At 47.3% G+C, this 72,089-nt stretch overlaps 1 protein-coding gene and 1 pseudogene across 1 annotated transcript; both read right to left on the bottom strand.

Moving 5' to 3' along the window:
• Nucleotides 1-23,342: 23,342 nt before the first annotated feature.
• Nucleotides 23,343-26,009, bottom strand: LOC120845268. The gene is made up of 2 exons (XM_040217103.1): nucleotides 25,298-26,009; nucleotides 23,343-25,123 (listed from the first exon to the last, which is right to left on the bottom strand). Exons 1-2 carry the CDS (start codon nucleotides 26,007-26,009, stop codon nucleotides 23,343-23,345), a joined length of 2,493 nt encoding a protein of 830 aa, XP_040073037.1.
• Nucleotides 26,010-30,163: 4,154 nt separating this feature from the next.
• Nucleotides 30,164-38,561, bottom strand: LOC120836001 (annotated as a pseudogene).
• Between the last annotated feature and the right edge of the window lie 33,528 nt (nucleotides 38,562-72,089).

Here is a 72,089-nt window from a genome sequence, read left to right on the forward strand (position 1 = left end):
TGTGTCAATATATAAACTTGCCTTTTTGGGTAGCTCTCAATTCATCGGTACACGCGTCCTCCGAAACCAATCATCTTTAAATCATTAACTATGGCCTCATGTTCCATTCAATCAAATGCTGATTTTTTGTCGACAAATACGGCTGTCGTTACATCATTGAGTGTTTTAATTTGCTCGAGGCCAGTCACTAAATCAATGAAGTTTTCGATACTACTTCTTTCAGGTCGAAGTCAATTCCTGAATCAAAGATATTTATCCCTATTTTTAGATCTCACTTCTTACAGGCGAGCAGCATTCGTTCCACTATTTTCCAACACAGCCTGTTAATGAAATAGGCAGGCACGATTTATTGTCTAATGTGAATTTTCAGGCATTCATTAACATTGGTATTACACGAGCAATTTTTCATTCCGTTGGTATGGTACCTGTTGCCCACGAGGAGATAAATAAAGAAAAAAAATGTAGCAGTGCTGTTCTAGCGGACTCCCCCAAATGGCGTAAGGCTAGATATCGTATACCATCCGGGCCCGGGGAACACCTAAGGCTAGACGTAGCGAGTGTTTTATCAAGTTTTCTTTTTTTTCTGGTAAAGCATGTTTTAATAGCATTGCATATACTTACGGATACGTTGTCACCCGGTGCACTGACGCCGTGATCTGTAATTGAACAGCAAAAGGTGATCTCGATGCAGAACTCGTCGACTATAGCTAATTGGAAAACTTGGCAGAATACACTGAGGGTTCAAAAGGGGCGTATTTGCTCTGGCCTTACACGCAGGCTTCGAATTATGTTCCATATTCGAGCAAATTACTTTCTCAGGTCAAATCCGGCACTAAGCGGACTCCAGGGTCTCTTCAAAAGCCCGCCCAAGTGCCGCTGTGCGCGTTTTTGCACTCACCTGGAAGCCCAAACATCCTCAGTATTTTTGGTTTTTAATGCCCAGCGTTGAGTCCGTTGACGAATGCCACGAACGCGCTTATATTCTCCACCGACTGAAGTCTGAGAGTCTGTCATATTAAGAGTTTTGGTCGAATCAGTCATCGGAGAGGTTATGGATACAATAAAACCGTTGCGCTCGGTTAGCACAAAGCATACGGTCGCGCACCAGTCACTTAGATGTGTTTGGAGTTTTATGTTTGTCCTCTGTCCCCCTTGTTCCCCTTCTCCAGGGATTATTTTCATCTTTCTTGTCCAGCTCGCTTGCACCTTTGCAATTGATTGCATTCAAATCATACGGATCCCATTTTAGTTCGAAAAATATTCCAGTCCGTATAAGACATTCTGGTAAGCCGCTTGGAATAGTGAAAATCTTGAATCTTAGAAGAGGTTGGTACATGATCACTTCCGAAGGTTTAAATGTCGGCGAACACGTTGTTATAATGTATATACATTACGATACAAGAGAAATATTTAAAGGACTACTCAAATCCCGCTCTAAAATACGTTGGAGTGCCATCGTTAAGTATTATGAAGCCGTGCATTAAATCAAGGCGAAATGATACTTGCCCTCGAGTAATATTTTTTTTTTCTACTTTCCTATATATCGTGAGGACTGTTAAAATCACCCATCAGAATTTGAGGTGATGGGGTTTCCTGTAAAATCGTATCGAGCCTCTGAACGTCGAAGGTAGCAAGGGGTTGTATAAACCTTTTCATCTCAGTAGTCGCCCGACCGGCGGAGCCCAACCAGCGAGCGCACCAGCGGCGAGCGTGGCTTCAATTTCGTTTGTTTCAGGTTTAGCGGGCGCGCGGCTGTGTTTTTCTTATGTCAGTTTCGGATAATATAACTAATAAAACTGTGGTACTGAGCCAATTCGAGAACCATGAAGTGGTTGCGTGCCATTTTTGTGGACTTTGTTACAAACACACTACGGTGCATCTGGCCATGTTCGTCGTTAATTTTGATCAGGCCTAGCGGAGGAATGACTGTGATGCACAAGAAGATATCGCATCGTCTACGCCCGCACCCAGTGTCCCTAGTTTCCAGAAAAATGAACTAATTAAGAGGCTAATGAGCAGATGTACAGTAACAATGCAAGTTCAAAACCCTATTAGATTAGTAGATCTACAGTAAAAATACGGGTCCGCATCTGTATTTCCATAAAGAGGGCTTCTTTTTGGCATCACAGCCCTAGGCACTCTCAAGCTGCCTGTGAAATATTTTTTCCACAGAGGGCTTTCTATTGAAATATTTAAAATAAATTAAATTTGTCCGAAAAAATGTCAACACCCTTCCATGACTGAAGATATTTGACCGAGCATGGTGTACGGTTTCTCTACATTTTAAATAAACAAATCAAGCAAACGTTCGTATTGCAAAAAACGATTAAGAACGTCTAGCAGATTCAGGTGTAATGTCGTTAACAAACAAATTGCTTGATGTGGACGTTACCACTATCCCGAGCATTAGATAAAATGTCAGCTAAATATAAGTTACCTATATATCTCATTTAACTTATACAGGGTGATTCAAGGGGAGGCCAGGCTCTTCAAATCGACCGCAAAATTTGGTTTCTTAACGAATCCCGCTAAGATTCTGTGCAGCGTTGCCCAAGGATGGTGCTTATTTATTGTAAAATTTCCGAAGAGCGAACTTATCTGAGGAAAAAGTAAAGAAAGAAAAGGCTTAGCTCCCATGGAAACGTAGCGAAGCCACCGGTCTTCAAACAAACACGGCGCCGTTTCGCATGGGAGAAAAGAGATGGCACAAGCGGTCGCGACGCCAACTGCCGCCAACGAACGAGCATACGACGCCGAGAGCCGGCGTCTTTAGCAGACAAGAAACTGCAATTCCTTGTTGTCACCGGGCCTGTTTTTGTTTCTGCGACTGTCGCCGCCTGCCGAACGCGCGCCGCTTTTGAGTCGAAAAGATCGTCTGCTAAAAACACCGGCTCTCAGCGCCGTATGCTCGTTCATTGGCGGCGTTCGTTGCACCATATATTGTCTCCCGCACAAAACGGCGCCATGCTGTTTAAAACCCGGTGGTTCTTTCTTTACATTTTCCTCAGGTAAATTCGCTCTTTGCAAATTTTACAAAAACAAAATGCACCATCTGTGGGCTACGCTGCACAAAGCCGTTGCGCGATAAGTTAAGAAACCGAATTTTATGGTGGATTTAAAGAGCCTGGCCTCTCCTCGAATCACCATGAATAATAAGAAACAACTATTTAAAATTTGTTATGAGGGCAAGGCAGGCGGCTTTCAGGAAACACGCATAGCTTTATATGCTAAGTATTTCGGTCAGATTCCTTAAGATCTAAATGCGCAATTATACATACACATTGCACTATACCGATTTGAGATATTTCGCAACTCTCACTGCGCAAACTTCAGTTGTTTAAATACTTGCGTTCAATATGCGCCTGGGCTGACGCTGATTCCTGTACCTCCTCCTTTTTCACTCGTACCCTGTGCGCCGACGGTTAAACTAGTACAAATCTCTTACAAAATTAATTGCATATGTCGTCGTGCACATTATGATGGGATGAAATTAAGTTGTAAATGTAAGCATCGGGCGGCGATTTATAATAAGTCAAGAAACGCGCTGAAATGCGACAAAAAAATGGAAGCCGTTTACAACTCCCTGTAACGTCGAATTAGAGCGCAGCTCTTGAGGAGGAGGAAGTAAGGGTACTGAGGGTCACGTGTTCTCGGGGGGGGGGGGGGGGGTAACGTGACCCCGAGGGGGGGAGTGACGTGACCCGAGGTCACCGAAGGTACCCGAGGTCCTCCCGAGGCCCTCCCGAAGGTACCCGAGGTCTTCCCGAGGTCCTCCCGAAGGAACCCGAGGTCCTCCCAAGGTCCTCCCGAACGAACCCGAGGTTCTCCCGAGGTCCTTTCAAAGAACCCGAGGTCCTCCCGAGGTCCTCCCGAAGGAACGCAAGGTCCTCTCGAAGGCACCCGAGGTCCTCCGAGGCCCTCCCGAAGGAACCCGAGGCCCTCCCGAATGAACCCGAGGTTCTCCCGAGGTCCTCCCGAAGGAACCCGAGGTCCTTCGGGACGGTGACGGCGACGGCGACGCCGACGCCGACGCAGCTAAAGCCGGAAGCGGGCGCCTAAGAGCTGTGCTCTAAAAAAAACGCGAATGCAACGCCTTCGCCAAGATGCGGAGAGGAGAGTAAAGCGACGAGTTGAAGCCACCTTTCGGCGGCCGCGTCACGTGATTCTAAGATGGCAGCGCCCATGCGACAGAAGCTGAAAAGAATTATCAATAATGATTCTGAAAGAAATGTCTGCTTTGCTTATAGTCGCTGCGACGTACTCATTTCTAGGGTGTGACAAGAGATCGTGCTTAACAAGGAGTTCGTTCCGTACGACGAGTACATCCCTGCTGAGCCTGCCGGCAAACCTTCCGGCAACGGGCTTAATTCGGTGTAAAAAAACAAAAGCCATCAACCAGACCTGTTATTGTGAAAGGCTACGACACACCCGTACCACGTTTACGAGAGCGGCGCGTGCCCCTTGCTCACGTCGACCAAAGCACGCTCTCGCACCGACCGGCGGCTCGTGCGGGAGCTTTGGAGAACTCGGCTCTCGAGACAACCTTTGTACAAGCTGGGTGTCTTCGTGTGCGTGTGGATGACTCTTCAGCAAACGAGCCACCACGCCGAGAGACCCGCCACGAACTTCTTCGGCATTGGCTGGCCGTTGGCAAACGAACTTCTTCCGCATTGGCTGGCCGCTGGCACACGAACTTCTTCCACATTGGCTGCCGAGGACCACGTAGGCCCCTGCGATTGGACAAGCCAGTGGACGGCAAGATTAGAGGCGGATATATAAAGAAAGGACACCCGTGAGGTGGTTGTGGTACGAACACTGAAAGGATGTTGTAATTAATATAAATATAGTGTGTTCTCTTTTGCTGAGCTCCTCGCCCCCTGGCTCCTGGATCCTGTCTCCTACCCGGCACAAAGTAGTGTCGCCGGGCTGGGAGCCTTTGTCGGAACCCTCAATCACGACACTGTCGTACTCCCGTATATCCATGCCTTGTCCCACCGAATTTAGCGCGTTGACGGTAGGTTCGAGGTGCCTGTCATCTCGGCGCCATCTAAGCTGCCACACATTTGTGCTGCTGTGAGTAGAGAGGGACGCCCTTCCGTTCAGTGCGACGTCAAACATCGCACCCCTTACGTCGCTTGTGCATGCGGGGTCGTGTACCAGATCCCCCTGTCCTGCGGCAGGGTGTATATTGGTCAGACTGAGCGTTCTGTAAACGTAAAGGCAAAGGAACATACGCGTTCTTTGCGTTCCTGGCCCTCAGGGAGCCTGGCGGTACATTGTGATAGGTGTGGCTGCACGCCGTCATTTCATGATATAAAGGTTTTGTCTCGTCACAAAAACAATACTGCGAGGGAGATAGACGAAGCGTATTTTATGGTGTCTATCGGAGCTGACACGTGTGTGAGAGCTCCTTCGGTAGCCCTTGCAAATAACGAGGTAGATTGTGTAAGAAAATGTGGCAGGTTCGTGTGACGGCGCGTGGGCGTGAGTGATGCGGTATGTTATTGGTTTGATTTGTCAATTTCCTCCCCTTCCTCCTTCTGTATTTATTTCTCTTTTTGCAGAGCAATAAACTTTCAGTTGTAAGTCAGCGCCGTGTCTGTGCGTTTCTTCGACCTCGTCCTACGTTTTTTTTTTTGCGCTATTCCCACCAAACACTATATTACGTCCCCAATCTTTAATTAGTCGTACGATAATGTTGTCCTCTCCCCCTTATCTCTGTCGTCCTTAGCACTGTCCCACAACCTTTTTCGTACGTTCCTGACGAGTAGGGAAAAGTCCTCGTTAATAAAAATGGCTGATCCTTTTAACTTCCAGGCATTTCTAAGTACTTCTTTTATTTTACGAAGTCACAAAATTTGAGGATAACGGGACGCATTCGGTTAGAAGACCATTTACCAAGTCTATGAATTATTTCAACACTTTTCACGTGAACTGCTAACCTATCGGAGAACACTTCATTGACTACACTGTTAATTACATTGTCTTCAGTCTCGTTGGCCATCTCCCGGATTCCATAAACTATGAAGTTATTACGTCTACTTCTGTTTTCCAGGTCATCTATTTTTTTTTTTCAGTTTTTGCACGCAGAATTTTAAGTTTGATACTTTGTGCTGCGACCTATTGAACTTTTCAACTGGCTCATTCAAACAGGAAGTCGACGTCTTCATCGCTCCCAAGCGTGTTTCTAGGGTGCCAAAATAGCTTTTCAGTTGAGCAATATCTCCCGCTATTTTGTTTTGCCTCCCACAATTTCTGCAACGGTCCGGGATTTAGTTCAACATCACCACAGAGTTAAAGTATCAGAAGAGCGACATCCCAACACTCAGTCATCATCTCAAGAAAGTAGCCGCGGCTCGGCAGCACAATAAGCGATACTGTGTCATCCGTTAAGTTTTTGCACCAACGATGCTTATTACTGACCTGCATATACAGCAAGGAAGGGATTAGCGATCCTGCCTGACGCGGTGCCACCGAGCCCACTGAAGTGGGTGTCGTGAAGCTGCCGGTTTCGTAGGCAGCCGACGATGTTGCTCTCGTCACCAGCGGTCCGGAAGGAAACTTCGACGCCGGATGACGCGCTGGCAAAGTGCGTTCGCTGCCGTAATCTTCTCTTTCATGATAAACTTGTGGATCGTGAGTAGCCGAGCAGATTACTTGCTCGAGTCTTTGAACGCGTGTTGAACCGGCCAAGTCATGGTGCTTCACTCCAAGTGGTGTTGCGAGGGTTGGCAGCCACAGCAGACTCTGCATATACAGCAAGAAGGGATTAGCCATCCTGCCTGGACATCAGGTGTCGTTTTCGGCTCCAAAGGATCTTTGGACTTTAAGAAGGAATTACTTGAACGTTCGCATAGGTTGGGTCTGGTTCCGTACGAGACGCCCAATTGAGAGCCGGAGGATGCCAATGAGGACCTCGCCGAATGTCGGCACTTTCGCCCGCTTCAGTCGAGGAGTTGTCCCGCAGGAATCCCCCCCAGCCGAGCAATCTTCTCCGCTTCATTCTTTGGAAGCCTGTGTAGAAAGGCACTTTGGCATGTGACAGCGCTGAGACAGTCCCTGACACAACACCGACGCGACATTGCCCTCAGTTCAGTTATTGGAGTCTTTCGGACACTCCCTGGCGCTGAACCTTGCGACGCGGAGCGAAATTCGAGGGCGAGCGTTTGATTGACAGCGTCACTTTCAGGTGGAGGACAGCAGCAAAAAAAAAAAATGCTGCAGAGCGTCAGACCACACTTGACCAACCTCAATCCGTTCCCGAAGCCTGACATAAGAAAACAAATGTTATAATTAAATTTAGAAACAGGTGTTCATTGTGAACATGTTCAGGAATGACGTGCTAGGTCGACAGTTTCTTTTTGTAACGAACAACAACCCCTCGTGGATCTGCTGAAATAAGACACGAAGACCTGCCAATACCTCTGCTGGCATAGTAAAAACTCCATTGGTTGGCCCTTCTACTTAGCGACTTCCAGTATAAAATAGAATTCCGTCCAGTAAAACAAAACGCGAATGGAGGCACCCTCAGCCAGTTGCCCCTTTCCACACAGCGAGAAGATCAGTGAGGAGGATCTGCCAGAGTACCTGTTCGCGATTCAATGCATGAATGAAGCGTTTCGTCCAACCCGGCAGATACGAGAACTCATCGCCAAAGACGGAACACTTACTGTATTAAAAGGCTTCGTAATGCGTGGCTGGCCGAGGAACCTAACCAGAGAACTGCTTGAGCTGCACCCTTGATTTTGCAGAAGGCAGGAGCTGTCTGTCGTCCAGGACCTGCTAAATTCGTCAAAACGAGTCGTCATTCCAGGAGCTGCTCGAAAAAAGATGCTCAAGCTACCCCCCCCCCCCCCCCCCCCCCTACGAGGCCGCCTACTAAGAAGCGACGTCCATAAAAAGGGTAGTCGGGACATTGTTCTTGGAGCCTGGATTGAACGGTGAGAAAGAGCGACTAGCTCGTCTTCGTTACAAAAGTAAACAGGCCGCTCCTATATTACCAGCAAGCACGCCTTTTACGTGGCGAGAACCGAGAGAGAAATGGTCACGGTTGCATAGTGATTTTGCCAGGCCAATTGAAGACAACATGCTGCTGGTTGTGGTAGATTCGCGCACCAAGTGTATCGAAGTATGTGTAATGGAATCTGCCACCACTGAAGCCACCATATTGAAGCTCAGAAAGATGTTCACCAGATTCGACTTGCCACGTGCAACTGTACCCGACAAAGGTACTCAATTTACTAGTCAGGAGTTGGAAAGTTCCTGGAAAGAAATCACGTGGAGCATTTACGAACCGCTCCGCATCACCCACAATCTAATGGATTGGCAGAGAGGGTGGTCAGAACAGTAACAAAGTAACTAGCAAAGCTGTCAACCAGGGACTTCGAAACGAAGTTGGCTAGATTAATATTGTGTTACCGTCGCACTCCATTGTCGTGAGGAAAATCACCCGCCGAATTCCTACTCGGTTTTCAAGTACGCTAACGCGTTGACACTGCTCTGCCGTCAAGACGAGTGTGCTGCCTGACTTCCAGGTCCCCAGAATTCGTCGTCATGCTCCCGTGGGGTATAGGATTTTCTTCTCAGGTGAAAAATGGTTGCCCGGGGTTGTAAGAGCAACCTGAGAGCTCGCTTGGCTGTGGTCACTGCACCCGGGGGCGACGTACGCCGTCATTTCGATGTACTGCGGCTACGGGATGTCAAACCTGAAATCATCGAGGCACCAGAGGAGTTACCCGCCGCCAGCGGTCCAGCGGTACCCGCACCCTCTCCCAGTAGCCCTGCGAACCAATTCGACCGAGCAGCGGTACCTGCTGCCTCTCTGAGGAGCCCTGCGAACGAGTTGAACAAAGTAGTGCTACCGGCAGCCTCTGCCAGGAGCCCTCCGACAGAGTTGGGCAGCGCTGCAACGACCCCAAGCAACCCAGAAGACAGCTGTGTGCCGTTAGAGCTACGGCTATCCACCCGGACTCGGAAACTCATAGATTGCCTTCATTTATGAGAAGAAAATGGTTGTCACTTCGGCAGTGTCACCGAAGCATATGATACTGCTTTCAACTGTTCTTTGTTCTGTTTACTTTGATGGCATTGGCCCTTGGTATTTAGATACATTTCCATTTTCGTACACAAATACCTCCCTCAAATCTCACAAACGTATGCTTCAGGTACAAAGTCAAGAGCTCAAAGAAGCCATAGACATTATTGCCACATGAGTTCTGGAGTGCCGCAACCCCACTCTGTTCGATGCACCCTCTCACCGCAAGATGAAGGGGTTGATGAGGAATTGAATGAAATAAGTCCTGGACATCTACCTAAAAACCGCTGCGCATTCCATGCGCCGCATTGCTCGAAGATTCAATAACACACTAGGAATTCTGTGCGACAAGTGGGTCATTCAGTTTCAACGCAGTCAAATGTTTGCGTAAATTGTCGCCCATCTGCGATAGCCCTGACGGTGTCGTCCTAGGGGACGCTGCGTGTTCGCGGCCCTATCTACGGATGAGTATGGGTATTTAAAACGTGAGTTTGGCAGAGGTTGATTGATGACTGTGCGTTTTCCATTGGGAATAATAGTGTGTACTTTTTAGAGCAAACTTCAGTTGAGAGTGCGCCCTGTGTCGTTGTTGTTCTTGTCTCGGTCCGTGTTTTTTCGGCTCCTTATACACTTTGATTTGCCAGTTGATCACAGTCGGGGGTTAGGTAGACACGATATATCTGGATATGTGCAAGGCCTTCGTGAAGGTCCAACATGAGCTGTTACTGGTGAACATCTGTGACTATGGCCTGAGTCGTCAGTAGAATACCTGGTTTAGAACTTCTCTTTATAAAAGGCCGGACTGGGGGTAGGGGCTGTAAGGGTACAGTTTTTCCAGAGAGCGCATTGTTATTGCATAGAATCTTTTATTAACCTTGAATCTTTGTTGTTTTTTGTTCCTAATAATGATCTGTCGTCGTCCGTAAGACACGCTGAATTACTTATGGTTCCAGATGACGTGAAGTTGTTTGGGCTGGACACCTCAATCTTTGACTACTTTGCTGCAGGACAATCTTAGTTCAGTGCTAGAATGGTGCAGTTCTAAAAATATTTTTTTTTATTCTTCACAAAACAAATTCATGTCCAGGTCGAGAAAGTGCATCAATTTTTCGTATATATGTGTTCTAGGAAATGAAACTATTTTTCGGACCACGCATATACGGCACCTAGGTGTTGTTGTGGATGACCTTTATTTGCTTTTCTCGTGTATATTTCATTAAAAGCCAGTCTTTACGTACGTTGGGTATAACGGCCCGTTTATCTAGACTATTTAGCACTTATGAGTGTATTTTGAGACTGCATAGTACCCATGTGCTTTTGAAACGAATTTGCATCTGTTGTGGGGAACTTCATCTCTATATCAACAAGTGGAAGTATAGAAAACGTTTAAAACCAAATTGTAATCATTATTTAAGAACGATATTCTGGCAAAAAAACGTTTTTATGAATATATTTTTTTTTATAGCCAAACTAACATCGTGCACTTTATGTAAAAGGTTTGTTCGGGATATTTAGTTTTCGCATAAGTTAGTTCAAAATAAAATAGACAGACCTGCTCTCCTTACCTCTGTTCATTTTCGCTTTCCACTTTGAACTAACCCTAGAAATCTGAGAATATCTTACCCAGACCTCATTCGAGATGCATTACCGGTTTCGCGTATTTAACATGTTTCAAACATCCATTTACTCAGATTCGTATTCTTATTAGAAACATGTATTTTGGGGAACGATAACTGTTCTGCATGTTTTGATTGGTATATGGAAAAAGACAAGCGCCGAAAGAATAGGACAAGGTAAGAAGACGACGACACAAGGTGCACTCGCAACTTTTTGTGTCGTCGTCTTCTTACCTTGTCCTATTCTTTCGGCGCTTGTCTTTTTTCATTATGAACCAACTGGCCCAACTCACCATTTTGATTGGTATATATACATACTTGTGTGCTTTCATATTTTTCACAACTCTCTACGGTGATATTTTATATAAAAATTTGTAGTTTGAGCCCCCAGAGTTTACGTGTGCCATATATTGTGTATTACTACTCTGTATTCTTAACCATGTGGGCTTTTCAGCCGTTGTTTAACACAAGAAAAGAAGAAGATTGATATAATTGATTCATCGATTAATGAATGAATTAATTAATTGATTGATTAATAATAAATAATTGATTGATTGATTGATTGATTTGTTGGTTGATTGATTGATTGAAATCACCAAAGAGCGCGGAAACTTCAAATTGCATGTTTTTTTACTCCAAATACGTTATTTTTAGGATTCAACTTTTGAGGTTAGAGTCTAAGTAGAATATCCACTCGGTTTGTGAATTAAACAAACATGTTTTCGGGGGGTTCCAACAATAGCATCCAATGGAAGGCGCTCACCGATTTTGTGCGTCTCCTTTCACCGGCTAAACATATCACGCTTAATGAATTAGGCGCGATTTGGCACTTTTCGAACCGCGTCATTGCCTTCGCCTGAAAAAAGTAGCCGCACAAAGACGACGAGCGTTGTGACGAGGCACTTTTTACGCTGCTTCAGTGACTCCATTCGGATTATAAGCTTGGCCGCGGGCCGACTTAATAAGGAACGGAGTGTAGACCATTCCAAAAAACGCTCCCAGTCCGCCGCCATGTTGCTGATGCTGATGCGGCTGGTGCCACTCTCGCGCCTTCTATCAGCTAGAAATTTTCTGCCACTGTCTTGGATTGTGGAGACCCGCCCAGCGCGGTTCTCTACCCACGTTTTTGCGGTTTTGCATTCGACGTTTTCTCGCACCCCTTGAAAGTTTCCACTTATATTTTTTTATGCGTGCTGCGTATTCTTTCTGTGTTATATTCCATTGTGAGAAATAAGGTTGGTAAGTGCCTGCCATTCAAGTTTTTCTGCTTTACATTCACGGAAACCGAAGGAGGTGAAGGACGTCAAACGACCCTCGATGCGATTTTGCGAACATTGTTTCTCCCCGCTTACAAATAATCCGCGTAGAATCCTCAGTTGTCTCCGAAAATAGTTGTCCGGGTTGGGGTGGGAAGCGAGTCAGTCGCGTTCGTTCCTTTGCCTTGGTGCGGTTGTAAAAAAAGGAAGCTCTCCCCAAAACGCGCCTCAAAAACGAAATCATCTCAGATTCCGTCCGATCGTCAAGATGCGACTTTCGCCGACTGTGGCCGTTTTATTTGAGATCGTTCTCAAATAAACTCTTTTCGGATAACGCTGTATCGTGTGGTACGTACAATGTATTGCTGAAATGTTAACACTTCCTCAATTATACGTCCGTGTCCTGCCCATCGGTAAGCACGTTATTTGTGAGCGTGAAAAATGCATGCCATTCGGCACTCTTCTTTTGCAATTTATTTTTGACAGAAAAGCGCTTTGTCGTTTCACATGCGGCGAATCCCGGGGTGCCGTCAAAACTTATCGTAAGAAAAAAACACAAATAACTATAACTATACATTCCAGTCACTCTGTCGCGCGCGTACCCAACAAAAATAGTCTACAGTTTTTTTTTACGTAGTACAATGCTTTCTCAATGTCCTTGGAAAAATACATGTACCATGTAACACAAAATATAGCGGGAAAAGACGAGAATTTAGCCGCCAGCAGCGTTTGAAACTGCGCCCATTGAAATCACAGTCCACTCGTTCAGCGTTAGGAGGGACGCCGGTGAGAGTCTAGCCTCAAACTCAGCGGCTGGGGTTGAAAACTGTTTGTTGCGCCTAGGGTTGAGTGTTTTTTTGTGTTTGTTGCGCTTCGACTCTGAACATCGAAAGGCAAAAAGAGGATGGCTTGTGCTTAACAATATACATTCGTCCGATTTATCTGCACTTCTTGCACCGATGCAGTAAAGGGTAATGTACTTCCTGTGTGTGTATTGACACCCGACTGGAAGTACACTGCCCTGCACTTTTCTGCACCGGTGCAGGAGGTGCGGGTAAATCGAACGAAGCTACTATCGCACTATTTACGTTCAGCCGGCCAGCATTTATGTTATAGCTGCGACCTTTAAGGCAGCACGTGACGCTCAGTGCCAAGGCTGTATCCCGACGCTTGCGATATTTACAAGTGCAGTTAAGAGTTGAACCCTAAATTATTACGCCCTTAACTAGTGCTTCACAACCTCCCCCCCCCCCCTTTCCTTGCGGCACATTTGAATAAATAATCTTTTTTCTTTTTTTCTGTATCGCAGAGTTACCGGTGTGCGAAAGAAAGTTACAATATGTTATTTTTTTGTGCTGAAATATATCCATATTGACCCCGTGATTTATAATTCCTTGCATATAGTGCCCACTTCTTATAACTCTTATTTTTAGTGTTCCTTTTTTTTTTTTTGCAGAACGGAGTGTGAAGAATGTATTCTTCAATATATCGTGATACTGATAATTCGAGGACGTTAAAAAGAAAAACGTCCCTCGTTTCCTCGGGGACAATATTGCCCGCGTTGAGATGAAAATGTACGCACACTAACATTTTTTGCAGTATTGGGAGCCTCAGGGGACAGAATGCGCAGAACAACACGTAAACACTGTACCTGACCATCGATAAAAACAAAAATGTTGTATTTACTTGCTTGCCCAAATTACTTCCGGGCAGACGGAACCCCAGGCAGCAAAGTGTAATAACAAAAAAGGACAGCGGAAAAACACTTCTTTCCAGAAAAAGTAAAAAAAAAAAAAAAAAAAAAAAACTAGCTTCCAGAGAAAACAAGAACGCCGGATTAATATGAAAGCCGCGGGGCGTTTTTGATTCGTACTATCACAAAGAACCCAAACAATAAGGACTACTTTACAAATTAAATTACTTTCCTCGGATGCAGTGTTTTTCACTTTTCTCATCTCAGCTAACGTATACGCAGTGGAAGTTTCAACCTTATGACGGACACCTGGAAGTGTTTGATTTAGAATCCGCTAAACTTACGGTGAGGGGAAGTAAGTGTAAGCAAAGTTGACCCAACGAAAATTTGGCCGCTAGAACTGGATTAAAGGGATAGTGCAATGATTGCGACGTTGGCAGAATTCGCTGCCTGCCTTTTCTATGTCGTCTATCTTGGCACAAGGAAAATAAAACGCGCGACTTTCCTCGAAATGCTGTAATTCCGCCGTGTAAGCGAAAAAAAAAAATCTAATTATGTTCCTGTCTTCAGCAGCGTGTAATGGTCCTCGGATCCACGGTGTCACATCATGTGGAAATAACAAGATTTCGTGGCACCGTCTAATGGAAGTGTACGAGAAAATTTTACCTTCGCTTCGGCGATGCTAAGGCGTAGAAAAGTCGGTAAACATGGAGCGATCACTAGGGGCCCTGAAGACGGAACCGAATTGAGAAACACCTCATTCCTTCTCTGGCCTTACTTGAGAGGCGGTGTCAGTGTCGAGGGGCAACACGAACCTTGATTTCCGAGTTGTTTTCTCTTCTTCATTGTATAGGCGACATTAACTAATTCTCGCAATTAGTTGACCAAATGTTCGAAAATCTTCGCAGCACCCCTTTCAGCTAGACAATTACCGAAATTAGTTTTGATTTCTCTGTGAAAGTGCGCGTTTCAAGGGTGTCGAGTGAGACGTCCAAAGTGCCGCGTGTAGTTAGTCCTATTCAGCTTTTTTTTTTCTTTTTCGCTGACTGGATTTGCATCCATGCCTCGGTGGCAAAAGCTGTATTCACAGGGCGGAAAGACTTTGTGCAGAGACGGATTAAGGGGGGAAAGAAGAGCGGGGGGAGGGGGTGACCCGCCTCCCCTCCCCTTAGCACCCCAAAGTGAACTTTGTTTTAATAAAATTAGCGATATACACCATCCAAACGTTATTTTTGGTGACATAGCAAGTGTTTGGTCAACAATAGAGAACTGGGTGAAGTTTCGACCGTAACGTCATATATCAGCAAACTCCCCCCCCCCCCCCTCTCCCCCGCGGCCTGACCCATAAATCCTTTCCTGACCCTATGCCTCGTTCACACAGCTGCGTCCACTGTGTTGCGCTGCGTTGCGTCTTGCAGCACAGCGCCCCCCATTGGCTCGTTGTGAGGGTCGCCATAGCAACAGCTCAGCGCAGGCAGTCTCATCGCACTCAAGCGTAGCTGTGTGAACGAGACTTTAGAAACCAGGTCCGGGGACCGGAGAGATGTGCGCATCACGTGTTCTTGAGTTCATTACAGACAGGTCCGTAGGTCTGCGGTAGTTCCACGGACCTGATGCTAAATTCCATGGTTGCCGTGGACCGAACAGTCCACGGTAAGGTTGCTGCTTTCGCTGCACGTGCTACCAAACAACTTTAGCACCTCTCGAAGTTGGGACCTTGCGCCGTAAATTTTCGCTGCACTCCAAGCTAAAAAATCACAATCGCGCAGCGCACGCGACGCTCGATTTGTATCCAGTCAGCGTCTGGCCAATCTGGCTGTGAAGAAAACAAAAATGAACGGCCCCAGCGACGACGCTGCGCTAATTCTAACTTTCCCCTTGGACGAATTCCTACAACTTAGGTGCCTTCACTAAGGAGAGTTCCAAAGAACAACATAAATCATATAACCATATAAACTCCCGCTGTTTCCCAATGCTTGCTAGCGTGCATTGCGCGGGATTCTGTTCCTGCGCTCGCAGGAGGCGGTCGCAGAATGAGTAGCTCCGATGGAGTGGCGATACCGGCCCTTGCCGGCCGTGGTTTTTTTGGTAATGCGCGGCAGCTGCTGATGAGTACAAAGTGGTATTACCACCGATTCTAAACGGGATGGCGGTCATAAACTCTCTTCAGCTGCACAGCGATTTGAAGGGGTGTGCCTACCGCATCGAGGTCTTCAAGACCAAGCTGAAGAGGTGTGTTGTGTTTTGAACGAGCTTCTTTCATACGGAGCATTCCAAATGAACCATGTGTAGATGGCAACGCTGAAAACAGCGGAGGCGAAGCAACGCCTCTTCGAGGCCAAGGAGCTCAAGGTCAAGAATGTGCGTTGCATTGTCATCGACCCGCGCTGTTCCGAGGTATGCCTCCGTGTCCATTGGGTGACCCTCCATGTACGAAACGACACGGTAGGAAAAAGTGTTGGAGCCCTTCCGCAAGGTCATCGAGGTGAGCCGAGAGAAGTGGCGAGCCCAAGGATTTCAAGGAATCGAGTCGACCACGCGCGTCGTCCGCATGACGCCGAGGAGCGGCGTCAGACCAGACGGGATGCCCAAGCAGCTTCGCTTCCAGGTCTTCAATGCACTCATTGTAATTCCAGGACGCGCCCCGGTCTACTTGCTCAGTAAACTGACCGGGCACATTAGGCGCGACTGCCGCATGTCGAAGTGCTCGGAGGTCTTCAGTTACGGGCATGACAAAGAAGAATGCGTGTAGACCTACGCAGGCGCGACCGCAGCACCGGCAGCGCGAGAGGTCTCACCGCACATCATGGATGCGGATAAGGCGGAGTCTGCAGTAAGTGGATTGGAGCTCAAGGCACCCACCCGGTCCGCTGTCAAGACAACGGTCCTCGGCGCCAAGGGTGAAAACGAGTCGGCGGCTGTGTTCACAGTTGCCGAGGGCGCGCAACGGTCTCTAGTGAAAAATACACCAAGCGATCCTGCGTGTGACATCAGAGAATCCTGGTATGACACGAGAAGGTCTGGTGTGCCCACCAGCAATGCTGGTGTATCGAACACGCCAGTCTAGTGTTCCCACCAGAAATGCGAGTGTACCCGCACACCAGCCTGTTTTGCACACCAAGATAGTCTGGTGTCACACCATACGGGATCATGTGCCACCAGGTAAGCTGGTCTGCACACCACGCAGTTCGACGTGCCACCAGTGTTGTATTTTTGTTGACTTTTCCCCCCGTCCGCGAGCGTGTTTTTGATTAGTTTGTGTGACGCTCCTTCCCCCGACGTGGTGCCTCGTTTCTTCCCGTCTCAGTGGCCGCCGGAGACCCCGCGGCGGGCTCCATTGTGCTCTAGAAGTGTCCCCCTCGTCCCCAGCACTTTCCCGGGCGGCCTTGAGCAGCTTGGGGCGCTCGTCTTTTCGGGAATTGCCCTTTCCCTTACCGCCAATATTCTTATTGAAGTGTGAGAAAATAAACGAGTCTTCTCTGTGAGTCGAAAGCATAAAGATATGTTGGTGCATTTTCTTGACTTCCGACGAGCTAAAGATAGTTAGACATGGTCTAGTAGCCAAACAAAAAAACAACAAAAAAAACAAAAAAAACTAGTAATTATTACAGTTTTCGGAGCCATAATCCGGGAATTAACGGCCAGATCAAACCCACTACGAGCCAGGTGGGTGTCGACCGCCTGAAGCAAAAAAGGACTACTCTGCGATCCGCCGCAACGAAGATCATCAACGAGATTGGCGTCCTGCTGGCCACGGATCCAAACGGCATCGGTGATCTCGAAGAAAGGCTTGATATTCTTCTATTTATGAAGGCTTCCCTGAAAGACCTGGACAGGGGACTTGAGCCATCTGTCGAAATTGATGCCTTAGAGGAGAAGACAACTGGCGCGGAGGGGTACGCGGAACAAAAACAGCGTAACTAAGACACGAGTAAACCGAAAGCTGAAAGGCCGAGAATCGCGGAACGGCGGGGCGTCCGGTTCTTCGACGACGGACAAGCTCTAGTTGACCACGGCTAACTCCCTACAACAGCAAAGCTCCCGAACCTTTACTGTTTGATTTTTTGAATGAAGTAATTATGACCTCAGCGTTATTGTCACACTTATCATTGTACCTTTTTTTGTGAGTAAGGCACCACCCAGTCAAGAGTTGCTCTGGTATCACATTACAACAAAACCTGATATCACTCCAGAACACCAGATTACTTGTGTCACACCGCACTCTAAAAAATGTCTGTGCGTCTACTTTCACGCAAAACAGTCGGAGAGCCAATCACCGCAACTTACGGAGGCAGCTCATCGGTCGGCGATGCGGAAACACATGTTTATACCAAAAAACGCAGTTTGAGATGTGACATTAAGCAATGCAAAACGTCACGCTTGCATTGCCTAACGTCACAACTCAGACTGCGTTTTTTGGTCTAATCATATGTTTAGAAATCGTCATTCACTGAGCTGCCTCCGTAAGTTGCGGCAATTGGCTCTCCGAGTGGTGTGCGTGAAAGTAGACGCACATACTTTTTTTAGAGCGCATCACACCAGATTTCTGGTGTCACACCAGAACACCAGCAGCTCTAAGCTGGACGGCGGCGAGAAAACGGGCGAGAACACGTCACGAAGGGAGGAGGCTCTTAAGGACCCGCCCCTGAGGCGAACTGTGACGAGTTTTGCTCTCCTTTCTTACATTTCCGACCCCCACTTTGGCTGAGACGTCACGCGAGTCTAGCGCCAATCGCCCCTACGTTTTCCTTACGGCGCGCCGGCGGCGCAGGCGCCTGCTTCGAGGCTACGGTCGTCTGCTACGATCGTCTGCTACAATTCAAGGGACAGAGCGAAAAAGGCCGGACACGTCGCACTCGCGGGTTCCGCCGGCCCAGCGATCGAAAATGACAAATTTTGCAGGAGGAACGTTCCGTATGATGCAAGGCAAAGCTGAATTTCAGGACGGGTGCACTCCACGCCCATAAATACGCGATTTGGACGCAGCTCGACGCAGAGCTGAACTCCGACGGCGCTCCCGTAAAGGAGGGGCCACCATGATAAAAGTTTTCTAGAGCTCCGACGTAGATCTAATCGATTTTCAGTGAATAGAAACTTAAAAATTTGTGTTGTTCGCAGTGATCTGCGATAAAACAATGAATGCCACATTCACTCGGAGTGTTAAGTCGTCTGCTACGATCGGCGGCAAAGATGGAGCCAACAGCAAAGACGTCAAGATTAGATCCGCGAGTATCGGCAGCCCAGCGCGAGGTACTATTGAATTTTATGGAACAACATCCCCAAATCGCGCTGGGAGCCGCTGATCTCACGCCGGCAGTCACGCAGATGGAAAAAGATCAGCTCTGGGCTGAGCTCGTCGCCTAGCTCAACGCCATCGGGCCTGCCATCAAAAACAGGAGGAGGGAGCAACATTATTGGACCGACAGGGTGCGGGCCGCCAAAAAGAAGACCGATGACTTCCGCTAAAACAGCGGGTGAGTGTTCCCGACTTTTGATATCGGATGCATGGCTTGCGAATGTGACGTATTCCGCGGTTTTAGAGGATAACGATTGCACATGACAAGTGTCACATTTACGGTCTGAAGACTGAGGTTAGCATTGCAAATAAACCGCCAAGGGAGATGAGTAAGCTACGTCTGTAAAATTAAATTCAATCCATAGTTTCGACCAAGAAAAAAAATAACAACTCATATTGCTATGTTTTCCTTCAGAGGGACGGGCGGAGGCGCAGTAGCTGGCGAGGCCGGGAGGATAATTTCCATTGTCGGCCCCGATGCCGTGGAGGGGTGCGGGGCACCGGCGGTGCCGGGGCCACAGGTAAGGAGCTCTTTTGTTTTTGCCCAAGACTTTCAGACATGTTTTGCAGAACAAATTATTTAATTGTCTGTACATTTTGTGGAACCAAAACTTATATCGAGTTGCAGCTTCTCACTTTGGTAATTTTAGACAAATGTTTATCTATTAACCTTTTACCTGATGATTACCGACTACTTGATCGGAAAGTAGCAGTTGCAGCCTGCTGCTAAGAGGTACTCGGTAGAACACGCGACTATATCTGGCAAAGATGGCAGCATAAATACTATGCTTAAAGAGGCTGCATATAAAGTTTTCAATAAACAGTGAGGCCTCGTCGCACATGCCGACATGATTAGAGTATTAACCTGGATGCTTCTGTTCAGTTGTGGGGTCCAAATGTACTTGCAGCACATTCTATAGTCGTCTTCACCTCAAAATATCATGACCTGTGCAACCACAGGGCCTGTAATTGTTCTTAGCTGTTTTGGACAGTTATACATATGGTTAGTGCACACATGGGTAAATCACTACAGTGTCTGTTGTGACACAGTGAACAATGGCACTCTGAGCATGTTCAGGTACAAGAAGCCTCCTCGGAAGACAGCTGCAGCGACTTTACGTGAATTACACAAGTTTGCATGTGATTATAGATTTCTGTAGGGTTCTAGAAATGCCAAACATACTGACTTTTTGTCTCTCCTACTGTTTCAATATTGCTCGATGATAGCGAGATTCACCTGAACCCCGTCACTTTCAGGCTGTACCATCGCCAGCTGCGGCAGGCAGCAATGTATCTATTGAGGAAGTCCCAGGAACCAGTGGCACCGGTAAATGTCTCTTACAGTATGCGTTGATATTTGAGTTTTAGTTGAAGTATATCCTGACTATTTTAACAAATACGAAAGAAATCCAAAAACAGTCCGAATGCGGGACTTTAGGCAGACGAGGAAAATGGTTTCTAGCACATATGTCCGCAAAACCACTCTATACCTTAAAAGTAGTAGTTAGTGAAGGGGGAAGGGGGGGTTATTACTTTATCATTGTTTGCAAACAGAAATTGCTCCGAGTGCAGCCTGTGTCTTCTCTGCATACGCTTTTGATATGGACCAGTTTGCTGTCTTCATAATGCAATGGCTGCCCAAGGGGTGTGATAGCACACTCGTCGCTGCCAGCTGCAGTTCCTGCCTTCTCTTATTGTCCTTCCCAGCTTGGTTCACAATCGCCTTTGTGTGTAGCTGAGAGCCAGCCGCCCAGCCGCCCCCGCCCCCGCCCCCGGTGTCCCCGAGCAGAACGGCATTCTGCTCGGAGTGGCCGAGCAACTCACCAGAGGCCAGCAGCGACTAGTGGAGCTGACCGTGGCTAGGCTTGCTGCCCTTGAGCAGGTACACGTATAAGACAAATTGCTTAATGCCCTACGAAATTTTCTGATTGGTTGATGACTGGTATTGGTGCACATGCCTTTTCCTTTGTTACTAAAGACAAGAAGACTGCCGCATCAGGCACTGCATGCATTTCAAGCGTTTTATGACCAGGCAGTAGTTTGGTCACTACAATGATAGTTAAGAAAAATGAAAAAAAGATAGCATCTGTCAATTCAGTGTTTCTGGTATGTGTGAGGACAGTGTGAGTATACAATGGCACAATTTACAAAACTTGTAAAAAAAGGCACCCCCAGCCATCTTATGAAAGGCTGAAGGATTTAGTAAGAGTTATTGGGAAAAAACACGTCATATATGCCATGATATGTTCCTGCCATCGTCAATCGGGAAAAGAGAGAAACGAAGCCCATGAGAGGATCAAGAAAAGAAATTATATATTTACAAAAATGAAGATAGGAACCTGTCCGAAGCGATACAATAGGAAACGAATTATCAATAAGAAAACCAAACACTGAAGGCAGTCAAAGTCACGTCAACGCACTCATAGCCCGTTCCCGCTACCGTCCTTGCCTTAGGTTCAAGTCTTTCTCCTCGGTGCCTTGCGGAGCGTCGCCGCTTGATGTGATGATGCGGAAGCCGGTGTCTCGTACTCCCCGTGGAGTTGCTCGTAGCAGGCGTCGCCGTCCGTTGCGGCTGGTCCTCCCTCCGAGCTCTGGTCGTCGCCGTGCGTCGCGGCCCGACCCTGGCTTTCACCGCTCCTTTTCCTCTCGCGCCCGCCGTTCTCTTCTCGCGCTCGCCGTTCTCTGCTCGCGCTCGCCGTTCTCTGGAACGCGCTCGTTCCCTTCCGCTTGTTTTCTTCTTCCACCCGTAATAATCGTCACAGGCACGTGACACACCCCCTCATTTTGAGAACTTCACAACATGAAGTTTCTTCACGAAGGCGACCTCCTCGATGGCTTGCTGTAGTGACCGCGGCACATTCACAAATACTACCACACTTGGTCCTTAGCACTCACGCACGTATGCCGTTTCCACATCCCAAAAATTAATATCGCCCAAATCACGAAAACAAACCGTGGTTACACTCTCGCATCCCTAATTGCTCGTACAAATCACCTGGGCAACACACACTGGTCCATACCTAATTCAACAAGAAAAACGAAAAAAAAATCCTAATGGGTCTCATTAACCCTGTGTCCTGCCTTTACGAACAAATATCCCCTGACGGCTTAGCTCTCTAGACGACTTAAGAAGTATGCTCCAACATTGTCTTTCCCCTTAATGTATTCGATGTGAAAGTCCTGTTCCTGCAATGATGAACTCCATCGCATTATGCGACTGTTGGAGTGCTTCGTTGTGTTCAAAAACTCCAAAGCTCGATGATCCGTTTGTATGCGAAATTTTCTGCCATATAAGAACAACCTAAATCGCTCCACGGCCCAAACAATCGCCAGACACTCTTTCTCTACGGTGGCGTAATTCTTCTCCGATTTTCCCAGTGTTCTGCTTGCATATCCCACTGGATGCAGCAGTCCTTCACTTTCCTGGAGCAATACTGCGCCCAGGCATGCATCAGATGCATCCGTCCTCAAAACGAATTCTTTGTCGGGATCTGGCGCCAACAGGATAGGTGGTCTCGATAAGCAGTCCTTCAGTCTCTCGAACGACTCCTCCTGTGCTGACCCCCATTCAACTTGGTTTCGTTCTCCTTTCTTCGTGAGCTCCAGCAGTGGTGTAGCAAGATCCGCGTAGTTTGGGACGAAATCGCGGTAATAGCCGGTCAGCCCGAGAAACGACTTCACTTGACGTTTTGTCACCGGCCTTGGCGCGTCTTGTATCCTTCCAAGCATCTCCGCGTGGGGTGCGACTCGTCCTCCACCCAACTCATGACCGAGGAAGGTCGTCTTTGTAAATGCGATCTCGCATTTCTTCGGCCAAGCCATGATGTTAGCTTCTTGCAAACGATCAAAAACGGTCTGCAAAGTTTTCATGTGTTGCGTCCACGTATCCGAGGCGATGAGAATGTCATAAATGTAATGATGAGCCTCCGGAATTCCATGCAGCAACTTTCTCATCAGTCTGGTGAACGTAGCAGAGGCAGTCTTGAGCCCGAAAGGCATGAACCTAAACTGGTAAAGTCCGCTACTCGACGAGAACGCTGTCTTCTCCTTGGCCAAATCCTCCATCGGGATCTGTCAGTATCCCTTCGCTTGGTCCAGCTTAGAGAAAAAGTTCTTACGGCCCACCTTGGCGAAGGTGACGTCCGCCCTTGGAATTGGCTCTGCGTCATCCTTAAGCACGTCGTTTAACTTCCTGTAATCAACGCAAAACCTGTTAGAACCGTCTTTCTTTCTAACAATTACAACCGGCGCATTATACGGTGACGTGCACCGTTCAATAACACCCAGTGGGAGCCTTTCCGAAATCTACGTTCGACTGTCTCTTGGACGGAAAATCGCCACGCATGTTGCCTTACCCGCACAGGCTCTTCGGTTGTCAATTTCAGGTCGCCCGTGATCAAGTTAGTCTGACCTGGAAGATCTGAAAATATGCTCTTATACTGTTCAATCAACCTCCACACCTCATCTTTGTATCATCATCCAGGTCATCGTTGACCGTGACATCTTTCCAGTCATGTGCAATCACGTTATCAGGCGTCGATGCCTTGTTGGCCTCTCCAGCAAGTGTAGCCTCGCCAAGTTCCTGCGTTGCCGCACTGCAGCTTGGCTGCCCCCGTTCGACCTCGACCCTCTCTTGGTATCTCTTGAGCATGTTCACCTGGAACACCTTCTTGCGTCCTCCAACATCGAGCTCGTAGTCCACTTCGTTCATTTTGCAGGATACTACAAATGGTCCTTTCCACTGCAATATTAACTTGTTGTGGTCGCTCGGTAGGAGAATGAGGGCCAAGTCCCCTTCTTTCAGTTGGCGGTTTACGCTCTTTTTGTCATAGTGCTCCTTGTACTTGATCTTGGCCTCTTCCAAGAAGTGGTAAGCCAACTCACATGTTCTTTGTAGTTTCTCTCTTAGCTCGAGTACGTGACCGTAGGACGTCCTCACGTCGTCTTCGAGCGTCTCGTTGGACCAGATCTCCTTAAGGATGGCCAAAGGTCCGCGAACTCTTCGGCCGTATAGTAGGTCAAATGGTGAAAACTTCAGGCTTGCCTGTGGCACTTCCCTGTAGGCGAACAGTAGTGCCGGTAGGTACCTGTCCCAGTCCTTAGGCCTTTCTTGAGACATTCTTCTAATCATCTGTTTGATGGTTCCATTAAATCGTTCCACCAACCCGTTCCCCATCGGATGGTAGGGTGTAGTCATGAGATGCTTTATGGACAGCAGCCGGCTTACCTCTTTCATGACGTCCGGCGTGAAGCAGGAACCTCTATCGCTAAAAACCTCATTCGGGATTCCATACCTAGAGAACATTTCCACCAAGGCTTCTGCCACTTTCTCCGTGCCGATGCTTCTTAATGGAATAGCATCCGGGTACCTTTTGGCGACGTCCACCATGGTCAGAATATATCGGTTGCCCGAACTCGCCGTTGGGTTGATCGGCCCGATGATGTCGATCGACACCCTCTTGAATGGCGTCTCGATGGCGGGCATTGTCCAAAGAGGCGCTTTGCCTACTCTGCCTTTTGGCACCGTGCGCTGGCATACATCGCAGGAGCGCACGTACCTCTTGATGTCACTCTGCATGCCCGGCCAAAAGAACTCTTCAGCCGTTAGTGCTAGCGTGTTCTTCATGCCTTGGTGGCCTGACATGATACCATCGTGTGCCATTGCCATGACAGTTGGTCGAAATCTTGCTGGGAGAGCCAGCTGCTCTATACTCCTCCCGGTGGAAAATATACAGCTCCGAAAAAGAAGGTTGTTCTTTATTACCATTTCATACTTCGTACGACACTTATGTTTCTTTACCACCTTTCCGACCTTGTCGAAACATTTCCTTGAGGACGCATCGTTCCTCTGTTCTGTTGAAAGCTCCTCGACTGTCGTTTCGAGAATCGGTACCTGTGGCACATTCAGTGGAGATTCCGCTTTGTTCCCGCTCTTCTTCTTCCTCGACTCTCCCACTCCCGCGGTACTTGAAAGCGGAGTTATCAGTCCCAAGTCCGTGTTTTCCGAGTCGTACGGAGAGGCCTCTTTGTGGTCCTTCCTCTCTGGTACCTCAGCTCTCTTGTCCAGCTGGTGGCCAACTCCCTGGACAGTAGGTGTCTTCATCTCGTCACTTCGTTGTTGATCGGAATCCCAATATGGGTTCGGATCCTTGGTATCTCTCACTTGTGGAACGTTGCCAAGCACTAAGTCGTATAGGGGATCGTCAATGCACTTCGCCACGACTTTTCCTGCCAGAAAGGGTGTGTTGATCACAATTTCCGCCTCAGGTAAGTATTTCACTGTTCGGTCCAGTAAATATACGGGACTACAGTTTCCAGTCTAGCACCCAACGGGCACTAAGTTCTTTCTTACGACTACTGTATTGCAGCCAGTGTCCCGAAGCACCGTAACTCTTCTCTCGCCAATGCGGCCTTCGACCACAGGCATATTCTTTACCAGAAACTTGGGTGGCGTCCCTACAGCTGCGTTAACCACTGGTATTTTGTCGCTGTTTTTTAACGTAAGGTAGGTCTCATCTGGTTCGCCTGCCGTTTCGTCGGAGGCTGTCCACAGGCAAGAAGCTTGTGGTTTATCGCCAGCCCTCATAGTGCATTTGTCGGCCTTGTGTCCCATCCGGCCGCAGTGCCAACATGTCGATGGTTTGTATTGTTGATTGCGACCCTTGCAATTCTCGGCTTTGTGTCCCACCTTATTGCATAAAAAGCATAGGAGGATCCTCCGTGTGTCCTCTCTTAAAGCTTTAGGGACTGTACTTGCACTGGTTTTCGGTTCTTGTCCCTCCACCTTCGCTTTCAAAGCGCTCGGCTGAGTTTCTGCTTCTAGAAAGACGTCGGCTTTTTCAGCCAAGTCATCTAGGGTCAAGCAGTCTCTTTCTTTGAGAAAGACCATCAACTTACTAGCGCAAGTTGTCATGAACTGCTCCATTAGCATTCGGTCCCGGAGCGCCTCGAAAGTCTTCTCGACTCCTGCCACTTCGATCCACCTATCGAAATACCCCGTCAACCTGGCTGCAAACTCTTTTCTTGTTTCCCCATCTCCGGGCTTCGCCTCACGGAATCTTTCGCGATAACCTTCTTCTGTGTACCGGAATCTTTGAAGCAGCGCCAGTTTCATCTTTGTATAATCCATCGTATCCGCAGGGGTCATGCGACCGACCACCGTCAGGGCTTCTCCTGTGAGACAAAGACTTAAAGTGGTTGCCCACTTGTCTTGTGGCCATCCGAGGCCTGTGGCCGTACGCTTAAACCTCTGCAAATACGCGTCAAGGTCGTCGCGCGTCTGATTATACTGCGGTATCAGTTTGTGTGGACTGGCGCTATGACTTGGTCCAGTCGAACCGCCTTCTCCTCCTTCCCCTCGCACTTCGCGATTTCCTCTTTCCTGGGCAGCGATTCTGAGTTGTAGAACTTCCCGCTCCTTATCCATTCGGACACATTCCGCTTGACATGCGCGTTCTTGCGCCGCGTGCTCTTCTCTTGCCGCCTCCCGTGCCTGCAGCCTTTCCTCTCTTTGAATATTTTTCTCCCTCTCAACGCAGACCTTCAGCTCCTCTCCAGTGTATCCTAGTTCCCTTCCAGCCGCCATCAATTTATCAATCTCTACAACCCCGGACCCAGTCATGGTCGCGAGCTCTCCTCCGGACCAACGAGATCAGGCTAGTGGATTAATGGAATCCTGGCAGGCTCGCCAAATTGTCATCGTCAATCGGGAAAAGAGAGAAACGACGCCCATGAGAGGATCAAGAAAAGAAATTATATATTTACAAGAATGAATATAAGAACCTGTCAGAAGCGATGCAATAGGAAAAGAATTAGCAATAAGAAAAGCAAAACACTGAAGGCAGTCAAAGTCACGTCAACGCACTCATAGCCCGTTCCCGCTACCGTCCTTGCCTTAGGTTCAAGTCTTTCTCCTCGGTGCCTTGCGGAGCGTCGCCGCTTGATGTGATGATGCGGAAGCCGGTGTCTCGTACTCCCCGTGGAGTTGCTCGTAGCAAGCGTCGCCGTCCGTAGCGGCTGGTCCTCCCTCCGAGCTCTGGTCGTCGCCGTGCGTCGCGGCCCGACCCTGGCTTTCACCGCTCCTTTTCCTCTCGCGCCCGCCGTTCTCTTCTCGCGCTCGCCGTTCTCTGCTCGCGCTCGCCGTTCTCTGGAACGCGCTCGTTCCCTTTCGCTTCTTTTCTTCTTCCACCCGTAATAATCGTCACAGGCACGTAACAGTTCCAGAACAATCAGGTGGTGCTCTGCATAAAGGTCAGAGTTCAACAGGGAACACATATGTACACACATAACAAAAGAGTGCATATATAACCCTCGGAGCATTAAACGTTCGTAATTTTCACTCTACTTATATATATATATATATATATATATATATATATATATATATATATATATATATATATATATATATATATATATATATATATATATATATATATTCACAACTGCTTTCAAGGAACATAATTAAGTGATATTTCCCAGCGTTTATTTAGTCATCGTGATAGAAGTTGCTATCTCCTTCCGAGGAGCATGCTGTACTCTGAGTGAAAATATTTTAGTTCTCCTGAGATTCTAGCCCACAGCAAGCGAGACTTTAGGTTGATTTCCTGATAATAAACCTTTCAGTTGTTAGTCAGCGCTTGTCCTGTCCGGTTCCTTCCTCTGTCCTTGTAAAATGTGTGCTGTTCCATTATGAATATGTAGATGGCTTGAAACACAACGCCAACTGAAGTATGTTCTGCAATTATTCAATATGGGTGATCTGTAGTTGGAATGGTCATCATTCGAAACTTTCGCCATTCCAGCAAATCTCGGCTATCCGGCAGCTGACACTGCTGCTCCTGCTGCTGGTCCTGATGACCTCGGCCACCCGGCAGCCATGCCTGCTTCTGCCCTGCAGGCCCCCCACTGCGCCGCCTCTGGACTAAGCTGCCTCCTGGCAGCTTTTCTTTTATTTATTATTTTTAAATCTATTTTCGTTCACCAAGGCGTGGCTTTAATGTTTCGTTTTTCCTTTTAATGTACATAATATTTCAATCACAAGAAGTACATTTTTTTCAGCAGACCAATGTAAATATTTATGTCACAAGATGGTAATTGTTACAATGGAATGGTTATAAACTTCTGTTGTACAAGATGGAGCCATTTTATTTTGTTCTCACAGTGCATGATGGTTATTTTCATAACGTAACTCTGGCCCCTAAAATGTGTACACAAGGTTGTAGCATTATGTGAAAGAGGCTAGTGTATTACTGGTGACACCTGCAAAATCGACGACATCTATCGGCTAGATTAAAACATTGTGGAGGCAGGTTCGCTTACCGACCACTTCAAGCGAATGAAATATAAACAGCACCTGGCCGTCTTAAGACGAAGCCGTGAAAGTGGGTTCAAAAACATGTGATGAAAATAGCCAATAATGCGACATAGCGTCTTTTGAAAAAAACACAAGTAGCAATCAGCGGTTCCTCATTCCTGGCCACCGGCTGAATATGTCCTCCTTTCGTAGCAACAAGGCAAAAAAACACTTCTTTTATTAAGCGTTGTGGCTATATACACACCGCTATTATTCATGTTTTCGAACAGCATACTCTATGAGTCGCACAAGCACCCGACTGTGGCGAATCCTCACCCGGAACCTCTTTGCCATGAATTTGTTTATGTCAAATTAATTCAGAGATAGGGACTGACAACCATAAGATCTGTGGACTGCACACACCTAAGCATCTGCTCCAAAATACTACATATCTCGCAACACATGCAAGGAATATGGGAAATCGGAATCAAACGCAGTGACTGTCCTATCGGGTTTGAATGAAATGCGAACAATGACGGAACTTCCAGCAGAACACCGGTGCAGTGTGGACGCTTGGGTTGTGCTGGGCAAGGCCCAAGCACATCGAAATAGGACGCACCCACTCGCGGCGCTCTATTCTGCACCCCAAAGTTTTATTAGTTTTCGGATGCCTCCTGCAGGTGCAGCATCTGTTGACGGCCACGGGCTCTGGTGTTTGCATGCCATTCAAACCCAATAGTATGGTGAAAAATCTAAAAAAATGCACATTTAGTAGCAAGAACATTTTTGCCTGTTGGCATCTGCTAGATATGGCAAGGTTAAATGAGGTTCCTCACTCAGATAAGTTGAGACCAAAGTTAACCACACCCAGCCACGGTGCACCACCTAAAAGAAGCAACATAGTGGGCAGAATTACTTTGAACGGCACTACTTGTTATTTCTTGCAAACATCCTTTGCAATCCTATCATTACTGTGTCAGGGACCTTCATCAGCCGATCTCCAGAAAAAAGCTGCAAGTGCCACAGCAGAAATTAAAAAGCATTACAAGTGCCCATGCAATCCAGGAACATGTGGAGCTTGCGACCAAAACATTAAACACAAGTTGGAAGCACTACACGTGTCCATGCAATCCAGACCTGTGAAGCTTGCACCCAAAACAATAGATACAATTCAAAAGTACTACACGTGTACTTGCATCCAGACCTGTGGAGTTTGCACCCAAAGCATAGGACAGAATTCAAAAGCGCTACACGTGCACATGCAATCCTGACCTGCGGACTTTGCGACCAAAGCAATGAATACAAGTCAAAAGCACTACAAGCTTACACGCCAGTTAGACCTGAGGAGTTTGTGCCCAAGAGATTGGACACAAGTAAGAAATGCTACATGTGCCTCATGCAATCCACACCTGTGGAATATGCACCCAAAACGTTGAACACATGTGAAAAATGGTACATGTGCCCCATGCAATCCAGACCTGTGGAGCATGCACTCAAAACATTGAAAAGAAGTAAAAAAACACTACACGTACCCCACACAATCCAGACCTGTGGAGTTTGTGCCCAAAGCACTGAACAGAATTCAAAAGCACTACACGTGCACATGCATTCAAGCCTGTGGTACTTACACCCGAAACATTAGAACACCTTCCCTATGCACACACACAGAGTCCCAACAAGCTCTCTCCGGCACAACATCCACAGCACTGTACACACTGACACAGACTCCAAAATGGCTTCGGCACATTCAAGGCGCAGCACACGCACACACGGAGTCCAAAATGGCTCTGGCATAACACCCACCACACTGTACACATGCACAAAGAAGGTACAAGATCACTCTGGCACATCCACATCACTGTACACAAGCGCAGACGAAGTCCAAAATGGCTGCGGCACAACATCCACGCCACTGTACAAACACACACGCACACACACAATTCAAAGGGGCCCCGGTGACGAGTTACAGTGCATCACTGGTGCTGGCGGTGACGACGGGTGCAACGCAGTCGTTCACGGACGCGCTGCAGGTGGGTTGTGCTCGGCAGAAGCACAAGGCGGTCCCGCACAGCCTTGCCCTGACTGTAGAGACGCCTTGACTGGAGGCCTCTCCGCTCGCGAGCTGCGTCAGCGCTTTCTTCTTCATCATTGTCCTTGTCAGAACTGCTGTCTGAGTCTGACTGTGGCTCTGGCTCGGCCTCCCCTGAGCAGAGGCAGACATTGTGGAGCACCACACAGGCTGCCACGATTGTGCCGGCGATCGTCGGATAATGGTAAAGGGTCCGGTGCCTGTGCAAGCACCGGAACCTGCTCTTCAGCAGTCCAATTCAGCGCTCCACGACTGCCCACATGGAGGCGTGGGCCTGATTGTATTGCCCAGCCGGTGTGCCAAGTGCTGGCCGCCCAGGCACAGGAGTCAGCAGCCAGGGCTCCAGGGGGTACCCACTGTCGCCTGTATGGAAAGAAGTATGACTGTTTCTTAGACATCTGAACCACTCCCTACACTTTGCACAAGTGCTACTGATCATGTATATAGTCCCTCACTAGTATCATTTGAGGAGAATGCTTTCACAACAACCAATCAACGGGTATTATTTAGTTTTAGTCAATTGCTGCAGTAAGTCCGCAAACAATACCCAGTAGTCTGCTGACGCCTTTGTGCGGGCGTCGTATCGATCTATAGTGTGTCGTTCTTGGAGGTATAGAATGCTCTACTAAAACTTCCTACTAGTGAAAAGTATGTGTTTCATAACAAATATATTTTGAAACTGCTAATGCATGTTCTCCCAGACAGCACACGACGTCGGGCCAACATTGGCATTTAATTGACAAACAATTGTCCAATATTGGGCCAATGTGGCCATCGTAAAACCAATATTGGTGGTGCACTGGAATATACTGGCCAACGTTGGCCTGACTTGCCCAACGGCTCACCAACGTTAATAATCGATTGGCTTAGGCTGGCCAACATTGGCCTACCTCAGCCAATGGCTTGCCAACGTTGGCAATCGATTGGTTTAGACTGGCCAACATTGGCCAACCTCAGCCAACGGCCTAGCAATGTTGGCAATTGGTTGGCTTAGGTTGGCCAACATTGGCCTGTCTTAGCCAAATGGTTACGAACATTGGTAATCAATTGGCTTAGGCTGACCAACATTGGTCTATGTTAGCCAATGAGTTGCCATCATTGGTAATCGATTGGCTAAGACAGGCCAATGTTGGCCAGCTTAAGCCAATCAATTACCGACATTGGTAATCGATTGACTTAGGCTGGGCAACATTGGCCTGTCTTAGCCAGTGGCTTACCAATGTTATATATAATTGGCTTAGTTCTTTTAATGTGCTGATTGCGCACGAAAACAATCTCTAGCTATGCCTCCGGGGGGAACGATTCTTCTGTTTTCACACGCAGAGCAAGTTAGCAACTGAATTAGAACGTTGTATGCAGTGCGAGCTGTAGCAAGTTTGAACGTCCACGGAGAAAAAAACCGTGTTCGGTGACAGGTTGAAAATAAACGCTGGGAAGGAGGTCGAATCCTCCTGATCTTTCGATCTACAAATATGGAAAGAAATGGGAGGAGCTTCTACCACCTGTCACCGACTATAACTAACACGTGTCTTCCCAAAACTGATAGTTATGCTTAGTAAGTTCCACACGAAATACAAAATGCACGCTTCCTTCGATTTGTGTATATGTTTATACGGCAAAAAGCATAGTGCCTCTTCTCTTATGCCCATTTAGCGACGCAGCCGGAAAACCTTTCCAAAGAGGGGGAGGGGAGGCAGGGTTCGACCCCGAAATTTCCACCCGCCTCCCCAACCTAGGACACGGGTGTATTGTCAGCTGTATGAGATCTTGAAAATCTCAAGGCAACCCGCTTTGCTGAGCCGAAAAACTCGGCCTATAATTCAGACTGAACCGGACAAAATTAAAAAAATAAATAAAAAGCACTAATAATTTTAGCAAAAAATAAAACCTTAAACAAATATTCCGCGACTGATTAAGCAATTACATGTCTTCACGAATAAAAAATTGCGTTGAATTAACATCTCGAACACCCTGTGTTTGAGGTAGGAGGTGACATAAAGCTGATGCGCATTTCAATCTGCAAAGAAAGGTTATCACGCAACATATAACAGAAGAAGCTGAGCACTATGCCTGCTTGCTCAAAAATGACTTCAAAGTGCATACAAAATACGGAAACTGCAGTACTGACTACGGTAGTGACAACGCCCTCAGAAATATAAGCTGTAATAGAGCCAACGGGTTACCAAAGTTGGCAATCGATTGGTTTAAGGTGGCCACCAATTGCCTGTCTTAGCCAGTGGCCTACCAACGTTGGTAATTGATTGGCTTAGTCTGGTGTGATGAGCGATCCCGCGACCAGCCGAAGAGGACGAGAAAGAAGAAGACGAGGTGGGGGCATGCGAGGAGCGCGAGAGGGGATTCGGGCGGTTGACAAAGGACGGTGCAGATGCGACCAGGCCGGACCGCCGTCGGCGTGACCAGACTTCAAGAGGCCCGACCCACAACCCACTTCTCACGCAGTCCGGGCGCCAACCTTCCGGAGGTAGACAAGACTGCATGCGTGGCGCAGTTGAACACCCGCTGCCACTCCGTGCCACAGACGTTCTGGGCCTGACTCTAGTCTTCGGCCAACGCCCAACTGCCTCGTCGCTACGTCCTTCGGCCCAGACCTTGGCGGACACCTGGTCATAGGCTGCCACCGGCGTACGGGGCCTGATTCCCAAGCAGCACATTACGACCGGCTCAAGCTTGAGCCAGATTGGGTAGCCAGGGAAGTTTCAGTGGGCCTAGATTGTTTTGCACCATGGCGCTAGGCAGCCCCATCCTGGTATGCCAGTCTGGCGACCACCGGCAGTTCCCTGTGTAGCCATGGACTGGCTCACCACTGGAATTACGGCCTGGACCAGGCGGGAAGCTCAGTGGTACCGCAAGCTTGGCTCTTTATTGTATATAGAGCATGGGCCAGGTTACTGACCGGGTGGTCAGCCAAGCTTGGCTCGACAATAGAAATTCACCATGCAGTTAAACCAGATTAACTGGTCATATTGACAACACACGTCGTAAATTAATGAAATTCAATTTATTTCCACAAAAATACATACTGCAGGCTGCAAAAATAAACATAAAAACATATGTACAATGCTAAAAAAATTGGCATGATGTTATTTATGTGTCCCAGGCGGTTGGCGAGATTCTCCACATCTTCTGGAGTGTCGGGGTTCCGGTGGTGGCTAACATAGTACCGCAAGGCATCCGAAAAAAAAGAATAAACATCAGTAATTAGACATTGGCAGATTCTTTTTGCACCCGTCTGTTCAAAAACGGTATGTAACTAATGCCACTAATAAAAAATATTCACTATCATAAACAGTATGAGAGGGAATATGGAAGCGTGTGCCAATCGTACATGTGGCGTCAGTCTCGCGGCAATTACGTAGAAACCGCATGTAAGAGATTTGACGAGCCACGACACAAGCGACGACGATCCGCTTCACTGTCGCTCGGTCACTCGCTCGGTCACTCGCGCGACGCGGCAAACCGCATGAAAGCGACGGGAGCAAGCGACCAAGGCGATGAGCGACGATTTCTAGAAATCCAAAAACCGAGCGATGCGACAAGCGACCGCGGGAAATCTCCGCCGCTCGTCACTGACTCTCGTCGCTCGCTTAATCGCTTACATGCGGTTTTACATGCGGTTCAGCCTTTACGTTGCATAGCGGACGACAGACTAGGAAGGCAGGAAGGGGCAACAACAGCAGGATCCTCTGCCACAGCGGTTAACCACTGCGGTAGAGGATCTCTGAAGCTGGCGGTTGTATTACTAGCATGGCTGTTCCAAATGGGGTTGCAAAAAGGTTCGGTTTCACATGACCCTGATTATGAAGATGAATCCAAATGGTCGAGCCTGCTTACCTGACTCGCTGGCGCCGAGACAGAGACAGCCAGTGCCCGCGCTGCAATCAGGACGGAGCGAATTCCGAACACGCCGTTCTGGGATGCAGCCATTTCGCCCACGAGCGAGTGGAACTCAGGCGGAGGACGTCATCAGCCACAGGAACCATCGGCAGAGGCAGCACTCAAGGCACCGGCAAACTATCTTATTCAAACACAGCAACTTGTAACCTCCCCAAGCAGAACAGCAGCGCGAACAAAGACCAGTTCGCGCCACTCACGCCAGATCCGGTTTTCTTTCCTTTTTTTTTTTTTTGTTTGCTTTTTGGAACTGCGCTGCCGCCGTCTCAAAACTGGCGCTTCGAGCGGACGCGAGGGCCGCGCTGATTGGCCCGCGCGCTCCCTGTCCTTGCACGTGAGCAGCTCTGCTCTTTCAAGGCATGGCCGCTGCGCGCGGGGAGACTGCCTCATCCCCGGTCCCGGGGCGCTGGCGCATTTCAGGCGCGTGATTCATCTGGAGGGTGCGGGATCTTTCCCGCGCTTTTCCAGGCACCCCGCCTCGGGCACTTGCGCTTGGAGCGGCTTCTCCGTGCAAGGCAGGGTAGATAAAGGTCGCGGTAAAAAGCGGGAAAGTTATAAAGTTCGAGTGCGACCAATATCGATAGTTTTATTTACAATTTGTCCGGTACAATTCCACTACAACCAGTTCATTTCGGGTTTGGCCTGTTCATATCCAAACTGTTTTCAAATAGTTTTTTTTTTCTTTTTCAATGGGGAAAACGTGTTCTTTTTATGTCTCAAGCTAAAACAGATTTCTTGCACTCAAACGTCACTTTCTAGTGCGAAGGCTCTTGCCACAAAGCACCAAAATATGTTATGAGAACGCTCATACGAATTTAAAAAAAAAAAAGATGGACAAAGTTAAACGAACTGTCGAGTAGCTGTGGCTTTCAGCGGGCATTCTGGGTCCGATAAGATACGAGCTTGAGCCACGGAACATTGCATAGCGGTAATTCCCTGACATTCCTTGGCTCACCCTATCTTCGATCCGGCACCATGCCCGAATATTGGCTGTTGCTTGTGTTGAGCGGACCAGAGAAATCCTGCGAACTACCATGAAACCCCAAAGCTTGGCAGAGGCATTGCTACCCTGGCCATCTCTGACCGAGGAAAATCAATAGACTGCCAGGGTACATCAAAAACTGGCAGCAGCCTGTTTACACTGGCCATCAATGACCAAGGAAATTGATTGGTCAGCCAGGGAAGGCGTTCCCTGGCAGTTCCGTGGCTTTCTGGAGCAAGGAAAGACTGTGAACGGCAGGCTGGCATACAGACGTAAATGGCTGGGCAGTCGTGGCCAAGCTATCACAACTAAGTACCAACCCTGGCCCCAGCTAAACCAAGCAAGTGTGCTACCTGGGTTCAAGCCTTCGGCCATCGGTCAACTGCCTCGTCACTACGTCCGGACCTCGGCCCTGACGTCGTAGACCCCTGATCATCGGCTACCACGGGTGCTACGCCGCAAGGACTGAAAAGTCGGGAGCGAGGGACTTTTTGGGGGACACTAAAACCTTAACATTTGTTGAAGTGCTGCTTGGGAGTGTGCTTTACTAAGACCAATGTGGGTTTGAAAGCGTTGATCTTTGACATTTGGATCTTTTCGTAGATGCCATCAGTGCGAAGCTAACAATTGAAGAATCGGCAGCTTAAAAATGGTGCTGAAGTGGCTTCCAGGGTCTTGCGACAGGGGAGGCTGCGGAAAGAGGCGTTCGGAAGCCGTAATGGCTCCCCAGTCCCAGGACTCGCCCCAAGACCTTCACAAGGACCAGGCATAGGCTCCCCGCTGAGCTTCCTCCCCAGCCTCTTTCAATAAAAGTTCAAAAAAAAAGTATTAATTGATCTTGAATTAGTCATTTGCTCGCCAGATAAAATAGTGCACAGACAAAGCATAGGAGGACCTTGCCATTTTGGCCCAGAATGTTTTTCTTGCAGTGGGCTGCTAATAAGAAAAAGGCCAGGGGTTCTTAAAACCCAATGTTGGAATAACCAGGATTTAAACACATCGCCATCATTGTATAGCCAGCATTAAAGATATGGCATTAACACTGGGACATGCCAATGAATCATCATTGACTGCCGATAACGGCCCATTCAATGATTGGACTTGTATACCAATGATGGCATAGCCATTGAATTAGTGTGAAAGCCAAAATTGGCATAGCCAATGACATAGTGTGGATGCCAACGATGGCTGAAATATTGATTTAACGATGGCCTGAAAAAGGTGCCAATGATGGCTGGATCATTGGTTGAACGATGGCCCAACGTTGGCGCCAATGACGGCTGGAAGGTTGGTTAAACGATGGCCCAACGTTGGTGCCAATGATGGCTGGAACATTGGTTGAACGATGGCCCAACGTTGGTGCCAATGGCTGGGCCAACATTGTAAGAAGTTGCGCTCGGCCAGAATACCAATGTTGGACCAACCTCCGAAGCCGGCGTTTGCCATTGTTTGCCCAATGTAGGTCCAACATTGGTGTGCTTATGAGGCTAATCCTGTATCTCAAGCACTAAAATTTCTCCACAACCCTTGACTTGACTTAAATGGTGGTCGCCTTTGACTGAAACATTAAGGTCTGTCCATACACTTGCGTTTAACTACAACCGACTGAGACAAGACCGGTTTTTAAGCTTCTAGTGATGGCTTAGGACTAGCTCCGCAGCAATGCATCCGGTAGTAAGAGGTTTAAAAACCGGTCTTGTCTCATTTGGTCATACTTGGCTGCAAGTGTCTGAACGGGCCCTCACGGTGCTGTGTTAAGATCACTCACCAAGCAGGTACTCATTGTGCCTGACAAGATGGCCAGCAACGCACTCTTGGCGCACCCACGAACGCCTCCACACATATGAGTTGTGGGTTGAGCCGGGCATCCTTGGGTCGATGGCCAGGATACGCAGGTCGGCGTCAGACACCTAGAATAAAGAGGGCACTCAGAGGGAGGTAGGACAGATGCTGGCGCACAGTTTGTACAGTTGTCGCATACATTCCTCAATTTTTACAGGTCGCTTTCTTGTCATACAAGTGTTCCTGGACAAGTTTGAATAGCACCAGGTCTACCGAGTGGCATAGCCAGGAGGGAGGCTTTTGGGATTTCAGCACGTTCCCCCCCAGCCGACCCTATAATATACACACACATTTAGAGCCTTCCACCGCTCCGCCCCCCAAGTCATGGACATCCCAAGCACCTTCCCCCCTTCCCTATTGAAAAAAATTCCTGGCTACGCCACTGCGTCTACCGGAGGCACGAACATATTCGACTCGGGAATGTCCCTGGTCAGAACACTTACGAAAAAGAGTAAGGCTATAATAGCACGACGTCGTGCACCTTGACCGGAGATGGCCATACGCACGACGCGGAGGGATCATGCCATTTAAATCACCCTTTTCGGACGGCGCGTGTATCACTGTGAAACGTGTTAACCAACCCCACCAACCTCCCCCCCCCTCCCCTTTGCGTTCACTCCACTTTGCAGCGACCAGTCTGTGGCTGCTCATTACAAAACTATCAACCCAGTTCGTCCCCCGTACACGCTGCTTCGCGGTATCCAGCCGGCAACTCAAGCTCCACTGTCCGTCATTGCACGCCTCCGGAAAGGGAGTCCATACTATTTAATTCAGCAAAGTTTCGTCGACAACTTTTTTTTTTCGCCTATAATTGTAAAAAATGAAATGTCTTAAACATCGCCAAAACAGTATGCCCCCTTTCTGAATTGAACCCGGGTCCGCTCCGTGACAGGAGACACCTTCCCACTAAGTTATGCTCCAACTTCAGATATTCGTTTTATACGAGACCGAACTCTATCGGCGTAAATACGATTTGGTATTCACTTCGTGTGCGTCTGGGATCAACGCGAACTGGAAATTATATTGTACTTACCACCATGACGTTCAGGGCGTAGTACTGTTTTCTACACCAGTAGAGCGCCTTCGTCACGGTAGGGTCGTACTTAGAGGGTCAATTGATGGCGACGAAGGTGCCGTCGACGCACCCGACGACTCCGGGTAAGGAACCGCGACGAAGGAAGGCTTCTTGCGTCGCCGCCCGTTCATCCGCGGTCTCGGGGAAGGCGATCCACCGGGGACCGAGGCGGCGCACGATGACCGTAGACACGGCGCGAACACAAGCGCTGACGGTGGTCTGGTGAACAGCGAGGTGCCGGTCGCTGGCCACTTGCCCCTGGTAGCTTCCAGTGGCGTAGAATCGCAGCGCACAAAGCACCTGCTGCTCCACCGTCATCACCGTCCTTGCGCGTCGCTGCCGCCTCAAGGCCGCGTCGTCTTGAAGTTCGTCGCAGAGCCACCGCACGATGCTCTCAGACAGTCGGTAGTGCCGGCGGCACTCGTCATCGTCCATAACAAACGCGTCGACGTGCGTGAAAAAACGCCGTCGTCGGCGAAACCACAAGTATAGCAACTCATACGCCGGCATCTTCGCTTCTCGCTCGATCTCGCCACTGCTCGCCCCTCTCCAACCGGGCGCGCTTTCCGAACTGGCGGCGAGTCACCGTGACATCACTATGACGTCACGGGGAATTCGGCGGCGAGATTGTGTTTTCAAAATGGGCGACTCTGTCCGCGCCACGGTGACGTCAGCGTCTAGGGAGTTGCCGGCTCCAAGGTCAGTCGCGGCGCCGACCAATCACGGCGGTCGGCGCCTCGGCAAGTTTTCTCGCCGCTTCTCGCCGCCGTCCAGCAGCTTAGGGCCCCAGATCGCTGGTGTAAAAAAGTCCTAAATCACATCTGTGAAAAAGTCTGGTGTCACATCAAGTCACAGCGGCCCTCGGCTTGGTGTATTTTTGACTAGGGGGTATTAATACGAAAGCATTAACTGTCCCATGGAGCGAAGCCGGCTTCTTCTCTAGCAGTGAAAGACGGCACCTAAGTTGATATTCGCTCAGCGAAAGGGCACCTACAGTGCCATTGGCCAAAGGCACAGCAACGCAGATGCTTCGTCACGGAAACCTGAAGTACGCTCAAGGTCAACGCGGACGTGCCTCAGAGATAACACTCAGAGAAAAGCACAGCAACGTAGACGCATTGTCACGGAAGCTGTGGAGCCGGCGGGGGCGCTGCTGGTGATGATTTTGGGGGTTTAATGGCGCAAGAGCTACGAGGCCATCTGCGCCAATCGATAGTAACCATCAGCATGCTTTGATGAGGGTTTTACCAAAGTGCAACCTAGGATTTGGTAAAGCTATATTTGGTATAAAATGCCAATGCTAGTAAGAAAGTCTATTACCCTGCTAAAAGGGACTATGGGATTCTCCCCCAGCAGGAGGGCCGGATGAAACGGGATCTGTTCTTGAAACAAATCGGGAAAATAAATACGATGCTTGGGCTCCACAGCGGGACAGGACCACAAAATATGTAAAATTGTAAGAGTATCACCACACTGATCACAGACAGAAGGATCTTCCCCCCAAAGTAGGTACTTATGAGTGATAAAAGAATGCCCAATTCTTAGACGGCACAGCAAGGTTTCATAAAGACGACTCTTGCATGAAGAGCTTTCTCAAGCTCCAAGAACAGGCTTGGTAACCTGGAGCTTGTTTTCGCACTCCCTGTCCCATTCCAACTGCCAACAACGAAAAAGTGATGACTTTACTAAAGGCTTTATATCCTGATATGGTAAACAGAAAGACGATTGGACAAGGTTTCCCACAGACCCTGCAAGCCTGTCGGCCTTCTCGTTGCCCTCTATGCCAACGTGACTAGGTACCCAACAAAATGTTATGCTTTGACCATCATGTAGAGCAGCGTTGAGTTTACTCTGAATTTGTTGTACAAGCATGTTTTTAGTGTCTTTAACAGAGCAAACTGCAACAATCATACTTTGAGAATCAACAAAAAGAACAGCCCTAGTTATTTTCTTATGTACAATGTAGTCTATTGCCATTGATACTGCATAGAGTTCTGCAGTAAAAATGCTGGCAAACGAATTAAGTCGCTTAACTTTAGAGAAGCGTTCTGAATACACAGCGCAGCCAACGAAAGATGAAGTCTTGGCGCCGTCTGTGTAAACATGAAGATAACCATCAAACTTGATTTGTACTTCACAAAACTCTTGCAGTGTTACAACATGGGAAATGCCATGTTTGTTAAATTTTGTGAGTGACCAGTCACAGGTAACTGGCAGTGTCTTCCAGGGTGGAATACGGTCGTCGACATTTCGAATGAGGCCGACCTGGTCCAATGAAAGATGCAGTGAAGTGCAAAGTTCTTCAATGCGGGAGCTTAATGGTGTCACAATACTTGGCTTGTTGTTAAAGAGACGGGAAAACCTCGACCTTGTAAGGGAAGAATAAGTAGGGTGTTGAGGGTCAGCCAGAATCTTAAAAGCATACGTTAGGCTAAGATAGGTTCGTCGTTTGTTCAGTGATAGCTCATTAGCTTCTGCATATAAACTGGAGACAGGGGATGTTCGGAAAGCACCAGTTGCTAGTCTCAACCCCAGGTGGTGAACTTGATCCAACATCTTGAGGGCAGATGGCCGGGCCGATCCATACACTATCGCACCATAGTCAAGACGAGATCTTACAAGGGCATTGTACAACCGTAGAATACATTTTCTGTCAGAACCCCATGACTTGTGAGATAGAACTTTCAAAAGATTCATAGACTGAAGACATTTAGTTTTAAAGCTTCCAGGTGTGAAATAAAACTAAGCTTTTTATCAAATATGACACCAAGAAATCTGTGCTCTTTCCTGACAGGTACTGGGTTTCCATTTAGATCCAGTGATGGGTCCAATGACAGCCCACGACGCAAAGAAAAGGGCACACAGACTGTTTTGGATGCAGAGGACCGAAACCCATTTTTGTCAGCCCACTTGGAAAGTTTGTTTATGGCTATCTGCAACTGGCGTTCACACCTGGAAAGGTTACAAGAGGAAGACGAGATCTGTATATCATCAGCGTAAAGGGAATATGAGACAGAAGGAGGTAGCAGTCGCGCAATTGAATTCATTTTTAGCACAAATAAAGTCACGCTCAAGACTCCTCCTTGAGGGACTCCATTTTCTTGCACGTAGGAATCGGATAGGTTGGAGCCAAGACGAACTTGAAAAGTCCTGCTTGTTAGATATTCCCTTATGCATTGCAGCATACGGCCACGGATATTACATGTATACAGATCTTGAAGAATCCCATGTCTCCACGCTGTATCATATGCTTTCTCCAAATCGAAAAACACTGCGACACAGTGCTGCCGGTTTACAAATGACTCACGTACCACAGTTTCCAAGCGTACTAAGTGATCGAGAGTAGAACGACCTCGGCGGAATCCACACTGGTTGTTATCAAAGGCCCTCTGTTGTTCCAATACATAAACCAGTCGCCTGTTTATCAGCCTTTCAAACTTTTTTCCGAGGCAGCTCGTCAGTGCGATTGGGCGGTAACTTGATGGCTGTGAAGGATCTTTATTAGGCTTTAGGAGGGGAATAATATGTGCATGCCTCCAAATCTGAGGAAAACAAGCCTTTTCCCATAAGGAATTAAAAAAAAGAAGGTTTTCAAGGGATTCCGTGGACAGGTTACGAAGCATTTCATGGTGAAGCCCATCGGGCCCAGGAGCAGATAGCTTTTTTTACATTAAGGGCCATCTCAAGTTCATATCGCGTAAAAGGTTCTTTTATCCCAAGGACTACTAATGACATTAACCACCTGCCCACCTCCATCGCCACAATCACAGACGCTCCTGCATTCAAGTCTGCCATTGAAAACTGTTATGTTAACTAATAAGTGTTGACTTCTATTTTTTGTACTTTTGTTTTTCCCCCACTCCCTTCTGTAATGCCGTGTGGCCTTGAAGGTATTGAAATAAATAAATAAATAAATAAATAAATAAAGGTCGATTATAAGAGGCTGCCTTTCCTCCAGTTACGACTAGCTTTTGTTGCTCCGCACGGGCTTTAAACTGTGCGAAGCTAGCACTGTAGTTGGCTGAGCTGGATGAATTATAAAAATGTTCTCCGAGGATGTTAGCTATGTCTTTTAATGACGAACAAGGAGCATTAAAAGTTGGGATGGCAAAGCACCTATAATCCCCATTTACTTTCCTACATCTGTCCCAGGCCTCTTTGGCAGGGACAAAACTAGTTAGAGAAGACAGGTACTTCATCCAAGACTTCCGTTTCGCCCGCTTCCTAGTCCAACGAGCCTTGGCTTTTCAGCGCTTGAACTCCACAAGGTTGTGCGAAGTGGGATATCTACGAAATCTTTCCCAGGCCCTGTCTTGATCTGCGAAGGTTGTGGCACACTCCTTGTTCCACCAAGGTTTAAATTTTTTTGGCACATTACCAGAAGTTTGTGGAATAGAGCGCTGAGCAGCCCTTAGTATCTGCTCAGTAACATGAAGTGTAGCGTTCTCGGGTGACATAGAAGAAAGAATCGAGGGATCTAAAGTGCAGTGAAGATTAAAAAGTGTCCAGTCAGCCTTGTCTCATTTCCACCTAGGGGAACGCTTTAAAAGATTAGGCAATGGAACAGTACTTTCTAAAACAATAGGATAATGATCATTTCCAAAAGGGTTATGGAGAACCTTCCATGAAAAGCAGGGATGTAATGAAGGTGAAGCGATAGAAAGATCAATAGATGTGAATGAGTTGTGTGTCGCACTAAAAAAAGTTGGTTCTTTTTCGTTAAAAAGACACAGCCCAGAAGACAATAAAAGACGTTCAATAACTTCACCCCGGAAGTCCTGACGGGGTGAAGTTAATCCCACATTGGATGATGAGCGTTAAAATCACGCAAAATTAAAAACGGTTGAGGAAGCTGTCCTACAAGTCCCTGCAGTTCTTGAAGATCCAAATGAATATTTGGTGGCAAGTATAAAGAAACAAGCGTTACGAGGCGGTCCACGAGGAGACGCACTGCAACAGCCTCCAGAGGTGTGCGGAGTGGGACTTCAGAGCAAGCGACTCCACTCTGCACAACTACTGCAACACCACCAGAAGGAGTGGAAGCGGGACGGTCTTTCCTGATAACCTGATGGCGCCTTAAAATGTTAAAAGAATTAGAGTGAAGATGGGCTTCTTGCAAGGCAAAAGCGATGGGTCGAAGCTCATCCATGAAATGATTGACATCATCAATATTTCTTAAAATACCGCGACAGTTCCATTGCATAAAATGCAACTTTGTCCTATATTAAAAAGTGTGTAAATATGTAAATATAAGGAGATAAAACCTAGCAAAATAAATAAAACTATAGAGAGCCAACTCAAGTTAAGTGGAAGATGTGATCACAATAAAACAGCTATCGGGGTTATCACTTGGGCGCTACTACAGGTTGCTTCTTTTTAGATTTACGAGAAGCTGTCTCCCATTCCATACCGTCCTGGTCGGACCCAGGAGTAGACTGACTGTCAGCATCAGTTGCTATGTCCATGTCCTGGGAAGTGTCCGGTGGATGGAGCATAACAGAGCTGGTCCGGCCTGGCACGCGCGGGGGAAAACCCCGGCCACGACCGGATGGAGGAGTGGCGGACGAACTGGGCGAGGAGTCACCCAAGCTTGTCTTGACACCTCCTTTCACAGGAGCTGCATGGGTACCATGCCCATGCAGCTCCTGTGAAAGGAGCTGCATGGGCATGCAGCTCCTTTGGCAGGGGGACCCTCTCCACCGAGCAGGAGCGAGAAGCTCGCTCCTCCCTAGGAGGGGACCTAAGAAAGGGGGCAGGCGCGGCTGCTGCCGGCCTGTCCTTGGATGGAGGGGCAGCCTGTATGCTACCACCAGGGGTGGAGGAAGCTGCCGCTGCCCTGGTCGGGGAGCCGGGGCCCTAAGGTCGGCCGCCAAGATCTCGGGAGAGACCTGGGTGGCCCTTGACTCCGAGCGCGGTGCAGGGCCCCTGCGCACCGCCTCAGCATAACTACCCTTCGACAAAAAAGGAAAAACGCTTTTTTGCTTTTATGTATGTGATATTTTCTTTGACTTTAAGGGCAAGAATATCTTTTTCTTGCTGAGAGAATGGACAGCTCCGGTAGTAAGCGGGGTGTGGTCCGCCGCAGTTAGCGCAATGGGCCACGGCCTCGCAAATGCCGGAGACGTGGTCCTGACTTCCACACCTTGCACATGTCTCCCTTCCGCGACAGCTGCGTGATCCGTGGCCAAAACGCTGACAACGGAAGCACCGCTGTGGGTTGGGGACATAAGGGCGGATGCGGCAATTAAGGTACCCTGCTTTAATTGTCTCTGGTGGAGTGTGTCTTTCGAAAGTCAAAATAACACGCTTCGAGGGAATTTCTTCACCATTCTTTTTAAACATTATTCGTTTGACGGCAATGACACCAGAGCCTTCGAGGCCCTCAAGAAGTTCCTCCTCACTGGTATGAAGGAAGTCATCCTCAGAGAGGACACCACGAATGGTGTTGAGTGTACGGTGAGGGCTCACCGAAACTTTCAAGTCAACAATGTTGGTCATCTTAGAGAGTGCTTCACTTTGTTTTTTTTGTTTCTACCTTCACAAGGAGGTCTCCACAGTGGAGCTTCTTAGCCTTATAGGAGAACCCTACAAGGTGCTCGAGAACTTTAGCTACAACAAACGCTGAGAGCTTTGCAACTGCTTTCTGTTCATCCAGCGAATGAATGACAAAAACTTTGTAAAGGCTTCTTCTTTAGATTCTTTTTCAATGGTCTTGGGTTCCAGACAACGCCTTTTAGATTCTTGCCCTGAACGGGGTTTGGAGGGGTGGGGCGCCATAGGAGGGCAAAGAATGTTCAGAATCCGCGGTGCACCGCCCACCACCGGGCCCAACAAGGGGTTAGGTGACGCACCATAACAAGAAGGGCTTGGCTGGAGACGTTACGCTAACAGTGCTGCCGGGAAACTATAACCAAGTGTGGATCTGAACGAGGGTATCTGTCACCACCCAAGGTTAGCCCTTGCCGCCAAAGAATGTGAAATAAGAAGGAAGAGGAGAAGAAGAAGAAAGGTGTAGAAAGAAGATGTGGAGAAAGGCGACTGACTGAATCATCCTGGTCGGGCCAAGCCAGGACACCCGTCTACGAGAAGCAGGGGCCGAAGCGGTGTATTGCCTCGCCCGGGGGGCCCCGAAGGGTCCAAACATACCCCGGGCTTGGCTCAACCACCAGGGTCCCCCTTTCCCCGCACACGGGTACGCCACGCACAGCCAGACGTGGGTGGGCGAACCCACATGGCTCAGGGTTCGTAGTGACGCCACTCACCAAGCACCTACTAAAGTAGGTGCCCCCTGCGTGCGGGTATGGTGGCCCACGTGGCTGGGGTCCGTGGTGACGCTACTCACCAAGCACCTGGCACCTAAGGTGCAGGTGCCCCCTGCGGGGCTTGGGGTACGTGGAGACGCCACTCTCCAAACACCTGCCTTCACAGGTGCCCCCTGCGGAGAGCGGGGGCGCTGCGTGTGCGCAGTTGGGGAGCGTAATGTCGCCGTCGTTTCGCCGTGTGAAAGGAAAGGCCTGGCGCGCTGTTTGTAGGGATGCGCCGCGTGTAGGAATGCTTTCGCATTCCTATACGTAAGCTCTCTTAAGTGTCGTCGTTTAATTTTTCCGTATTGGAGCCAACGCAAGCGGTGTGCATTTGCGTAAGTGTCGCGTGATCCATGCTGCGCATGCGCGTCGTCGCCATGCGCCAATTTGAGAGACCGAATGGTCTCCGAGAAAACGGGCAGCATGGAGAGCGGACCGCTAACATTAACTGTCCAGCGCTTGCGTTCTCTCGCATACGTAATACTGAGACTCACCATTGTCGGCGGCAAGGAAAGATCACGCATACGCCTACTCAAAACTGTTAGCATGCAACGATATATAGGGCAGTCTCTAAGACGCACGCCACATACGTTTCTGGACATTCTCCGCCGGAACCAGCGAAAAGTGCGGAGAATGGGCTGAAATATTCAAGTAAAGCGAACTAAAAGATAAGAGAAAAGATTGCCAGCGGCAGAGATCGGACCCTCCGCCTCCGCCTACAGAAGCCGCGCAAACTGCCAACTTGGCCGCGCTGGCGCCAAATAGGAGCGAACAAAATATCTTTCCTGCATGCTCGAAGTCTCGCGATGCCGAGTATTTTATAGTCCCAAGCATACAGTTCTAAAATGGAGCGAGAAAAAAATGAGGAATGGAGAAAACAGAGAGTGGGGCCATATACATATATAGAAAGAGAGAAACGCGGAATAGAAAGGAGACTTTGCATACGCCGAAGGCTACGGTCCCAACGCACCAATCAACTAGCTGCGCGCACCGCTGTCGAAGCCACGGGCGGGAGAGAGATGGCCGCTTTTGTACAAATTTCGAGCAATAGAATAATCTTATAGGGGGACAAAAACATATTTGTACTTTACTGATTAAAATTTATAAAATTACTTGTATTCGATAACTTCTTGAAGCAATTTTGTAATCATTTAAATACATTTATGAGGAAGTAATCGAAAAAGTAATCTGACTACTTTTGGAAGTCCTAAATTACTTTCAACCGTCACTATTTGTCCTTCTCTCTGTAATCTCGCCCCTTGTTCGTAGAAGCTTCCCAGCAAGGACTCCTGGAACCAAGTTATCAAACCTACAAAGAAGCCGGTCGTTTTCAACATGTCGAGTGATTGGAAAAGTAATAGATAGGTTATCAAGTAACTGTCAAATAATTTTCCTCCCAAGTCATCATATAATCTAATTGAACGCTTTTTGACCAATAATGAGTGTAATTGTAATCGGTTACTTTCTCGAATAACGTGTACAATGTGGGACAAGACAAAAAACACTTCTGGGACACACAAAAGAGGCAATGAGCACTTTGTTACTTGCTTAGGCTACGCTCTCTCCATACCTTCGGTAAGTGTTGTCACGTGCTTCACCTCCGAAGTTATAATTGGTTCAAAGGGACCATAGCCTTCGACCTTTGCTAAGCTGCGGTGAAACAAGCTATAGATGAAAGGGAGAGCGTGGGAAGGCAGGCGGCAGAGCGTCCGTTCGCGCATTAATGCCTGCATACTTTCAGCGTCATTACCTTAATTAGTGCTACGAGATTGATGCGTGCGCCCTGAGACGTAACGGGGACCAATGGCAGCCGTTCGGGCCGGTGTATTCCGGCATCTAATAATATCAACTCGGACACAACATCGCGCGTGCCACCGTTCACCGCGCTCGGCGGCACACGACTTGTGTCGAGATAGCTTTTCTCGCTGAATAAATATTTGCGGCAAATGTGCAATGGTCTCTACCATGATTGTCTCATTCTGTCCGAGCTAGTAGGTACCGTTTCTGAAAGCATTCGTGGTTACGCTGAGTGAGCTTAATTTTAGCTAAAATTACGGGTCAAGTACGCTCGCTCGTGCGGCAAATTGGTTTAGTATGCATTTAATTAGTGGAAATATTTATAGCGGTATATTTGTTGTCACCATAGCTTTATGATATAGAAAGTATGGTGAGAAAACTATAGTATGGGGAGCCTTACTGACCTTTCGCTGTCATTCAAACCGTTGTTACATTGTATATGTATAGTATATGAAACCTTGCATGTTACAACAATTGCGCATCTAAAAAGCGAACGCCTTCGTGAGGCCGTAACTGCTAGTGAAATCATTTGTTAAACTGGCTGGCGTTTGTATTGAACCTCATGACTGACATATTGCCACCAATAAAACTAGCAGATAAACCTAAAAGCGAAAGAAATATGTTTCACGAGGCGACACATTTAATATTCTTGTTGATTGAGTTGATTGAATATGTCGTTTTTAATGCGATGGTATTCTTAAGTTACTTCACCTGTTTTTCGCGATGCGCTATCTGGCCTTGAATGCGCTGTGCGTAAGAGCGGCGCGCATATGCGGAGGCGCTGCGCGGCGGCGCCTCTACACAAGCAGGATGTTCACATACGCACGACGTCCACCACGCGTATGCGCACGCCGATGTTGAGGTCCTCCTTACGTCGACTTCGTTGCCGACGTTAAGGTCTACGTCGATGTTGAGGTCGTCCTAAACGTCGTCTTTAACTTTGTGCTCTAGAACGTCGTCCTAGACGTCGTTCTAGAGGTCGTCCTCGAGATCGCCCTAAAGTTGTTTACCAGGGAAAAAGGCAGGATGCCTGTCGGTTTGTAGAGTGGCGTGTTTTATTAACGTTTCGCCATCACACTTTGCCCGTCAGCCAAAATAATAAATTAAAAGCACGGAAAAGTGTCAGCGCTGCCGTATCAGACAGATTAACTTGGAGGGGGCCCAAGCTACCGTACTAGGCAGGTTCGTGGGACGGGGGAAGCGCAAAACGAATAAGGTTCCGGGGCCCAGAACCTCCCCAACGAGAGAATTTCGGAACCGTTCGTGGCCGGCTTATCTAGCCTACGGGAAATGGACGCGCCCGCAGTATCTGGTGTGGCGTAGCCCGCAAATGGTTCGCGTCCACAATCGTCCCGATGGTACTCCCAGAGTCACATTCACCCAAAAGGACAAGAGAGACACCGACCGTTTCGAGAAAAGCGGGCTAACCTTGTTATCGGGGAAGCCGCCGCCATGCCGGTCACCATGACCTGCGTGTGCTAGGCCTCATTAGGGAGATAGGGAACACGTAGTTCCCATAACCTAGAACTCGTTTTAGAGGTCGTCTTCGACGTCGTCTTAGACGTCGTCCGCTAGGACATCGTCCTCGACGTCATCCAAAACGTCGTCCTTGAGTTTGCCCTAGAGGTTGTCTTAGACGTCGCCCTCGCGGTCGTCCTAGCAAGCAGATAAACCCGAGCCCATACACGGAGCTTCAGTACGCACACGTTCACATTGGCGCCCAAGCTACGAAGCAATTATAGGTTGGAGTTGAGTTGGTTAGTACATGGACAATGATGGTGGTGGAAGAGCTTGAACATTGGAAGATTACACAGAGAGGACACTACACACAGACGAAGCTGCAGTGATGGTGGAGAAACAGATTGAACGATAAATAATAATGCAGAGACGAAGCAGTCACTCAATTATTAAGTGGTGCGGTGTCGTCACGCTGGCATCAATGATTGCGTCCTAGTTCATTAATAAAATAAGGTGTTTACACAAAATTTCCGTCTTCGTATTCACAGTGAGATACGTCGTGTGTATCATGGCAAATGCTATCGCAATTTATAGACAACCAACAATAGTGGTTTCAGCAGGTAAATGTTATTGTAGCTTTATAAACTCTCATTTTTGGCTCGATTGTTTTCAGTACGTGTTTTATCTTATGCTCAAAGTGGATTCTATGCGTGTGTCTATTGTGTATTCTTTATGATGTATCCTCCTTTTTCCGTAATACTTCAGGTACTTAAAAACAAATATTTAAGAGTTCCTAACAAAAAAACATTATATTGATCAATATTTAGCATACGCTGAAATGAAAGTACCGCACATTCCGCGATGTCGAGGAAAGATCGACTTCTTCAATTATACTTTAATACTAATAATGTTGACTGGAACATTTTCTATCGGAAATGCCATCCATTCCTCGATTCTACTGCAGTGTTGTAGAAGAACGGCGAAACATAGCATCATAAACTAGGCTGGTAGATTTCAATGCCAGTCCTACCACGGAGAAACCGTGTGCAGCGGCAGCATCCCAGGCAAGCGCAATAATACTTAAATTTAGCAAAGCGAAATTAAGTTCTCTTTTCGTTTTTTTAAACTTCGTCGTGTAACTTCAGGTAGAACTTTCATGCGTCTCCCTGACACAGAGCGGTAATATACCGCTCGAAGGTCACCTACCAGTTCCACGAAAAAAAAAAAAAAACGTATTTAGAATGGAACTTCCCAGCAAAAAGGAAACAGACGGATTAAGATTTATGGTATACAACACTTAGCTTTGTAATAATACCGTTCGATGCGGCATACTTTATATCGTAGCAGTTGTGCCACAGAGATGACGAAGAGGTCGGCAAGCGCGAGCGCTGGGCTCGGGACACGGGCGGCGCCTGTCTCCCGAGAGACGAACGGCACGGCTCGGCGGCGGCATCGGGCGATGCGAACGACAGTCTCATTCCGCTTCCAAATACTTGGAAGTACTCGCAATATATATTTATGTGCGAAACCTCACTTCTGGTCTCCAATATATGAGATTTTGTAAATGACTGACGCAGGAACCATCTCCTCATTTTTTTTAAATATCTAAGTAAGAGTGATAAAGTTATTAAGATGTTATTTATTAAGGAAGACTATCGTGTATAGGGTGACCCAAATCGCCAGGCTCGATCTAAAATGGACCGTAAAATTCGACTCCTGCACATAGCGCTCTAATTTTTCCGACAAAGATGTATTTCACAGGTCCGCTTTTCTTCTTTTTTTTTTTTTGTAATCTTACAAGGCATAGCTCTCTTTCTGTAAAAAATTGGGCCAAGAAACTAGCCTGGGTCTAGGTCGGGCGGCGACTCCAGTAGCGGGGTCTGTTTGGCGTTCGTATTGAAAGATTGCGCTACCCTGTTGTTGCGACGGCTTGCGACCACCGTGTTTTACTTAAAAGAACATACTTTTTGTGAAATCTGCCTACGGTTAAAAAATGAATGCGGACAATAAAAGCAAAACTTAGAGTAGGAAAAAAAAAGCGCGTCTGCATAACGACGGCGCTTTTGCTGAAAACGGATTTCGTCTGCGTGTCGTGTGCGTTCTTTCGCTTGTCGGCTGCGTCTTCGGACGCAGTTCCCGACGCCATCTATCAATACGAACGCAAAAAACACCCCTATATTGGACTTCGTCATCTGCGACGCCGCCAGCTGTAGGCCTTGGCAAATTTCATGGCCCTATTTTTTACAGAAAGAGAGGTACGCTCTGTAATTTTACAAGAAACAACCGACCTGTGCATTACACCTTTTATGAAAAATTTAGAACGACAAACGTAAGCGTGAATTTTTACGTTCCATTTTAGGTCGAGCCTGATGGCTTGGGTCACCCTATATATAGTCCGTAACTCATCACGTCTTGGTGACTTCTTTTAACCCCAGCAAAAATAACTGGTCTTGTTTTATTATCGGCATGAACATATCATTATAAATATCAGGAGTCCCTTGTAAGTATTTTTTTGTAATCTTATGTTTCTGATGTTGAATTTTGATTTGAGATCGAATTCACAGAGAACGCTTTCTTCTACGAAGATATTGTGATTGGAAGTTCGTGTCGAAAAGAATTCGGAAAACTTGTTTTTCTCAACATCTTCCCAAATGATTCTAAAGAATCCTCGCAAAGTAGTGTCGAGAAATGCAGACCCGAATACGCCTAGATAAACCTATTTCATTTTGCATTCGATCTTTTTGCCCTTACGTATGTTTTGAGTTATCATATGCGTATATTTAGTCGACACATGTTACTATAGCTAATGACAGACGATGGCAACTGGAGGGTTCAATTCACTCACAGAAGTCCACCTGACTGCCTGCTCGTACAATGCAAGCAATATATAACATTTTAACTGGAATTAAAGAGAATGGATATATTAAAACCTTCAGTGCACCTTGATAAGGAGGGACTATAGTAAAAAATAAACACGTGAAATGAAATGTCGGACAAGTATAAAAGGTTTTCGATCTTGCTGAGAACAATATCTCGATGGAATGACCTGCCTACAGACATATATTATCAACTGGTGATCAATCATTTTTAAAATAATATAAATGCGTTGCGAATTTTTTTCTTCTTTGGCTGTTGCTGTGTGTATATGTGGCATTTGCGATTTTAATTTTTTTTTAAATATTACCACGAATTTTGTGTTTTCTTGTGTTCTTATAAAGTGTGCGATTTATTATTATTTTTTCATACCCACTCCCCTGTTCTAATGGTTCTGCGTCGTACAGTTTTCTGAAGTTAATAAATCACATAAAATGACAGAAATGACGGTTTCAGCAATTTGCACCTTACACCGAAGTATAGTTTCCACCGTGCAGTTTTATAGCACACCGCCTTCAGGAGCTGCCATTACACTTGTGTCAACGTATTGAATTTTTTGACTGTCTTACACAGCCGGAAGAGAGCTACAGTTGGGGCGAAAATCTAAAAAAAAACGAATACAAGAGTGATTGTTCACGCGGAACAAATTAAGAACTAGGATCCTAAAGAAAAGTCTAGCGTGACGTTAGGAAAATGTGCAACATCTTCCAGATGTCACGCTTCGACAAAGTAAATCGAAAATGTACCTTTACAGATAACGAAGAAAAAACGAATCGCTCGGGAGTCGCATGCTGCAACCAAGCCTCACTACTTCCGCCACGAAAAGGAAAATATGACGGAAATATTTGTCGCGTGATTGCAATCGCTCCCAGCTTTTTTAGGATCATTTCTTGCTCAACTACCTCTCGTCATATGGTACGCCAACCCCAACCACATGGCAAAACTTAAAAAGCCTAAAAAAGTGACAGAGAAAAAGAAAAAAAAAAAACACGAAATGGTCCCGCAGAACGCACCGCAGATAACGATATAAAAAAAAAGAAGATTGGAGACGACAGTTTAAGCTTGAAGAAAAACATAATATTTAGTCAGGAATGGAGGAGGCGGGAGGCTTTGGGCAGAAAAAAAAAGTAAAAGCGACGCGGAGAACGCCTCTATCGTCATCCCACAGATCTCGCCCCATTCTACAAAAGAGCATCTCACGAAGGGGACAATGCTCTGTCTCAGACACGACAGAACTTCTGCCACGTCGCCGAGCCGCTGGGAAGTGATCACGCGGATGGGGAGAGCCATCTTAAATGGAGGAGCTTTAGTCTGTGCCGGAGGGAGAGAATAAAAAACATGAGGAAAGCGACGCGTTGTTCAACCGTGATTCCAATGGAGTTTTAATGCTCCTCCTTTTTTTTTCCCTCGTCTTGTTTTGATTGCGAACTGTAAAAGAGAGGAGGCGAATGTGTGAGGAGGGAGAGGAGGGGAGATTGGTGTGCATCTGGGGAAGAGGAGTAGCCTGGGTACACCGCCTACTCCGTATGTCTGAATCGGCGTGGACGTTTTGGAGCCTGGTCACTCTCACTGCGCCCCGAATAAGGAAAAAGGAAAAGAAAAGGGATAGGATTTATCTCCCGACAGAGGCGATGGAAGCGCCATCTCTCTACGAATTCGTGCACTTGTCTTCTCTGTGCTTTTAGTGGTCTTTCGGCCCATCAATGGAGACCCAAACATTTCCTTGCTTCCCCATTCCACTTCACCCCCGAAATAAACAACAAAGAACAAAGGAAACAAAGAGAAACGTTTCGGGTCTTGTACCTTTCCTAAAATAACTTGCAGAAAACATTTTATTTTTAATTTTTGTGGTTTGCTGTTTTTACGGGCCTCAGGATTCAACTCTATGACAAGGGTGTCCTTTCTTACGATGGCCCTGTTCGCGTGGTCCACCTGGTAGAAGGGGGGCCCGGGGCGACGGTGATTGGGTATTGAGTAGAACGTATCGTGTTTGGAGTTGGCCTGAGCAAGTATTCTTTTTCTAAAGAATGGAAACATGTTGGCATCTGTGAGGAATGCCGACAAAATGACAAGCTTTGCAGAGCAATAAAGATACAAATTTTTTGGGCCTATTACACACGAGAATCAGGTTAGTGTCTTTCTTCGTGGCGTCCGGAAAGTCTTTAAACCAAAAGTTCTTACTCCGACAGACTGACTCAGCTAAACTTATTATAGCCTATTATATCCTCGCCCAAGAAATCTAGATTATGCTGGTTGTATTGAGCTGAATTTACCTATACCCCATCTCATAAATGTCTGCAATGAAGAAAAAACACGCGCGAGTAAGCCTAACTCAACAAAACGATTTTGTTTGTAGGAGAATTCGTGCATGGCCCCTGAGCACATGTATAGGAGGCGCCGCAGTTGCGCTATAGTCAGCGCCTCCACCGGCAAATATGCGCAACGATGGGCAGTCGCAGAGGCGTCGTCTGTTTCTCCTGCCTCCTTTCTCGTTTCTGACTTCCAAATGCGGCGATGGCTTGTTTGTCTGGGTACGACCCCGTAATATATAGAAAACGTTGTGACTGGGCTGTGTCTAAGGTGTAACTGAGCTGTTCCTTTGGTATTGTGAACATAAAGATCCGAGCATATCACGGATAATCAAGTATAAATGCATTCGAACGCAGGAGGCACTCATGCAAAAATGTATCGGGGTTGACTTTCGTCCCGGGTTGCCAATCATTGTGATTAACATTCTCTAGAACGTGTCTTCGCCTACCTTTTTTTTACTTTCCACATGTATACAGTATTTTTATATTTTATTTCCTGACAACGCGGGAAATGTGTTTCTGGTAAGATGAACTTTATTCACACTATTATTTCAGTTTCGTGAACACTCACACGAAGCTTGCTTTCTTTTTTAATATTTGTGTTTATATTCATAATAAAAAATGCACTACCACTGTTGAAAGAGTAGTCAAGGATAGTCCGATGGCTTTGTATTTAAAGGAGTTGCCACTACGTCGGAGTTTTGATATTTTACGAAAATAACCGTCGAAATATTTGCATGACCAACGTTTTTGGGACTGTTCCCGATTCGGAGAACTTGTCACCGCAATATATGGCTAGTTTAAAATATGTAAAGGGTGGTTTGTTTCAAAAGAAGTAGAGCTAATTCCAATTTATTTACTGACAATTTGACGCATCGCAACGTGCCCCAAAAATTAAATCAAACCCAGACAGCACACGACGTCGGGTCAACATTGGTATTTAATTGGCAAACAATGGTCCAATATTGGGCCAATGTGGCCATCGTAGTACCAATATTAGTGCTACACTGGAATATACTGGCCAACGTTGGCCTGCATTGACCAACGGCTCACCAACGTTGGTAATCGATTGGCTTAGGCTGGCCAACATTGGCCTACCTCAGCCAATGGCTTACCAACGTTGACAATCGATTGGTTTAGACAGGCCAACATCGGCCAACCTCAGCCAACGGCTTAGCAACGATGGCAATTGGTTGGCATAGGTTGGCCAATATTGGCCTGTCTTAGCCAATTGGTCACGAACATTGGTAATCAATTGGCTTAGGCTGGACAACACTGGTCTATGTTAGCCAATGAGTTGCCATCATTGGCAATCGAATGGCTAAGACAGGCCAATGTTGGCCAGCTTAAGCCAATCAATTACCGACATTGGTAATCGATTGACTAAGGCTGGGCAACATTGGCCTGTCTTAGCCAGTGGCTTACCAATGTTATATATAATTGGCTTAGTTCTTTTAATGTGCTGATCGCGCACGCTGAGAACAATCTCTAGCTATGCCTCCGGGGGGAACGAATATTCTTCTGTTTTCACACGCAGAGCAAGTTAGCAACTGAATTAGAACGCTGTATGCATTGCGAGCTGTAGCAAGTTTGAACGTCCACGTAGAAAAAAAACGTGTTCGGTGACAGTTTGAAAATAAACGCTGGGGAGGAGGTCGACTCCTCCTGATCTTTCGATCTACAAATATGGAAAGAGATGGGCGGAGCTGCTACCACCTGTCACCGATTATAACTAACACGCGTCTTCCCAAAACTGATAGTTATGCTTAGTAAATTCCACACGAAATACAAAATGCACGCTTCCTTCGATTTGCGTATATGTTTATACGGCAAAAAAGCATAGTGCCTCTTCTCTTATGCCCATTTAGCGACGCAGCCGGGAAACCTCTCCAAAGAGGGGGGGGGGGGGAGGCAGGGTTCAACCCCGAAATTTCCACCCGCCTCCCCAACCTAGGACACGGGTGTGTTGTCAGCTGTATGTGATCTTGAAAATCTCAAGGCAACCCGCTTTGCTGAGCCGCAAAACGTGGCCTATAATTCAGACTGAACCGGACAAAATTAAAATATGAATAAAAAGCACTAATAATTTTAGCAAAAAAATAAAACCTTAAACAAATATCCAGCGACTGATTAAGCAATTACATGTCTTCACGAATAAAAAATTGCGTTGAATTAACATCTCGAACACCCTATATTTGAGGTAGGAGGTGACAAAAAGCTGATGCGCATTTCAATCTGCAAAGAAAGGTTATCACGCAACATATAACAGAAGAAGCTTAGCATTATGCCTGCTTGCCCAAAAATGAGTTCAAAATGCGTACAAAATACTGCAACTGCAGTACTGACTACGGTAGTGACAACGCCCTCAGAAATATAAGCTGTAATAGAGCCAACGGGTTACCAAAGTTGGCAATTGATTGGTTTAAGCTGGCCACCAATCGCCAGTCTTAGCCAGTGGCCTACCAACGTTGGTAATTGATTGGGATCGGTGGCCGAGTGGGCTGAAGCGCACACCTAGAGCCACTAGATAAGCTGCGCTTAGAGTATCGCCACTCCGTTCGCCGACATTGTTGTGGGCGCCGCCATTTTGGCTCGTATGCATAACAGACGCAACGGCCGATCGTCATGATTCAAAAGTGCGACTTCCTCAGCATTAGATTTGGTGTTAGGAATGTCATGTAATATTGCTTTGCTCTGTCGCGAACGGTTTAAACATTTGTGGAGGGCGGAAAAGCATTTCCAGTGATTTCAGATAAAGCTTCAGATAACTGGCAACCATGATTTTAAGACACAATATGGCCAAGTGCCGTTACTCTGAAGTGTAGCTTATTTAGTGGCACTACGCACACCCAGCTCGACGCGCGAGGAGCGAAAGCTCGCGCTACAGAACCCAGGGATCCTGGGTTCGAGCCCCACCCCTGTTCGTTTCGATCTGGATGAGCATCGTACCGGCGTGCGGTCGTCTATCACTACTGCGTGTTGCACGTTAAAGACCCCAGGCTAGCAATTGTACTGCACTGGCTAAATTGCTCATCTACAGCGTGTGACTCGTCGCAACTTTAATGGCAGACCAACTACACGCTGTATAAAGATCCCCACAACCCCCCCAATTATTTTGATTGGCTTAGTGTGGTGTGGTGAGCGATCCCGCGACCAGCCGAAGAGGACGAGAAAGAAGAAGACGAGGTGGGGGCATGCGAGGAGCGCGAGAGGGGATTCGGGCGGTTGACAAAGGACGGTGTAGACGCGACCAGGCCGGACCTCTGTCGGCGTGACCAGACGTCAAGAGGCCCGACCCACAACCCACTTCTCACGCAGTCCGAGCGCCAACCTTCCGGAGGTAGACAAGACTGCATGCGTGGCGCAGTTGAACGCCCGCTGCCACTCCGTGCCACAGACGTTCTGGGCCTGACTCAAGCCTTCGGCCAACGCCCAACTGCCTCGTCGCTACGTCCTTCGGCCCAGACCTTGGCGGACACCTGGTCATAGGCTGCCACCGGCGTACGGGGCCTGATTCAAGCCTTCGGCCATCGGTCAACTGTCTCGTCACTACGTCCGGACCTCGGCCCTGACGTCGTACTCCCCTGATCATCAGGCTACCACGGGTGCTACGCCGTAAGGACTTAAAAGTCGTGAGCGAGGGACTTTTAGAGCGCAGCTCTTAGGGGCCCGTTTCTGGCTTGAGCGGCGTCGCCGTCGCCGTCGCCGTCGGCGGCGCCGTCGGCGTAACCGCGCGGTGCATCATGGGAAATGTCCCATAATGCACCGCGCGAGCCCCCCACCGGGGTCACGTGACCTCGTGGGGGGTCACGTGACCCCCCGAAGTCACGTGACTCCCCTGAGGTCACGTGACCCCCTCCTCGAGGTCACGTGACCCCCCGAGGTCACGTGACCCCCGCCGATGTCGCGTGACCCCCGATGACGTCATCGTCACTGATGACGTCACCGGCATCCACATCGTCATCGTCATCATCACTGATGACGTCATCGGCATCCACATCGTCATCGTCATCACTGATGACGTCACCGGCATCCACATCGTCATCGTCATCATCACTGATGACGTCACCGGCATCCGCATCGTCATCGTCATCATCACTGATGACGTCACCGGCATCCACCGTCATCATCACTGATGACGTCACCGGCATCCACATCATCATCGTCATCATCACTGATGACGTCACCGGCATCCATATTTTCATCGTCATCATCACTGATGACGTCACCGGCATCCACATCCTCATCGTCATCATCACTGATGACGTCACCGGCATCCACATCGTCATCGTCATCATCACTGATGACGTCACCGGCATCCACATCGTCATCGTCATCATCACTGATGACGTCACCGGCATCCACATCGTCATCGTCATCATCACTGATGTCACCGGCATCCACATCGTCATCGTCATCATCACTGATGACGTCACCGGCATCCGCATCGTCATCGTCATCATCACTGATGACGTTACCGACATCCGCATCGTCATCGTCATCGTCATCAACACTGATGACGTCATCAGTGACGTCACTGATGTCGTCACCGGCATCCGCATCGTCATCGTCATCATCACTGATGACGTCATCAGCGATGTCACTGATGACGTCACCGACAATCGCATCGTCATCGTCATCATCACTGGTGAAGTCATCAGTGACGTCACTAATGACGTCATCGGTACCCGCATCGTCATCGTCACTGATGACGTCATCAGTGACGTCAGTGATGACATCATCGGCATTGGGGGTCACGTGACCCCCAAGGTCACGTGACCCCCCCCCCTGGTTAGTTTAACCCCCCCCAGTGCCCTTCCCTCCTCCTCCTCAAGAGCTGCGCTCCAATTCGGCGTTACAGGGAGTTGTAAGCGGCTTTCATTTTTATATAATGATATACTGCTCAAGAGGTACTATGCCGGCAAAAAACTAAATAGCAACATCATAGAACAATTATCTAGATTAACAAGAAACACTAATATTTATAACACACGTCACAATGAAGCATGGATCATTCCTCATGCACGTACGAATTACGGAAATCAATATTTATGTTACACATTACCATTTTTATTAAATTCGCTTGATAATTAGAAATGAAAAATAAGTGTTTCATGTTCCATGCAGTTTATATATCTAGATCTATTGTTTCACCTTGTATCTCTCCGTGTGCATTGATTGTTTAATGTTTAGTAAGTGATGCTGATGTTGCGTTACTTGTTTGTTATTGTGTATTTTTAGGGAGCACTCAAACCTTAACATTTGTTGAAGTGCTGCTTGGGAGTGTGCTTTACTAAGACCAATGTGGGTTTGAAAGCGTTGATCTTTGACCTTTGGATCTTTTCGTAGATGCCATCAGTGCGAAGCTAACAATTGAAGAATCGGCAGCTTAAAAATGGTGCTGAAGTGACTGCCATGGTCTTGCGACAGGGGAGGCTGCAGGAAGAGGCGTTCGGAAGCCGTAATGGCTCCCCAGCCCCACAACTCGCCCCAGGACCTTCCCCAGGACCAGGCATAGGCTCCCCGCTGAGCTTCCTCCCTAGAACCTTTCAATAAAAGTTCAGAAAAAAGTATTAATTGATCTTGAATTAGTCATTTGCTCGCCAGATAAAGTAGTGCACAGACAAAGCATAGGAGGACCTTGCCATTTGTGCCCAGAATGTTTTTCTTGCGGTGGGCTGCTAATAAGAAACAGGCCAGGGGTTCTTAAAACCCAATGTTGGAATAACCAGGATTTAAACACATTGCCATCATTGCATAGCCAGCATTACAGATATGGCATTAACACTGGGACATGCCAATAAATCAGCCTGACTGCCGATAACGGCCTATTCAATGATTGAACTTGTATACCAATGATGGCATAGCCATTGAATTAGTGTGAGAGCCAAAATTGGCATTGCCAATGACATAGTGTGGATGCCAACGATGGCTGAAATATTGGTTTAACGATGGCCTAAAAAAGGTGCCAATGATGGCTGGATCATTGGTTGAACGATGGCCCAACGTTGGCGCCAATGACGGCTGGAAGGTTGGTTGAACGATGGCCCAACGTTGGTGCCAATGGTGGCTGGAACATTGGTTGAACGATGGCCCAACGTTGGTGCCAATGGCTGGGCCAACATTGTAAGAAGTTGCGATCGGCCAGAATACCAATGTTGGACCAACCTCCGGAGCCAGCGTTTGCCATTGTTGGCCCAATGTAGGTCCAACATTGGTGTGCTGCCTGGGAAGGTTACGAGAAAATTAAGATGGCACCAAACCTTTCGCCTCGACGGAACATAAGACCACAGGGCAGGAGTTGTCCGTGTTTTTTAAGATTGCGTTATTAATAATTCGATATATATACATATGTATTTTTTAACAAAATGGTTGGTTAGATGTTTGACTGTATGTTGACTAGTTTACTCACCACTTAGATAAATGTGCATTTTATACTGTCACAATGACGCGGCTTGAATTAGACCAAGCAAAGTACTTCGAATTGTTTAACATAATGATACTCAGCATCATCTCGAAAACAAGTAGAAAATTAAACAAAACAAAATCTGCGAATTACCCGTGGGAACTTCTCACCAAATAACAATATCAAGCGTCACAAAGACAGCATATCCGAGCCAGAACGCTATTTTGGTATCTTGAATAAACAAGAAAGAGAGATTTTGGGGGTTTATGGCGCAATAGCTACGAGGCCATTTGCGCCAAACAAATTTTAGGCTTCATTGTACTATAAAGTGGGTTTTACAAACGGATAACCAAGAAGCTAAAATCGGTGTAAAAGGCCAACACTACCAAGAAATTCTATTACTCGTTCAAAAGAGACCAGAGGATTCTCGCCCAGAAGAAGAGCAGGATGAAATGGGATATGATATTGAAAAAATTCAGGGAAATGAATGCGGCGCTTGGGCTCAAGGCTGGGGCACAACCACAAGATATGCAAAACAGTGAGCCTACCACCACACTGATCGCAGACTGGTGGATCTTCTCCCGAAAGCAGATACCTATGGGTTATAAATGAGTGTCCGATTCTCAAACGGCACAACAACGTTTCATGAAGTCGGCTCTTGCATGAAGAGCTTTCCCAAACTCCCAAAGCCGGTTTGGTAACATGAAGCTTGTTATCGCACTCCATGTCCCATTCCAATTGCCAAGAATGATGAATCGAGGACTTCACCAAGGGCTTAATATCTTGATAGGGTAAACACGAGAGAGATTGTGGAAGATTACCGGCAGACCCTGCAAGCCTGTCGGCTTCTTCATTGCCTTGTATGCCAATGTGACTGGGTACCCAACAAAATTTTATATTTTGACCTCCATGCAAAGCAGAGTTAAGTTTATATCGAATCTGTTGTACAAGCATATTTTTAGTATCTTTAAGAGAGCAAACTGCAAGAATCACACTTTGAGAGTCAATAAACAGGACCGCCCTCAGTATTTTCCTATTGATAATGCATTCGATCGCCATTGATACCGCATAGAGTTCCGCAGTAAAAATGCTGGCAACACAATCAAGTCGTTGAACCTTGGAGAAGCTTTCAGAATACACAGCGCAACCGACAAAAGAGGAGGTCTTGGCACCATCAGTATAACCATGAAGATAACCGTCATACTTAGTTTGCAGTTCACCAAACTCTTGCTTAATTACAGCATGGGAAATGCCATGCTTGTTAAACTTCGCGAGAGACCAGTCGGATTCAACTCGCTGTGCTTTCCAAGGTGGAATGCCACTGACTTTCCTAACGAGGCTTACCTGGTCCAGAGGAAGGTGCAGAGAAGTGCGAAGATGTTCAATACGGAAGCTTAACGGTGTTACAATGCTTGGTTTATTTTCAAAAAGGCGAAAGAACCTCGACCTTGTAAGTGAAGAGTACGTCGGATGCTGGGGGTCGGCCAGAATCTGGTAAGCATATGTTAGACTAAGATATGTACGTCGTTTGTTAAGGGACAGCTCATTAGATTCTGCATACAAACTGAGGACAGGCGACGTCCGGAAGGCTCCTGTCGCCAGTCGCAAGCCGAGATGGTGAACTGGGTCCAACATTTTAAGGGCAGAGGGCCGCGCTGATCCATACACTACTGCACCGTAGTCAAGACGGGATCGTACAAGGGCGTTGTAAAACTGCAGGATACATTTTCTAGCAGACCCCCAAGACTTGCGAGATAAAACTTTCAACAGATTTGTGGACTGAAGGCATTTTTGCTTCAGCGCTTTAAGGTGGGAAATAAAGTTAAGCTTTTTATCAAATACTACACCAAGAAATCGATGCTCCTTTCTAACTGGGATAAGGGTTCCATTTAATTCCAGGGATGGATCCAAAGACAACCCACGGCGCAAAGAAAAAGGCACACAGACCGTTTTTGAAACAGAGAACCTGAACCCATTTTCGTCGGCCCACTTTGACAGTTTGTTTATGGCTAACTGCAACTGACGCTCACAACTGGAAAGGTTACAAGATGATGATGAAATCTGTATATCATCAGCATAAAGAGAATATGTAATTGAAGGTGGCAGCAGTCGTGCAAGTGAATTCATTGCTAGTAAAAATAAAGTCACACTTAAAACACCCCCTTGAGGGACTCCGTTTTCTTGAACAAAGGAATCAGATAGGACTGAACCGAGACGAACTTGAAAAGTCCTGTCCATCAGATATTCCTTTATGCATCGTAGCATACGGCCACGGATATTACAGGCATACAGGTTTCGGAGAATCCCATACCTCCACGCTGTGTCATATGCACTTTCTAAGTCGAAAAAAACTACAACACAGTGCTGCCTGTTTACAAATGCTTCGCGTATCACAGTTTCCAGGCGCACTAAGTGGTCAAGGGTAGATCGACCATGGCGGAATCCACACTGATTATTATCAAGGACCCTCTGGCTTTCTAACATGTATACCAGTCGCCTGTTTATAAGCCTTTCAAACGTTTTCCCGAGGCAGCTCGTCAGGGCAATTGGGCGATAACTTGATGGTTGTGAGGGGTCTTTATTGGGTTTTAGAAGGGGGATGATATGTGCATGTTTCCAAGCCTGAGGGAAGCATGCTTTTTTCCACAAAATATTGAAAAAGAGGAGAAGTTTTTCAAGGGATTCTGAAGAAAGGTGGCGAAGCATTTCATAGTGAATATTATCGGGCCCAGGGGCAGAGAGTTTAGTTACATTAAGGGCCATCTCAAGCTCGCATCGCGTAAAAGGTTGGTTGTAAGATGCTGAATTTCCTCCCGACATGACAAGTTTTTGTCGCTCCGCACAAGCTTTCAACCGTACAAAAGTAACACTGTAGTTGGCCGAACTAGTTGCATCATAAAAATGTTCCCCGAGTATATTACCAATGTCTCTTAGTGATGAAGAAGGAGCATTAAACGTTGGGATAGCAAAGCACCTATAATCTCCATTTATTTTCCGATATCTGTCCCAGGCCTCTTTGGCCGGGACAAAACTAGTTAGAGAGGAGAGATATTTCATCCATGACTTCCGCTTTGCTTGCTTCCCAGTCCAACGAGCCTTAGCTTTTCGTCGCTTGAACTCAACCAGGTTGCATGAAGTGGGGTATCTGTGAAATCGGCCCCACGCCCTATTCTGGTCCGTCCGGGTTTTGGCGCACTCTTCATTCCACCACGGTTTGCATTTTTTGGGTATATTACCAGATGTTTGTGGAATGGACTGCTGAGCAGCCCTTAGTATCTGCTCTGTAACATAAAGAGTAGCGTTTTCAGGGGACATAGAAGAAAGAATCGAAGGATCTAAAGCGGAGTGAAGATTAAAAAGCGTCCAGTCAGCCTTGTCTAACTTCCACCTAGGGACCCTCTTTAAAAGATTAGGCAATGGAATGGTGCTTTCTAAAATAACTGGATAGTGATCACTTCCAAAGGGGTTATAAAGAACCTTCCAGGAAAAGCAAGGAAGTAATGAAGGTGAAGCGATAGAAAGGTCAATGGATGTGAATGAGCTCTGTGCCGCACTAAAAAAAGTTGGCTCTCTCCCGTTAAGAAGGCACAGCCCAGAAGACAATAAAAGACGTTCAATTACACCACCACGGGAGTCCTGACGGGAACTACCCCACATGGGATGATGAGCGTTAAAATCGCCTAAAATTAAAAAAAGGTTGAGGAAGCTGTCCTACAAGTCCCTGCAGCTCTTGAAGGTTCAAAGGAACATTTGGTGGCAAGTATAAAGAGACAACTGTTACAAGGCGGTCCACGAGGAGACGCACTGCAACAGCTTCCAGAGGCGTGCAGAGTGGAACTAGAAAGCAAGCGACTCCACTCTGCACAACCACTGCAACACCACCAGAAGGAGGCGAAGCAGGACGGTCTTTCCTAAATACTTGATGATGTCTTAAAATGTTAAAAGAAGTGAATTGAAGGTGGGTTTCTTGCAAAGCAAGAGCGATGGGCCGAAGCTCATCCATGAAATAGTTAACATCATCAATGTTTCTTAAAATACCGCGACAGTTCCACTGCATAAAATGTAACTTCGTCATCTATTAAAAGGTGTGTAAATATGTAAATATATAATGAGTGAAACATAGTAAATAAATAAAACCATGGAGAGCCAACAAAAATTAAGATATGGCCACAATACGGCTACTGACGGGGTCATCATTTGGGCGGTACTACAGGCTGTTTCTTTTTGGATCTGCGGGAGGGTGTCTCCCATTCCATGCCATCCTGGTCAGAACCAGGAGTGGACAGAGTGTCAACATCTGTTGGCATCTCTCCCTCCTGAGAAGTGTCCATTGGAGTAGATATGGAGCTTGTTCGGCCAGGCCCACGGGGGGGCAAGCCCCGACCACGGCCGGCTGGAGGAGTGGTGGACGAACTGGGCAAGGGGTCACCCGAGCTCGTCTTGTCCCCTCCTTTCACTGGAGCTGCATGGGCTCCATGCTGCTCCTTTGGTAGGGGGGCCCTCTCCAGCGAGCAAGAGCGAGAAATTCGCTCCTTCTCCCTAGGAGGGGACCTAGGAGAGGGAGAAGGCGCGGCTGTTGCCGGCCTGTCCCTGGATGGAGGGGCAGCACGCGTGCTACCACCAGGGACTGGGGGAAGCTGCCGCTGCCCCTGTTGGGGAGCTGGGGCCCTGAGGTCGGCCGCCAAGATCTCGGGAGAGACCTGGGTGGCCCTCGACTCCGAACGTGGTGCTGGGCCCCTGCGCACTACGTCGGCAAATCTCCCCCTTGACACAAAGGAGAATCGCTTTTTTGCTTCTGAATACGATACGTTCTCCTTCACTTTAATGGTAAGGACGACTTTTTCTTGCTTCCACGAGGGACATGTACAATAGTAAGCGGGGTGTGGTCCACCGCAATTAACACAGTGGGCCACAGCCTCCTCACAAATGTCAGAAACATGGCCCTGACTGCCGCACTTTGCACACGTCTCCTTCCCTCGGCAGCTGCGTGCTCCGTGACCAAAACGTTGGCAACGGAAGCACCGCTGGGGGTTGGGGACGTAAGGGCGAATGCGGCAGTTCAGGTATCCTGCCTTGACGGTCTCTGGGAGTGTGTGCTTTTCAAAGGTCAGGATAACATGTTTCGAAGGAACCTGTTCACCATTTTTCCGAAACATGATGCGTTTAACAGCGACAACGCCTGAACTTTTGAGTCCCTCGAGGAGTTCCTCTTCACTTGTGTACAAAAAGTCATCCTCGGAGAGGACTCCACGAATGGTGTTAAGTGTGCGATGAGGACTCACCGACACCTTTACGTCAATAATGGTAGTCAAGTTGAGGAGTGCTTCGCTTTGTTTTTTTGTGTTTACCTCCACAAGGAGGTCTCCAGAGTACAGTTTTTTGGCCTTGTAGGAAAACCCTACAAGGTGCTCTAGAACTTTGGCTACAATGAAAGGTGACATCTTCGCAACTGTCTTCTGTTCATCAAGAGAGTGAACAACAAAAAACTTTGTGAAGGATTCTACCTCGGGATCTTTGTCAATGGTTTTGTGTTCAAGGCAACGCTTTTTAAGGGCGTGCCCTGAACGGGGTTTAGAGGGGTGGGGCGCCAAAGAAGGGCAAAGAATGTTCGGAATCCGCGGTGCACCGCCCACCACCGAGCCCAACAAGGGGTTAGGTAACGCACCATAACAAGATGAGCTTGGCTGGAGACGTTACACTAACAGTGCTGCCGGGAAACTATACCCAAGTGTGGGTCAAGACAGAGGTCTATTGCCACCCAAGGTTAGCCCTTGCCGCCAAAGAGGGGTGAAAAAGGAGTAAGAGAAATGAGAGAGAAGTAAAAGAAACAGGAAAGGTAAAGGTGAAAGGTTGGAGGGGATAGTAGAAGAAAAGGCGACTAGACTGAATCATCCTGGCCGGGCCTTACCAGGACTCCCGTCTACGAGAAGCGGGGGCCGAAGTGGTGTATTGCCTCACCCGGGGGGCCCCGAAGGGTCCAAACCTACCCCGGGCTCGGCTCAACCACCAGGATGCCCTTTTCCCCGGACACGGGCTCGCCACGCACAGCCAGACGTGGGTGGGTTTTAGCCACTTTTTACTCAGGGTCTGTGGTGTCGCCAATGTGGCTGGGGTCCGTGGTGACGCTACTCACCAAGCACCTAGCACCTAAGGTGCAGGCGCCCCCTGCGGGGCTCGGGGTCCGTGGAGACGCCACTCTCCAAACACCTGCTTTCACAGGTGCCCCCTGCGGGGGAATAAACAAGAAAAATAATGTGCCCACCTTACACATTTTTTCCGCCGCCCGCATGCCACGACGTTCTGACGTGCCCCGACTAGAGTTATCTCATTAAAAATAAAACAACTACAGACACAAAGGCAGCCTGACTGAGTGCGACAGCAAATCAAACGAATCACCAAAACATAGTTCCAACTAAGTGATCGCTCGAGCTCAGGAAATAGATCAAAAATAGATCCTAAATGCAGCATTCCATATCCAAACACAAATGTTACAACAAGCCCTCCCCCCCTCCCCCCTTCTCTTAAGTGCGGAAAGGAAGAACCTCGCGCTTTGTCGACCTCCCTGTTTTGCACGAAGGACTAAATCGATTGCACACCGTTTATAGGAGAAACTTTACAAAGCCACGCTTTCTTGCTTGTGCTTTTGTCTGCATTAGAGATGTTTGCGAGATGGAGTATAGACTAGGCTCCCCAAAAATCTTTTTTGTGCCTATTGTGAATTATTTTGTTGCCCTTACGTTCGTTGTAAGGCGCTTCTTTCCTCTACTTCATTATGCGCTCATTGCTTCATTTTGGGGGTCCTTGAACACCGTTTTTCTCCAGGTGACGCCAGTTATTTCTAATATGGAGGATTGATGAGAACAAGTACCAAGGTTAGACGCAAGCCGGCCCTAATGTGTACGAGCGCCATATTCTTTGTGTCTCTCCATTTGATCTGACATATGAAAGACGTTTCCCAAAACGTGAGTCTATTTTGTCGGCACATAACACCAGCTAATTTAATTGATACTTTTGGTAGATATCACTGTTTAAATTAACCCACAAATAAAACGACCAGTGTTTCGCTTTTCCAACACGTCATCTGTAGTTTCATCTTATTTTTCATTATACAGAACTTCGGCAAGCAGATATTCATCCAGGTTGGAAATGGGTTTGAAATAAGCCACAGCCCAACACACCAACTCCATTATAATTTATTAATTTTTTTTAGCGAAAAACTGTTTAGGTCTCGGTTGAGCTTCGAATCTGGAAAAAAAAAATTCGAGAGCTTGGTCTTCCGATTCAAGAAAAATCCCTCAGGTCAAAGACCATTTGAACTTAGCACACGAAATACTCTCTATACCCGGATGAACGCTTTCTTTCGGCGTGGTTCAATGCAATGATACGAAAAATCAAAATCACAAATAAAAACTAGACGGGCGGGGAGCGTGAGGGCCGAGTCAAGAAGCAGTTCAGCCGACCGAAAAACAGGAATGGTGTTTGGGAAAGAGTTTGAACGGTCACTGTACAAACATCCAAAGGCGGCGAAATAGGATGCAAAGCTGGAAATGGAGGAGATAGGAAAGTGGGCAACAAAGCCAGAGCAGAAAGTACAAAAAGAAATTGCAAGCTTTTGTTCCGAGAAGCTTCGGGGAAGCATATGAAGATTACTTCCTCTGCGGATTTTTGAAGAAATTAGACAGTTTTAGTGGACCGTACGCTATAGCTTTGCGTACGCAAGGAAATTGCGGGTCGTGTGTGCGCATGCCCAGAACGCAATAGAAGGGCTAGCGCACTGCGTACGAACGCAACGCTGGGGATGTTGCGTTGCGGGCTAGCGGGCTTTCCGGAAAGCTGTCGAAAGATCTCGGGCCCAACGAGAGCTCCAGTTTTAAGACGGCGGTTACCTCGACTGGCGCAGCAAGCGTGACGTGGTGTTCTGGAAGTTCTGTGTTACGTGAACGGTGAAGTAGCGTGGTGTTCAGCGCGGCAATTCTTTCCGGGACGTACCGCGGTCGAATCAGACCGCCGTGGAGCTGAATGATTGCACAGTGAAAGTGTTCACCGCTCGCCATGGGCTTCTACGTTGCGATCTGCTCAACGCTAAGCCTATGCGCAGAGTTCATCGCCGACGGACGAACAACTCTTCAAGGAACCGTCGAAGTTCTAGCTATGCACTGGACATCAGTAGGTCATTGATTTAATTCCGTGATATCATTGATGAAATGTGCCGTTCCAAGGAATGATTGACGGAGGCTCCGTGATCGAATTTGGGTACATACTCGTAGCCTCTGCACGCCGCAGAAAAGCGCGCTTGACGAGGCAGCTGCGGCTTGGTTTAACTTGAAATAAAGTGATTGGACAGGTTTTCATTTTCAATATTTCTTTTCGGGACCATGGTGGCGCTATAAGCACGCAGAATTATACGGCTCCGGCAAGTTTAACCAAGATCATGCAAAGTGTTCACTTGGAAACATAACGCACTACTAATTTCTGTCCGATCTGGTCGTTTTAGCGTACGCTATACTATTGCGTATTGCGTAAGTACGAGCCAGCAACGCTATACTAAAACTGTCTACTGACGTGGAACAACATAGTCCAAGCGTTTGAGGTGAGGAGCAGAAAGGAACGTACCAGGACCTCCGGCGATCATATTCAGAAAAGCTTGAGGGGAAAGCCAACGGAATCATTTTGGCACTCTGATTGGAGCACATTCATGGACGTCACATTACCTGGTGTACATGACGAGAGATAGAAGAGGGGAGTTGGGTTTGTTGATTGATTTGAGTTTTATGGCGCGAGAGCTACCAGGGCCAAATTGCGCCAAGTGCATAAACTATTGCAGCAACAAGGGTTGAAGAAACAGAGCTATAGTAGCTGATGATTTTATAAGGCTATGAACATGAATCGTGTATCCCATAAACATAAGTTCTGGGTATAAAAAATTACTATGTATATGAATTTTAAGATTACGCTCTGAAAATATTCTACAACATTTTAAGATATGTGCAATGGGAGTGATATATTTTATGAATAAATGTTACAACCGGTGTATGTAGCCAGTTACTTCAAGAAATTCTAAAACGCGTCGAAAAGGGACTAGAGGTTTATCGCCAAGAAGGAAGGCTGGGTGAAACGGGAGATGACATCTAAAAAGTTCTTGAAAACATGCCCGTCGCTGTTCATGTAGGTGCCTGCAATTCCACAAGATGTGTAATATAGTCACTACTTTGCCGCAGTGCTCACACTGCGGAGCATCTTCACCTAAAAGCAAATGCAGATGTGTCAAGCGCGAGTGGCCAATCCTCAATCGGGACATCAAAACTTCATGGAAACGATTCGTGTGATGGGAGCTCTCCCACACCTGAAAACAAGGTTTGATAACGTGTGGTTTATTGTCAATTTCCCTATCCCATTCTGACTGCCATTCCTTAGTAATTGCTCTTCTGAAAGCTGGCTTAAAATCTTCATATGGCAGTTTAAGGGATATTTTAATCTTATCCTTGATAGAGGCGGCTAGCTCATCTGCCTTTTCATTACCGATAATTCCTACATGGCTCGGTACTCAGGAGAGTTTAATATCGAGTCCAAGTAGGAGAGCATGGTGCAGCTTTACACGCACTTGTTCTGTAAGACAGTTTTTTGTATCGGTAAGAGAGCAAACTGAGAGCAGGGCACTCTGGGAGTCAACAAGCAAAATATCTTTCATCACATGATTCTCTAAGATAAGTTCAAGGGCCATCATTATACCATAAAGCTCAGCAGTAAAAATACTTGCAATGCTATCGATACGTCTAGCTTTCTTGTACTGTGGTGAAAACACTGCAGAACCTACGTAGGATGAGCTTTTGGCGCCATCAGTATAAAATTATATGTAATCTTGATATTTCTCCAGCAATGCTAAAAACTCCTGCTGAATCACGAGAGGTTCGACTGATTTCTTATGAAATTTGGGCAGTGACCAGTCGCATGAAACTTTTACGCCACTCCAGAGAGGAATGCTCTCGACCGTTGTAATCATGCTATTCTCAGGGATTGTAAGCTGCAGGGAGGTTTAAATACTTTGAAGCCGAAAGCTTAATGGTCGCACTATGCTTGGCTTGTTTTCAAAAAGTCGTAAGAGAGAAGAAGTCTGTAGAAAGCTAAAGGCGGGATGCGCACGGTCAGATTTAACTTTGTATCCATAACAAAGGCTAAGATATTGTCTCCTTTTTCCTAAGGAAATTTGATAAGCATCTGCATGCAAGCCCATTATAGGCGAAGTCCGAAAAGCTCCTGTAGCAAGTCGAAGGCCAAGATGATGGACTGGATCTAGCATTTTTAAAACAGATTCCCGTGCTGATCCATACACAATTGCACCGTAGTCCAGACGGGAATGAACCAGGGCATTGTATAATCGGATGAGACATCGCCTGTCAGACCCCCAAGACATGTGGGAAAGTACTTTGAGGATATTAGACGCTTGCAGGCACTTCTTTAGTTCCTTGATATGGGCCAAAAACGTAAGTTTCTTCTCAAAAGCAACTCCAAAAAATGTTTGCTCTTGCTTTACAGGTACAAATACACTATTGAGTTGTAAACTGGGCTCAAGTGCTCTCGAGGCCACACCGCAGTGAAAAGGGCACGCATATCGTCTTTTCAGGAGAAAATCTAAACCCATTTTCATCGACCGATTAATCGTTTTATTTATAGAGACCTGCAGTTGACAGGTTGCAGGAAGAAAAGGAAATCTGCACATCGCCTACATATAACGAATAGGAGACAGATGGTGGTATCGCTGCAGCCAGGCTGTTTATCTTCACTGCAAATAGAGTAACGCTCAATACACCTCCTTGGGGGACCCCATTTTCTTAAAGAAAAACATCAGAGAGTGTGGAGCCAAACCTATCTTGAAAAGTTCGGTTAGTAAGAAAATCTTGTATGCAACACAGCATTCGGCCACGGATGCCATACATGTGCAAGTCCTTGAGAATCCCATAACGCCAAGTAGTGTCGTAAGCCTTCTCTAGGTCGAAGAATACCGACACACAGTGCTGTCGATGTACAAAAGCTTCACGTATGAAAGTTTCCAGGCGAACAAGATGATCTAAGGTTGAGCGACCCATTCTAAATCCACATTGATTCGTATTTAAAATTTTTTCAGCCTCCAAAAAGTGCACTAGTCGCCTATTTATCAGCCTCTCGTACGTTTTCCCGAGACAACTGGTCAGCGCAATGGGACGATAACTCGTAGGCAAAGAAAAATCTTTACCGGGTTGCAGCAAGAGAATTATATGCGCACGTTTCTAGCACTGAGGAAAAACAGAAGCTCCCCACAAATGGTTAAAAAAAGTCAAGAGATGTCCTAGGGATTCACGGGACAAGTGCCGCAACATTTTGATATTTAATTCTATCAGGTCCAGGTGCAGATTCTTTTTTTGTTGCAAGGGCCACCTCAAGTTCACACAATGTGAAAGGCTGGTTATATTCTAGAGCATCTGATCCAGACATACCAATTGGCTGCTTTTCCGCCATAGCCCTTAATTTTTGAAATTTGGCAGTGTAACTGGATGAACTAGAGACTTCTTGAAAATAATTTGCAAGACAATTTGCCTGGCCCTTTAATGTTGGCATAGTTGAGGGTAAAAGAGGTATTCTAGAAAAAAACATAATTGCCCCCAAATTTTCTCATTCGGTCCCACACGTCTTTTGAAGTAACAAAACGGTTTACTTTGGAAACATACTTCATCCACGAACTCCTCTTGGCTTGCCTCCTTGTCCAACGAGCCTTTGCTTTACTTTTTTTTTAAATTCAATCTTGTTCCTAGTACGGGGGTAGCGACAAAAAGTGCCCCAGGCCTTGTTCTGAGACGTATATGTGGCAGTACACTCC

This window comes from Ixodes scapularis, unplaced genomic scaffold (genome assembly GCF_016920785.2).
Source record: "Ixodes scapularis isolate PalLabHiFi unplaced genomic scaffold, ASM1692078v2 PGA_scaffold44__24_contigs__length_19508400, whole genome shotgun sequence".
NCBI lineage: Eukaryota > Metazoa > Arthropoda > Arachnida > Ixodida > Ixodidae > Ixodes > Ixodes scapularis.

Bases quoted from the DNA above. Each gene is read 5' to 3' on its own strand.
- LOC120845268 (XM_040217103.1), bottom strand. From the start codon at position 26,009: ATGAAACTGGCGCTGCTTCAAAGATTCCGGTACACAGAAGAAGGTTAT. The intron at 25,124-25,297 runs GCGAGAGAAGAG...CCTTTCTGGCAG, and splicing joins TGTGGTCGAAGGCCGCATTG to GAAAAGTCGTGGCGAAGTGC.